The 60,948-nt window shown below is 46.2% G+C and overlaps 1 pseudogene; it reads left to right on the top strand.

Moving 5' to 3' along the window:
* The first annotated feature begins 44,215 nt into the window (after positions 1-44,215).
* On the top strand, positions 44,216-45,081 carry LOC146194740 (uncharacterized; annotated as a pseudogene).
* The last annotated feature ends 15,867 nt before the right edge of the window (positions 45,082-60,948 follow it).

Consider the following 60,948-nt stretch of genomic DNA (forward strand, 5'->3'; position numbering starts at 1 on the left):
CCAGGAATAAGTGATCACAGTTGTGTTGTTGCTAATGTAAGGCATTTTCCCTATTTAATTCCAACAGGTCTCCCAAGGAAAGTCTGTTTTTACCAGGGGCGATTATACATTAACGAATAACGAACTTGCTTCCTTCCTTCCAATTTTATTACTCTAAGCCAGAGTTTAGACTGCAGTTCACTCTGGGAGGTATTCAAAAATATATTGTGCAGCCTAATTGATAAATACATCCCAACAAAACTTCTTTCTGGTAAGCGGCGCCGCGACAAACCATGTATCACGCGACAAATCAGACGGCTTGTCAGGAAAAAGCATCGCCTTCTTCAATCGTATAAAAAGAATCGTTGCCCTGCTGTATTGCAGTCAATTCGGGCCCTTGGCAGTACACTAAAAACTGAAATCAAAGCTCATAAGGATAACTTCTTTAATAATGTGGGTTCTAAACTGCGTAGTAACTCCAAGGAATTGTGGACGTTTCTGAAACACAACGGATGCGAACCAGTCGAAATCCCAACCTTAGACGTCGATGGCGACATTGTTACTACTAATGGTGATAAAGCTTGCCGCTTTAATGCATATTTTCAGTCTGCCTTTGCGCCAGCGTACATCGAAGAACTTCCGAACACTCGTGAATCTATTACCGAAACCATGCCTGAAATTGTTTTTACTTACCAGGGTGTTTTAAAACTGCTTCGTAACACCAGGGCCGCCTCCGCCAGCGGCCCTGATGGTGTACTTACCTTTGTTTTAAAATCATGTGCGAATGAAATTGCTCATTATTTAGTCACCTTGTTCCAAACATCGCTTAAGTCGGCAAGTTTGCCAAATGGCTGCAAAAATGCTAATGTTGTCCCAGTGCATAAAAGTGGTTCAAAAATGTCTGTTGTTAATTACCGACCCATTTCTCTGACTAGCTTGTGTTGTAAAACATTGGAACATATAATTTACAGTGCAGTCTTGAAACAACTTGACTCTCATGAATTCTTTACGCCAGTTCAGCATGGCTTTAGAATGGGTTTCTCCTGTACCACCCAGTTACTTGAGTTCAGTAATGATCTGTTTTCCTCTTTTGACCACGGATATCAAATTGATAGTGTATTTCTGGATTAAAAAAAAAAAAGCCTTTGATTCTGTACCTCATGTGCTATTATTACATAAGTTACGTTGTCTTGGTCTGCGTCCCAATATCATCGACTGGCTTCATTCATATCTCCATGACCGCATGCAGCGTGTTGTAATTAATGGTTGTCACTCCGATTCCGTAAACATCTCCTCAGGTGTGCCCCAGGGGTCTGTCCTTGGACCCCTTCTTTTTCTCATTTTTATTAATGATATTGTTCTTGACCTCACCTGCCAAGTTCGGCTATATGCTGACGACTGTGTGCTTTACCATGTTGTGGAAAGTTCTGACGCATTAAAACTTCAGCGAGACTTCAATTTTATCCAGCACTGGTATTCAAAATGGCAAATGTCTTTGAACATTTCAAAATGCAAACTTGTCTCGTTCACTCGTAAGCGTTCCCCTCTACAGACCTGTTACTCAATAAATAATGTTCCCCTGCAAAACGTTTCTGAATATACGTATCTCGGCGTATATTTCACATCTAACCTTACGTGGACGAGACAAGTTGAGCATATTACATCGAAAGCTTGCAGAATGTTTAATTTTTTAGAGCGTAATTTCAACAAAGCACAGTCGAATGTCAAGCAGCTCCTATATTTCACTTACATAAGGCCAATTCTTGAATATGCATGCCCTGTACGGGATCCCCAGTTTATTTACTTATCTGACATGCTCGAACGCGTCCAAAATATTGCTGCCAGGTTTGTGTCTAACAATTACAACTTTTCATCTAGTGTCACGTCTATTAAACATCGTCTTGGTTGGGAATCATTAGCTCACCGCAGAAAACATTTCAACTGCAGATCATGTATCGCATTTATTTTGAATAGCTCAGCATTGGTAAAGATCGGTACTTACTTCAACCTCACTTTATATCTAGACGACTTGATCACCAGTGAAAAATCTGAGAAATAAAATGCCGGACAGATGTGTATAAAACCTCGTTCTTTCCACTGACGATCAATGAGTGGAATCGACTGCCAGCTGGCATCACTGAGTGTTGGACTGAAAATTTATTTCGGGCTTTTTTATCGGATGTGTGACGTGGCGCCCAGTTCTCTTGCGTGTTTCCTTCATTACTTTGCTTTTGAGTGTTTTCATCACTTTGTACGTCGCGCAGTTGCCGCTTTAGATGCATGTTTCTCATTCTGCATTATTACTTGTGTCGTGTTATTTTCTTCATTTTTTTTGTATTTCATTGTACCACTGGCGTTCCCGGCAAGATTATTTGTCATCTCCCTCCCTGCAATAATGCCTTCGGGCGCTGCAGGAACCTGTAATAAATAAATAAATTTTTTCTGCATTTTTTGGAGCCTCTCTTGATAGTGTAAGCTGGATAGCAGTCCTGCTCATTCATTATGCTGCATGCATGGCTCATCGGCCTCTGCGTGTTTAATTCGTTTTTGGCGTCAATGAATATATACAGCAACATTTTATTTAATTAGGTTCTTATTTCTAATACGCAAAAGTGTGAATTCAAATGAAAGGACTTAGTCGCGAAAACACAATGTTTTCCTTGAAACGAAACGATGTTTATCACAAAGGTAGAAAATATCGCTTTTTCATTTCTAAAAAAAAAATATAAAATTGGCTCTGCGCAGAAAGAACCATAAAACATTGCATAACCTGAATCAGTTTTGTTAGTTACAAGAATCATATCTCGTGTGGTGCACAGCAGAAACAGTTTTGATCTCGCCTAAAATATTGTTATCTGGCGTACCGAGCAAGTGGAGGACGAAGCGTTTGATGGGACTGTCGACGACGATGTTGAGTGCGTAGTTAAGCGGTAAAGCAATTGCAGTGTCAATCTCCTGTGTGTGCTAGCACTTTTCATTTTATATTTCACTTATTTCCCGTTTTGTTTCCTTTCCTCTACCACTCAAATCACTTTTTTGTTATGCAATTATACTTCAAAAATTTTTTTCGCTGCTCAATTCTAGGCCGATCCCCCTCTGTGGGTATGTGCCATATGTTATTTGGTCAACAACAACAATAGCGGTGCCCACCGAGATTGGAATAGTGTTACCCCCTACTCTGCGGTTTCTACACGAAGCAATATCATCAAAGCAAAATCTTAGACATCCTTTAAAACGGGAAGCATTCCAAGAAAAGGCAGTTTGTGTAAAAAGAAGACAGCAATAACCCCACAATTAAAAGCTTACACACTCATTGTTGCTCCACTCTACAGCGCAAAGAATACAATAAAGGAACAGAGGTTGCATGGGAAAAAATTATATTTTCTTGAAAACGCCAGTGATGAATAGACGTCGCCTTCCAAAGGTTCAGAAGGGTGATTTGGCAGACGAAGGAATATGGTAAGTCTGGCAGTCTGGATGTTTAATAAGAAGGAAGATATGTTCAGAGATTATATACAAAAGACAACTGAATTTACACTGGTGGCCTTACACAGACCTGCCACCGCCCTAGCAAATAGGTACAGCACATGCGCAAAACATCTCACAGACACAGTCGCTGAACTCACACATAGGAAAGCTCCCGTGCCGAGCATGGAATCGACAGTTCTGCTCGCCTGGACAGAACTCCTCAACCGAGTCTGATAGCTGCTTTTCATGACAACAACAATGACATGAGGGAGGTCGCTTCACATGATCCGCCTCCATATTACGCAGCGAAGCAAACCCGTTGATTAAGAAATCCCAAGCCCGTTGGGTTGGCAATAATCTCGGACCCAGATCCTTGATTCTTTATAATAAAATGCAGCATACATGCTGCACGTTCTATCCACTCAAGGCTGTCAACCTCTCCTCACCAGTGCTCGTCCTCCTTTCTTTATCCCACGGTTCACATGGGGAACCATCCGTGCCGCTGCCGTATTCCCAAAATTGCCGCAGGTGGTTTGAGATGAGGACGCTATTCCGTTCACCACAGAGGGCCAGAGTGATAATTGAGTCAGTGGCCAGTAGCGGGAGGAGCTCGTGGGGGGGGGGGGGGGGGGGGGGGCAAAGTTGGATCGCGCTTCAGTTTTAAACTGCTATATTAACAATCAGCCCGCGCATAAAATATTCAGGCTGAATAGAGCGCAGCTGGTCTGTCTTCGGGACATCTTGTCTCTCCATTAAAAGCCTCGTTCCTTCGTTAGCGATGCCACTATGGGGTGCGCAGAGAAAGCTGTGCCGCAGCGTGTTTCCGAGAATTGAGCCCTCCCAGGCAGAGGGAAGCGCTGCCATTGTCGCGTCCTCAAAGTTTTCCAGTTTTCTGTGAGTTTTGCTCAGTGTGAGGGCATTGCTTGGCACGGTGGTCAGATGCGCGGACTCATAACATTGAATCGGCCGTTTGCCATCATTGTTCGCGGCTTGCGGGGGCGCTTCGGGTTTTTCGCGTACAGAACAGTTGGTTTCGATTGCCTGTTAGAACTTCTGGAGAACGTCAGATATTTCATCCGGTTTTAGTCACCTCTCCTCCTCACGAAGACGAACATAATCAAAGCTCTTGGCGCTCAAGCAACCCTTTATGAGATCTGCAATGATCAAGGGTGCAAGGTCGTTCGTGGTTTTTACGTCGCGTGACCGCAGGTAGGTCTGAAAATACGTTTTAGTGCGCGAAGCGAACTGTGCCCTAGTATCATAGTGACGTTTCGTCGCGCACTCAAAGCTTTGCAGGTATTCTGAGGGGTTAAGCTTCAGATCCTTTGTAGCTGCTGTTTATACCGAGTCGTAGCTGCCCCACTTATCGTCTCCGAGGTTACCGAGAAGGTACCTGACACGTTCAGACAGTGCTGGCATGAATTATTGAGCACGGCTTTCGTTTGGCACCTTGTACGCCATGAAAATTCTCTCGACTTCTTAGAACCATAACGGCACACCAGCGTGACAGGGCAACATCAGTCACTTAAGGACTTGAACACACTCGGAGTCTGGACCAGGCCCCATTTGACGCTGATCGTCAATGTCTGACCTTACAGAAGTCTGCCCGCTTCGCGCCATTGCAACCGCTTAGTCTGGCCCAAGTTTTTGTAACTCTAAGCGTTCCTGTGACAGAATTGTCACTTTTTCCAGCTCAAAATCTAGTTGCATGCGCAGAATTGTAACCGCATCGGATACTGACCTCTCCGCAACTTCACGTAGCGCTCCTGCTACAGGCTCAGTTGTCGCTTGCTGCGACTGCTCGCTTGAATCTGTTATATCTCTCCCTGTCACTCTCTCGCCTACGCTCGCTATCATGCTTCGTGTTAAACCCACACGCCCTTTGAAATTGAGCCATAGCCACTTCAACAAAGCGCGAGAAATCGCGCTTCTCCACGCTGGTGTCGCCAGTTCGGGCCTCCGTTCCTTAGTGGAGCAGCCTCGTGGGAGTCCTTCCGCGGAGTGCTGGCTCTGGTTTGGGGCCTGGATCCCCTTGTGTCCTCTGGCTGAGCGTACGGATGTTGTTCCCTAGTGGGGTTTTAGGGGCTGGGCGCTCTGGGTGATGCTCGTGGTCGCTGGTTGCCAAACCCTGTCGTACTGCGCCAGTTATGAATAGGAGTCGCCTTCCGAAGGTTCAGAAGGGTGATTCGGCAAACGAAGGAATATGGTAAGTCAGGCAGTCTGGGTGTTGAATAAGAAGGAAGATATATTCACAGGTTATATACAAAAGAGAACTGAATTTACAGTGGTGGCCTTACACAGACCTGCAACCCCTCTAGCAAATATGCACATCACATGCACAAAACATCTCGCACAGAGAACCGCTGAACTCACGCATAGGAAAGCTCACGTATCGGGCATGAAATCGACAGTTCTGCTCGCCTGGACAGAAATCCTCAACCGGGTCTGATAGCTGCTTTTCATGACAACAACAATGACGCGAGGGCGGTCACTTCACGTGATCCGCCTCCATATTACGCAGCGAAGCAAACCGGTTGATTAAGAAATCCCAAGCCCGTTGGATTGGCAATAATCTCGGGCCCAGGTCCTTGACTCTTTAAAAGAAATGCATGCTCTCTCCATTGGAGGCTCTCAACCTCTTCCCACCAGTGCTCGTGCTCCTTTCTCCATCTCACGGTTCAAACGGGGAACCATCCGTGCCAGTGCAGTATTCCTGAAATTGTGGCGGGCGGTTTGAGATGAGGACGCTACTCCGTTTGCCACAGGGGGACAGGGTGACAATTCATTCAGTGGCCAGTAGTGGGAGGGACTTGTGCCGTGGCTGCTTCCCGAACCGGAAGAGGCACCACAGGGGGGCTTGGTTGGATCGCGCTTCCGCTTAGGAGGAAGCATGAAACTGTTCTATTAATATCAGCGTCCCGCACACCCAATTTTCGGTCTGAATAGAGCGCAGCTGGGCTGTATTCGGGAGGCTGCGTGTTGAACAACTCCATTAACAGTCGCGTTCCTTTTTTAGCGACGCCACTATGGGGGTATACCGCGGTGAAAGCAGTGGCGAAGCATGTTTCCGAGAATCGAGCCCTCCCAGGCTGAGGGAAGCGCAGCGTTTTTCGCGTCCTCAAAGCTTTTCAAACGCCTGGAAGGTGATAAAAGCGCAAAGTTCCCGTATTCCAATGTGGGCTCGGGGAGTGGCCGAAAACGGAGGAAAGGCGCGAAAAGAAAACAAACGAAACGCTTCAATTCTGGCTCAGCGGGGTCCGGCTGCCCTTCCGACGCGGCGCGGGACTACATGTGTAAGTGCCAATAAACAAAAAAAAAGAAGGAAGATGCCTTTTGTCACGGCCTTACAACGCTTTTCCTTACCCATAACACATGTGTCACTAGCAGAGAATTCTTCAACATATGCAAAGTATCTTCATATTTTTTCCTTTTAAGGTATAGTACTTAGAAATTGCTTTAAATATATATATATAATTGGTCCGGTTATATGCAGCTGCAAAATTTATTTGTTACATTTATGCGCGGATGGCGTTATTTTCCTGGTTCTGCGCGCGCCCCAGAGGCCGACCGCTGAGGCGGAACACATGCGTGGTCACACGTCTTCCAGCTTTGGGTTCCGCGCGGTTGCATGCATTGGGCTCCGTGTTGGTGGCATAACATGGTCAAACCTACAATTAAAATGCACAATTATTTAGTGGGAATGTCGATTATTGACAAACCGAGATGACTGGGGCATACCATACGGCTACGATGCGCCTCACTGAAGGTTGAGCCAGGCATTTCGGCTAGGCGTGCTAACCCAGCCAAATAAAAGCAGCGGATATTATATAACCGACCCTGGTTAACTCTCAACAAGGTTTCCTCCCAAGTTTTTAAAGCATTTCGTTTGAAAAAGTTCCACCATTATACTTTGCATCACCCGCGCCAAGTGCAACGTGGCGTCGGTATGCGGGGCAACTGTTATTCGGACTCATATCAGGTAAGCAGTTCCAAACGCAGTGTGATCGCCCTGAATAAAAAGGCGGACGCTTCAATATAACTGGCAAAAAATCACGCATTTATTTTTGTAGAGCGTTGTTCTATACGCTTTCATACTTTCGTCCGGACCCTCAGTAACGAAATTCTTGAGCTTACATCTTAAACATCGGCTTCGATAAAAAATTTCAACTATTGCCGTGGTTTAGGTAATGGGCGGTGTAGGTAGTTTGCACGGCAATATATTGTTACGTGGTTTTTATTTACAAGGCGGGTGTTAGATGCGCCTGACGTTAACGCACCCACAACGAACCAAGCAAACTTCCTCTTCCTCATCAGCTTCTTCTGCAACACCTCATTATCCTCCAATACAGGACCGCGTAACGTGCGTGACACTGCCCCCTTCGCAGAAGCACGGCGGGTGAGCCAATGTTCGTCACGCTGATAGCAGTGTTTCATGCGGGCCACGTGAACTACTCGAGTCTTCCGAGAACAACGATCATGGATGGTCAGGCGAGAGCCTACAAAGTTGACTACGTTTATGCGTTCCAGCAAAACGAAAGGACCAGTATACTGGTGCAACAGTTTCAGGGACAAACCGCGCTTACGCAACGGCGTCCAAAGCCACACCAAGTCACCAGGGGCATAATTAACATCTTGATGACGCTTGCCGTAGCGTTGCTAGTAGCGTTCCTGGGGGGCAAGATTGCGAAGTCTAGCGAGTCGGCGAGCTTGTTCAGCCGAAGACAGTATGCGCTATTGAAGTTTCAGCCGGGAGGGAGAAAGGTAAACATGCGTCCAGAGAACTTCTAGGAAGTCTAGCGTAAAGAAGAAAAAAACGGACTGAAGCCTGTCGTTTCGTGCTTAGCAGTGTTAAATGCTTATGTTATAAACTGAAGGACTCTATCCCGGGTTTTGATAGTTTGATAATTTTTTTGGTTTCTTTCCTATACAGGAAAAAGCGAAAGGAAGGCTAAAGGCTGCTGGCCTGACGAGGCCTTTCCACCGCATACAGTTTCGGCAGCATAACAGTTAGACTATTTTAAAATACAATCAAAAACACTTCTCTGTCATGCAAACTTTTGGCATGGGTATAATACAAATGCAAGACTTATCGCCGTACAGGTGTCAAAAAACAAACAAACAACAACAACAACAAAAACAAAAACCAACGCCAGAAGGATGAACACAGACGCAAAGCTCAGTCCTCTGGACAGATGTGTGCAGATAAAAAAAAGTGAAAAAAAAAGGTAACATCAAAACTCAGGAAAACAAAATTGTGGTTTTACAGAGGTCATGCAAGAATGGCAAGTAAAAGTAACTGGTGTCGAATTTCTTTCTCCATAACTAGTGCTTTTACAGTTTTTTTCTTATTCGTTTGCTCAAATCGACATCATGTGGCGGTTTATTCAAAAGGAGGGGAATTTGGTCATCTAAATGTTGTTTACCATAATTTGTGCGCGTTCGAGGCTTTCTGTGCTCTTGTCTGCGAAGAGTGAGCGTGTGTGTATGGGCAGGATTACCAGTTACGTGGAGTTTATGTTTTGCACGTGCTGAAATAACCTGAAATAATAAACTTCATCAGCCCTTAGCAAAGAGTACTTCACAAATAGGGGACCTGTTGACAAGTCTTGTATGTGTCCAACATACCTTTCAAGTAACCGAAGTACACGCTTCTGCAATTTTAGTAACCGGAGGCAGTTTGTACTAGTTGTTCTGTCCCAAACCAAAATGCAGTACGAAAATCTGGAATAATAGAGATAAATTTTCAACCACAAAGGTATAAGTGAACTTATTCTGTATAGGCACCCGACAGTTCTTAGTTTAGAGCGAGATTGTCAATGTTGGTGTTCCAAGACTAGTTTTCCTGGAACCATACTCCCAGAAATTTTTGCTTCTTGTCTTGTTTAAGCTGAGTTCCACGGAAGGTGATATGAATATCTTTGTTCATGGGCTTATTAATTGGTGCGAATATAACGTATTTCGTTTTATTAGTATTCAACTGCAATTTGTTGGTACGTAGCCAGGCAGAAAGGGATTCCATATATTCATTAACGATCGCCTGCAACTCGGAAAGGGTGCGTGCAGTGAAGAAAATATTCGTGTCATCTGCGTACATTATTAGTTTCGGAGAGTTATTGATGCTACGGAGGTCATTAATGTAGACTAGGAATAATAGCGGTCCAAGAATAGAACCTTGATGAACACCTTGTTTAATTACTGTTTTTGCGGACGTTTCTTGGTTTACGCTAACATATTGGAGCCTGTTTCTTAAGTAGCTTTCTATAAGTTTAAGGGTGACACTTGCGAACCCCCCGCCCCCCCCCCCTACTTCTTTAGTTTAACTAACAGCACTTCGTGGCACACTGAATCGAAACCCTTCCGTAAATCGACAAACAATCCTAACGTATAAAACCTGTGCTCAAAATTATATATAATGTCATGCTTGATACTAAGAAGCGCATCTTCTGTGGATTTGCCTTTTTGGAATCCGAACTGCATGCCACTTATGACTCTATATTTGGCGAAATATTTTTCAAGTCGTATATTAATGGCGCCTTCAAATACTTTAGATAAAACAGGCAGGACCGAAATCGGACTATAGTTGTTCACATCTTCCGCGCCACCCTTGTGAATAGGATAGATGCGAGCTATGTTGAGCGAGTCAGGAAAGATCCCCGTCTCAAACATTTTATTAATTATATCTGCTATTACGGGGCATAAGATATCAGACACATGCTTTATCGGCAACGCTTTAATTGAATCAAAGCCAGAAGAAACGTCATTTCTAATCCCATTAATCAGATCAATAATTTCTCGAGGTGTAACTGGTGCGAGTACTATGGAATTCACTATCGTTGCGCTGTTATCAACCACGTTATTTTCCTGTTCATTATTTTCATGATCGTACACTGCGCTTGTAGTGAAATAGTCATTGAGGGCAGTGGCTGATTCAAGCCCGGTTAGTGTACCTGTGGGTGTGACTTTTTTGAGAACGAAACTTTGCTCTTTCTTCCCAGTTAAATTTTTTTACTTCATTCCATACTTTCCAGGGGTCCTTGCCTATTTTGACAAAAACTTGTTCGTAATATTCTATCCTGGCATTTTTAATTTCACTATTCAGCTTGTTTCTATACTTTTTGAAAGTGACGAAAATATCTTCTTCTCGCGTTTTCAAAAATTTATGAAATAGATGGTTCTTTTTTGTATTTTCTTTAATAATACGCTGTTAATCCATGGCTTCTGTATTCATTTGCACCGCGGCCTACTTAGCTCTGTACAAAACGCGAGATGGTAGCATATGATAAGTTTATCAAGGGAAATATTGTACGCCCTGTTAGGATCATCTTCTGTTAATACGCATGCCCAGTCAACTGCAGCAACCAGATTGTGAAAACGTTCCAACGACTGATCGTTTATTCTACGGATGATCCTCTTAGGTTCATGACAAAGTTTGACATGCAGAGAAGGGATAAAACAAAAAGTTGGATGGTGATTACCAATTTCTAACGTCAGCAATCCAGCGGTACAATTTGGTGGGTGTAGGTTTATGATGCATATATCAAGCAAAGCTGCAGTTTTGGGCGTCACTCTTATTGCTTCGACAATGGTGTTTATGCACGCGTAAGACGTGACTAATTCTGCGAGTTGTCTAGAAGGAGCATTCTGCGATAGCATGTCTATGTTGACGTCGCCCATGATTACAAATGGCAGACAAATGCCGATAAGATGCCGCAGTAAACCGTCTAGGAACTCAAAGAAATTCGTTTTGCTACCAGCGGGTGGCTTATAGATAACAGCAACTACACTATTTTCCACACGCATAGAAAGGGATTCAACGTTGTTATCAATAACAGAAAAATCAGAAAAACTTCATGTGACATAGGCCTTTCGATGTACGCAGCTACACCACCGCCTCTTCCATGCGTCCTTACAATACCCTGATAGGCATAGTTTTCAAAGAAGGGGGGTTGTGCTATTAACCAGGTTTCTGTGAATAACAGCAAATCAAATTTAACGGGCAGTGAAGTAAGTAAGTCATGTAATTCTTGTTTTTTTCGTATACTGCGCACGTTTAGGTGGAATACTGGCGACTGATTATGAGCTGCCTGTGCCAAGGAATTGAAGGTGTTTATGGTATAGTAATACGAAGATTTGAAAGCTGTCATCCTGAATGGTCTTCTGTTCTGGCATGTGGGCAATTAGTTTAACTCAATTTCCCGGGACATTTTTTCTAGATCAGTCACAGCACTTATCCGCAAAGTTGAAGACTGTTCATCCCTCCGAGCAAAGATTTTCCCGCCATTTCTCCATACAAACTTCCATCCTACTTCTCTCTTTTTCTTTGTCGCCGCGCCGAGAAGTTGTTTACCATGACGGGTAAGGTGAAGAGAGAGAGAGAGAAAAACACTTTATTTAAGAGCGCAAATTAAGCACTCAACATATCCTTCGCCTGGTTTACCAAGGCAAGCTGGTCTTCCATCTGTGCCGATGACAGCCAGGCACTCCAGGAGGGAGGTGAAGGGAAGGGGATGTAGTTACTAGACTGGGCGGCTGGACAGGAGTAGAGGCAATGTTCTAGATTGGCATACAGCGCAGGACAGTTGGAACAGGAAGGGTCTGAACGAAGACGGAAATGGAATTGCTCGTTCACAAATACTAGTTCCTATGCTTGAAAGCCCAGTTTTTTTGTGTAAATCCTGATTTTTCTGGCCTTCTGAAGGACAGCGTTGCGCTTTTGCGCGCCGGACAAAACGGACAATAATATTTGTCTCATCCTTTCTCGAAGTCGGCACTCTGTGACACACATCAATGTCCGCATCGCTAATTTCTTCTTCGACATGCGCTCCGATCGTTTTAATTATGGTCACTGGCTCGCCATCAGGTTGCAGTCTCTTGATGTCCAGATTATTTCCCCTGTGGTATTGTTCCAACTCCTCGATGCGGCGTGACAGTCGTGCATTGTCAGCCTTCAGATCTTTACTTTCTTGAAGCAGAGTCTGAATATCATCTTTAAGTGTCTTTAGGTCCTGAATGTCATCCTTCAGAGTGTTAACATCCTGCAAGCTGTCTTTGGTTGCGCTGAGCTCAGCTCTCAACTCCCGCCTTAAGTCCTCAATAGCTTTAGCCATTTCCCCTGGCATAATGCAGGAATGCAGAGGGAAAAAAAATCCAGGTTACAAAATATGAAGCAGGAACAGCCTAGACCGCATGTGGTTCGGCAGTGGTGCACAGTTAACAGAAGCACTCTTTACTGTAGCAAAGAACGTTGCTTACCTGAAAAAAGCAGATACCTGTTTGAGATGCTGCGCAAAGGTGCACCGCTGCCGAATTGCCGTGAGGATGAAATCGTAGGTCCCTATTCAAGCCCAGCAGAAGGTGCTTGCCGCCCTCTGTCGTCACAAAAATCAAGGCCCGTGGTTGGAAGTCGATGTCTGGAGCACGTCGGTCTCGGCTTTGCTTTGCTTTCGTCGATGTTGTCTATGATAGCAGTCTTCCACTGCTTTCACGATGAAATCTGCAAAAAGCTGACACGTGTTTGAGATGCTGCGCAAAGGTACACCGCTGCCGAACTGCCATGGCGGGAGTCGACATACATTGCGAGCATATTGCTAAGCATACGATTGATGCGTTCGGTAAGGCCATTAGTTTGCGGGTGGTAAGGAGTTGAATCGCGAAAATGGCATGAGCAGAGACGAGGTTGTTCGACAACTTCTGCCGTAAACTGTTACCCTTGGTCACTTATAAGCACGACCGGCTTTATCACTTGCCGACCTGTTCACCCCGCCGCCTCCTACGGTAGCGCGTGTCCGCGAAAATATCACGTGATTCCTCAGTAGGGACGGCGCGCCGCGCCAGGTGGCGCCACAACTTCCCCTCAACTAAGGCTCCTCTATTTTTTAAAGGTAGCGACAGGTCTTGATCCAGCCGCCGCTCCCTCCGATAGGCCGGCTGGCTGCACGTGACCTCTTCGCCGCCAAGCTCCGCCCAATGGGTCCAGCGGAGCTCGCTGCGCCGCTGAAATGCATGGCGGTCTGCGCTTGCCAGCGTGATATTAGCCGATTTGTTAAGCAAAAAGTGCTTCATATGCGTCTATTGCATCTTTAGGAGTGTATATGCAGTACCTAATGTTTAAGCGGACGCAAGAATTACATCACTGAACTCAAATCTTGAAGAGTGCGCGTGACATGCGGCTGCGTCGGGCTGCTGTGCTTTCGGCTGCCGGAACAGTGCGGAAGACGCAAAAAACATTCTTCGCGGTGACGATAATAGCAACAGAAGAAAGCTATGGCCTCATGAAATCGGGCGTAAATTTTTCATGGCCACGGAAAACACCCGACTATGCGAAGGGATTTCTGTCTGCTTAAAAAGCCGTTCGCTTACCTGGGATGGCCTTTGTTTGGGCATATGCTATTTCATGAGCAAAATATCAAGAACGCTATGACTATGTAGTCGTTACTTGTACTGTGGATGTCTAGTGAAAAGTCACTGCCGTTTCGAGCCTTCTTACTTTCCCGAACAGATCAAGACTGCAATATTACGCGTGGAATCAATGCTGCCAAAATGCTCAGAATGAAAAGCCAATGCTTGATTATGCTTATTACGAAAATTTAGTCCGCACTATTGATCAGTTATTTGATATAAATGAAAAATGAAACATTGGGAAAAAAAGGAGGGTGCGAATGTGTTAAGGTGATCGAAATGGAATGTCAAAATTTGCCTATGCTAAATATCGGTGTATAAAATTAAAAAATAAAAACAAAACTTTCTACCATAAAAAAGTGGAAAAACAACCGTGAGTGTGAAACGCTATAGAGCCATTGTTTTAACGGAGGAGTCTCGCGGCGTTGCATCGAATGCAAACATGTTCCGCTGATCGCGCGCAGGGACTCGTCAAGTTTCAAGAGGCGGCATCCAAGCTTACTGGTGACATTATTGCTCGACAGGCTATAAGGAAAAGAATATAAAGCAAATAAAGAATAGAAAGTCAGAAAACATTATCCGCGAGCTTTGTATCACATCATACCCGATTTTTTTTGTATTTGTTGGAAGATATACATGCGTTGGTAATGGACAGCTGCAAAGAAACTGACTTTTTCTCCAAAATAAAGCTATTGGAATACTGTAAACGAAATAAACTCGAGCCAAAAAAGTGTGTACAACGGAGTATACCCGAACAGTTACAAACGCAATGACTCCCTTATTTCATCAGAGCTCTGTGCGCAACGACGTTCCCAAAAGTTGAAAACTCGCTGTCTACTTATTTTTTTGGTAAAGAAACGAGCCCAATAAGTTTACTGAAATGTCGTTTCTACTTCAAGTCTGCTACTAATTTCAAAGAATAATTTTTGAACAGTTTCCTAGCCGCTTTACTGAGTCGAGAATGGTTCAGAAGAATGAGCTGGCTTGTTAACGCACGCGTTTCTTTTTTTTTTTTTGGCGTTTATGCTGCACACGCATGTTTAAATTATTCTCGTCTTTTGAAGTTTCCTGAGCAGCAGAGGACACAAATCTGTTGAGTTCACCGGTTTATGTGTGCACCGAGCGCGGCTTCATGAGTACGCGGTATACGCTCGAAAGAGTGCCACACGTCGTCTGCTAGCGCTGCCCCTGGACCCCTCGAGAGGGCGCTCGGGTATTTGTCGCTACCTTTAAAAAAATAGAGGAGCCTTACCCTCAACTAGTGTTCCTGCATATGAGCATATACAGGAACACTACCCTCAACTTCCCCTCACAACTTCCCGCAGTGCCCTACTTTTTGAAGCTAGATCAGGGTGCCTTAGAACACGCAGCTACAAAAAGAAATTTAACAATGAAGATGACGCATGTGCCGCATGTGGTAACTCCAGTGACACAATTGACCATATTATACTCGAATGTAATGGTATCAACCCGGAAGTTGATGCAGGCGCAGTAACTGTTCCTGAAGCTCTGGGGTTTAGAGATACCAGTGGCCGGGTGAATAAACCGGCGGTGGAAACTAGCAAAAAACGACTGGAAAATTGGTGGCTTAAAAGCAGAGAAGTGACATAATGTTAGTAATGTAGAAACAAGAAATTTAAGAAATAGAATGATGGTTTAGTTAACCAATCTAAATCAATAATTAAGACATAGGGAGAAAAATGAGCATGATAGCTACTGCTACCACCACGTTTCAAAGGGGACGCTCCTATATTCCATCCATCCATCCATTTCGGCGCGCGCCGTCGCTGCCGCTATAGTATGAATAACTACAGTCCGGCTGTGTGTCGCTTGATAGCTGCTGCTGAGCAAAATCAATTGGCACTATAGGCATATATAAGCATTCTGTGGTCATGCATGAATGCTACGAGCGTGTGCCGCTAGCTTAGAGGCCTGTCCTGGGCTCGCTGGCGCCCGAGAACGTGCGTTTGCGAGAGCCGGCATCTCGCGCTCGTACCTTTTTTTTTTTCTTTTTACGCGAGATTTTCATAAGCCATATTATAGAAACTCGTGTAAATTATTTTCCGTGAGGAACCGGAGCAGGCTCCCTCTCTTAGCGTTGTCGGTGAGCTCGTAGTTAGCTGTTCCCATAAGCCATTTTGCGATATTGATGTTTTCCAGAGCTGCAGTTATTTCATTCTTGAACTAGCTGAAAAAGCAGCTGTACTGGTAGGTGCAGCTGCAGTGCTGTTTGCTTAGCCATTTTTTTCCTGCACAGCCGCAAAACTGAATTCTGCTCGTGCTATGCAACATCGCAGCTGCGGTGACGCCACGCCATTTTTCGATTATTTTAAACAAAAAGCGCAACATGCATACTGCTCCTATTTTGTAATCAGGAGGTTTCACTGAACTGTTAGTCGGTAACGAAATTTACAAAAAATTAATAATAAGCGATAGCCGGACAGGATTTCGTGCGCTAAACATGTGAATTTTTTTTTTATGCCAGCGCGGGAAAGTTCCTGCACTTTAAATACCTTCCGTGATTTTGGCTTAGCATTGATGACCTTCCGTTGTGCATGCTGTTCTGCAAGGTCGGAGGTGAAATTCCCCAAAAAAGGCCTCAAAGTGCCCTTCAGTGTGTTATATATTCTTTCTGGTAGGTTTCATTGGTGGAATCCAAGTGTTGGACGACACATACCACTACTTAGGTTCCACGGAGTCAAACCCGCAGCCGGCAAAATCGATGGAAATACTCCATATCAAACCCGGAGGCATCGTGTACGACAGCGCCGCGAAGAAGACATGATTTTCGCGCATCTTTCCGTCAATCTGCTGACTCGTCGCTCGACTGTTGACCATTGCAAAAATGCTTGCGTCTATAGCTCGTTCCACTAATCCTACAGTAAAAAATTATCGATATAATGACTTTTGTACAGTTTCAGGTAAACATTTTGAAACAAATCTTGCAGCGGTGTTTATTTTTACCAATGAATGGCTTCTGTAACTAAACTGTGCTAGCTTACTTCACTTGTGCGGAGATCACCGGAATTTTTTGCCGACTGTGCATACTTTTGGTTCAATTGTAGGAACGGTGAAAAAGTCGTCTTGGTACCTGGGGAACCTAGATTCTCATTTGCATTTTTTCTTGCTCACCTCCTATATATCAAAACAGCTCTAATACAGTTCAAACTCAATTAACCAGGCTGAGAGGAGCTACGAAATATTTCGTTAAATCGAGGAACTCGTTTCTCTGTCGCCTAATCCTATAAAGTCGATTGTTATATGATGTCGTGGAATCAGGGAAGTACCGTGGCATGATATTTGTGAAGCGTAAATGCTCTGAAAATGAAATCGTGTTTTGGAAGGAAGTAACAGCGAACATAAATGAAGGCCCTAGGGAAGCTCTACTGTTACGTCATCTTTAAATAGAGCATCGACGTCTCCCTAATGCTACCTTGCTATAATGAAATTGCGGCCGGCGCAGCCTGCGAAACCGAAAGCGCGCGTGAAAAGAAGTAACCAAATTTTATCTAGGCAGGAAGGGTCCCAGGGGAGTACATTTCTTTGTCAACAAAAGATGTCGCTGATATTGTCTTGCTTGCGTTTTGTAAGAAATTTCTCCAGTGAATTTTTGTGCGTTCTTTCTCATTTGTTCCGGCAAACTGTCGCCGCAGATTAAGGGCAACCATACTTTTTTCCCGGAGTTGGCATGCGGCTCCGCTGCCGACACCGAACGACAGGCCGGCTTTCTACCGCTGAAGAAATCTCATGCATTAACATTTATATAACTCACATTTCGGATCGATTAGTTTGACGAACGCGGAAATTAGTTGCTGCACGATGATACAGCCGGCTCGCAGTAAATACATCCTTCATCGTTTTGTACAAAATAGTCCAAAAGTAGACTTTTTCGCCTTCGTTTTTCAGCAAAACATTCGGTAAATTGGTACGGATGGTTCAAATAGTCTGGTCATATCCAGTTACTCAAAGCAGTGGACCAAATGAGTGTCTGAGGAAGAGTCGGGATATCTTCGTTAAATCGGGACTTTCGCTGACTCTGGTTTCGTTAAATCGTGTTTTACTAACTGTGATGAGGTGCCATACAACAAAATTAACTCTCATTGGCCCCAAGAGATACGTCGTGCTAGACACAAAACAGGGCAACGCTGTTTCGTGTCTTGTATTTGCTGTAATTTTATAGCGATACTGAAGCCACCAATTCGTTAATGTCCATTATAAAAAAAAAGTAAGGTTAATATTCATGTTACAGTACGGACATACTATGAAGGCTTTCTATATTCTGAGACTTAGGGATGTCGATGACTGCGGCGTTAATGCGACTCAGGCCATATTAGTCTCATAACGAACAGTTTTGCCACTCTATCTCAAACGTAACGTGCCGTCGGCGCCCGTGCAAAATACACCATTACTGACCCAAAGATTGTTACAAAACACCACTACTTAGCACAACCTCCATAGTTTCAACTCAAAAACGCCTCTGTTAGTCTTTGCAAGTGTACCACCTCGGAAATATAGCGTTGAATCTCGTCACATCTATCAGCACTTATTGTTATCTAACATAGGTGGCTGCAGGTTCTTGAGGAGAGAGTGTATATTAATCTGAGATTTAAGCATTTAGTAGGCTTTAAAAGCTACACATTTAACTTTAACCTTATTTAAGAAATTAACTTGAAAACTTCTACGTCATTAAAACGTGTTTATTTAGGAGTAGTGTATCACCATAAAACGACTGTGTTCTTAGGAGAATAGTGAAATGTCCCATATTCCTTGCCGTGTGTTTATGACCCGAATTTGCTTACGTTTTGAAGAATATGTCAGAGAGAGGATAATTGATGCAGCACAATCTATCCGAAGGTGTATCCGCCAAGAGAGTCGAGCTGGCGCTAAGCCTCTTTGGGTGCTTCAGCGACACGTTCCATTTCGTCGGCGTCAGCCCTGGCTTCCTGTCCAACTTCTTCAGTGATAGCCATGGACACTGACAACGGTTTAAGAAAAACGATTGGCACAAACGAGGATCGCGCTGCGGGCACAATTTTCCTTGCGTATGGCTGAGAGCGAATTAAGAATCCGGAGCGTATTCTTTTGTACCTGTTCTAACTGCTGCGACTGTAAATCTGACTGCTTTTTTGAGAAGGAATTGAAAAAGTTTCAAAGTTAATCTCGATGGTATAATCTGCTATATTTGTTTTTTTTTTCTTCGAGTTAGTATATGACTGTGCCGTCTACATGTAAGCATTAATGGTGTCAAGGAAGCTTAAATTCAAGTGGAATGAGATTATTGTGACGGGTTAAAAAAAAGAAACAAGTGTGGCGTGTTCAAAGATACACAAGCGTTATTAAATGCCTCCATGGCTTAACTGACACAAGAAAGCCAAATATGGCCAGCACAATGAGAGTCGCCTTGAAACTCATGTCTTTACAATGAACGACCTGGGAAAGAAATAAGATAATTATATTTCGTTAGCCTTTAATGCAGTACAATCAGAGAGCAATAATTTTCTTGCATGTTTCGCAAAATTTATTAATTGCTTAAGAATTCTACAAGCTCTTTCAATAGAGATTTGAACTGAAAGATGTTGTTCTTTCAAAAGAATGCGTACAATGTCGGGCTAAGCTCGTAACCAAGATGGGAGTCTAATGAAGCATTACTTTTCCTGTATTTCTTTTAACAGCGGATATGTGGAAGATCATAGATTAGGTTTGTTCGCAGATGATTTAGAAATGGGCATATTACGTTCAAAGGTTCTGACGTTTTTTCAGCGGATAAAATATTTAAATTCATATACCATGCATTAGATATTGCGATTCTAATTTATGAATGGAGTAATGATTTTATAATGCGTAAAATCTAAACTCTCCCTCAATCGGCACTGTTACCTTAACCATATATATTGTTACGGTGCGCAATGTCTAGATGACGACGACGCACTGGTGTGGTGTTGTGAAGAAGACGACGCTCAAGCTAAGCTGGGTTTGTGCTGGTGGTGTGAGCTTCTGAGAGTTATCTGGCTTTTACCGCTGTGTAAGTTTCCCTTAACATTTGGTGGAGGATTGCTGGAAGTGCACCTGTAGGAAACCTGGACCTCCGTAGTGGCCGCCAAATTGGTACCATCACTATGCCATCCGACGCGACATCAGCTTCAGCTGCACCACCGGCTTCCACAGTCGTCATGACGCAGCCTCGTGATCCGGGCATCTTTTGCGGCACCGACCATGTCGACGTAGAAGACTGGATCGGTATGTACGAGCGAGTAAGCAAGCACAATCATTGGGACGCGACCCTCATGCTCGCAAACGTCATCTTCTATCTGGCGGGTACGGCGCGCGTCTGGTTTGAGACGCATGAAGACGATATCACATCCTGGGATATGTGCAAAGAGAAACTTCGCGATCTATTCGGCAAGCCGATCGGACGCAAGCTCGGCGCACAAAAAGACCTCGCATCCCGTGCCCAGTCTTCCACGGAATCATATTTGTCGTATATTCAAGATATTCTAGCCTTATGCCGAAAAGTGGACAGCGCCATGTCCGAGTCATACAAAGTTGGTCACATATTAAAGGGCATTGCAAACGATGTTTACAATCTGCTGCTTTGCAAAGACTGTCCGACGGTCGACTCAGTCATTCAAGTTTGCCGGCAGTTTGAGCAAGCAAAACACCGTCGCATTACTCCCAGCTTCGACCGCTTGCCAAATACAGCTGCTACGTCTTCGTGCGAAGACAGTCCAACACTGCAGCAGCCATCGCTGCCTTCAAACTTGACCAGAATTGTTCGCCGCTCAGCCGGCAGATGCTACTATAGCTTTAATACAATCTGTCGTTCGCCAGGAGTTCGCAAATGTGGGCCTCAACGCGAACGTGGGCTTCAACTCTGGCCAGTCTTCTGCACAGCCCTCGTTCCAACCTAATGCACAGCCATCTGTCCAACCCACCGTTCCGGTGGTAGCAGCTGCGGCTCCAACTGCGCCCTTGCCGACGCGATACCGCTACCGCTACCGCAATCCGGACGAATGGCGAACCTCGGATGACCGACCGATCTGCTTCACCTGTTCACGTGTCGGCCATATTTCTCGTCATTGCCGCAGCCGTTGGATTCCGCCACCTCGACCCCGATACTTTCCAGATCGCAGCGCCGAATATCCACACCCAAACCATTTCCGGGATACTCGCTCTCGTGACTTTAACTCGCCAGCTCCGCGCATGTCCAGCCGCTCACCGTCGCCTCAGACCCGGAGGTCCCGCTCGCCCCTACCTCACCGTCCACCATCTCCTCATTTCTCTGGCTCTCTTCCGGAAAACTAACCAATGCAGCTCCCGGAGGTGATGCTGCATTGACGACCCGGCCCGAAAATCCTCTGCTGACCCTCGCTAATCGCAGCAACCGTCTAGACATCTGTGTGGATGGTGCCCCTGTTACTGCCCTTATTGACACTGGTGCCCAAATTTCAGTCCTCAGCTCATCCTTTCGCCGCCGTCTCAAAAAGGTTGTCACACCCGCCGCTTCATCCGCCGTTCGTGTTGCCGATGGAAGCGTCGCTGCCGTCGTGGGACTGTGCACTGCGCGCGTCAGTATTTCCGGTCGCACTACCCCTGTCCTCTTCACTGTTATCGACCGCTTTCCTCATGACGTGATCCTCGGCATCGACTTTCTAACGGCCCATTCTGCCCTGATTGATTGCTCAACTGGCCTTCTTCGCTTAGACCTGCCCTACTGCCCCGAAACCAGCGATGTCAATCCCCGCCTCCGATGCGCCGAATTTGTTCGTCTACCACCCGAAGCTGCTATTTATGTTCCGCTGGCACCGTTCCCCGCAGTTCCTGACGGCACATACGTCACTTGCCCAATTACCGATGTTGTTCTACGTCGCAACATCATACTCCCTCATACCGTTGTGACTGTCACTGCTAACCGCACCTCTCTTCCCGTCCTTAACTTCAGCCGCTCGACCAAAGTTTTACCCCATGGCATCGCACTTGCTGATCTGGTTCCTTTGGCGGACTGCGAAGTTGCTGCTCTAACGCCTCAGCATCTGTCGGAGCAGCATATATCAGCTTCTTCACATTCGAACCTCTTCTCAAGCATGATATCTGCGGATCTGCCAGATGACCAAGCCAGAGCTCTCTCCAACCTTTTGCTGTCGTACGCTGATATATTTGATTTCGGGGACCGACCATTGGGCCAAACATCCGTTGTGACCCATCGAATCAATACGGGTGATGCCAGCCCCATCCACAGACGGCCTTATCGTGTTTCCCTTACTGAGCGGCATGCTATACAGAAATAAGTTGACAAGATGCTGACGCAAAACATTATTGAGCCTTCCTGCAGTCCCTGGGCGTCCCCTGTCGTATTGGTCAAAAAGAAAGAACAAAGTTGGAGGTTTTGTGTGGACTATCGCCACCTTAATCAAATAACAAAAAAAGATGTTTACCCTCTTCCACGAATTGACGACGCGCTTGACTGCTTGCATGGTGCCAGCTATTTTTCTTCTATCGACATGCGTTCAGGCTACTGGCAAATTGCTGTCGACGAACGGGATCGCGAGAAAACCGCATTTGTCACCCCCGACGGACTCTATCAATTCAAGGTGATGCCATTTGGACTCTGTAACGCTCCTGCGACATTCGAGCGCATGATGGACTCGCTCCTCCGTGGCTTCAAGTGGACAACATGTTTATGCTACTTAGATGACGTCGTAGTTTTCTCTTCCACGTTCGCAACCCACCTTGATCAACTTTCTACAGTCCTGGCCGTTTTTCGCCGCGCCGGTCTTCAACTGAACGCTAAAAAATGCAGCTTCGGTAGGCGCCAAATCAAAGTCCTGGGTCATTTGGTTGATGCAAATGGTGTACAGCCCGACCCTGACAAGGTTCGAGCCGTGCGCGAGTTCCCCACCCCACGTAGCTCAAGTGACGTGCGAAGCTTCCTTGGCCTTTGCTCCTACTTCCGCCGCTTCATTCGGAACTTCGCAGACATCGCTCGTCCGCTTACCTCTCTTCTGAAGAAAAACGTACCTTTCACATGGGGTTCTGACCAAGCATATGCCTTCACGACGCTTATTTCCGCCCTCACTGCACCACCTGTTTTGGCGCACTTCGATCCTTCTGGACCTACCGAACTGCGCACCGACGCTAGCGGCCATGGTATTGGTGCTGTCCTTCTCCAATCCCAGCATGGGTCCTCCCGCGTCATTGCTTATGCCAGCCGCCTGCTTTCGTCCTCTGAGCGCAATTATTCAATTACAGAGCGGGAATGCCTTGCACTCGTTTGGGCGCTGACCAAATTTCGCCCTTATTTGTTTGGACGGTCCTTCTGTGTAGTCACAGACCATCATGCTTTGTGTTGGCTGTCCTCACTTAAGGACACCACTGGCCGTTTAGGTCGCTGGGCCTTGCGAATACAAGAGTACGAGTTTACTGTGGTATACAAGTCCGGCCACTTACACCAAGACGCTGACTGCTTGTCACGCCATCCCGTAGATCCTCCCGATTTGTCCGACCATACTGCTGACGACTACATTTTGTCCATCTCGGACTTTATAAATATCGCCTCAGAACAGCGTCGGGATCCTGCCCTGCAACCAATTATAGACCAGCTGCGCAACAACCCCGACTCTTCCGCCAGCATGTTTGTGCTCCATAACGAGACATTATACAGACGCAACATGCGTCCAGATGGCGCGGACCTTTTACTGGTTGTTCCGGCTCATCTGCGCTCTACTGTCCTCGCCCAACTTCACGACGCCCCTACAGCAGGACACTTGAAAGTATCACGCACGTACGACCGTGTGCGACGACGATTTTTCTGGCCTGGTCTTTACCGCTCTGTCCGTCGCTACGTCGCCGCTTGTGAGCTATGCCAGCGCCGTAAGACACCATCGCTTCAACCTAGTGGGCCCCTGCAACCAATCTCAGTGCCGACTGAACCGTTTTCTCGTATGGGCCTCGATCTTCTTGGAACTTTTCCGACGTCGACGTCTGGAAACAAATGGATTGCTGTGGCGACTGATTATACTACCCGATATGCTATAACCAGGGCCATCCCCACCAGCTGCGCCACCGACGTTGCTGACTTTCTTTTGCATGACGTAATCTTGATTCATGGCGCTCCGCGTCAACTGCTCACAGATCGTGGCCGCTCTTTCCTTCCTAAAGTTGTTCATGCCCTTCTCCGCTCATGCGCTACTCGTCACCAATTCACCACGGCCTACCATCCGCAAACGAACGGTCTTACTGAGCGCCTTAATCGCACACTGACCGACATGCTATCTATGTATGTGTCCGATCACCATCGTGACTGGGACATCTCCTTACCTTTCGTCACGTTCGCCTATAACTCCTCACGCCATGATACCGCCGGATACTCTCCCTTTTATCTACTTTTCGGCCGCAACCCTTTACTCCCCTTAGACACCTTGCTGCCTCTTGACAACTCTTCCTGTAGTTACGCTTCGGACGCCATCGCCCGCGCTGACGCCGCCCGCCACATTGCTCGAGACCGGCTTGGCGCGTCTCAGTGCTCACAAAAGCGTCGTTATGACCTACATCACCGAGACGTCCACTACCCTCCTGGTTCCCTCGTGCTTCTTTGGCTCCCGGCCCGTCGTGTGGGGATGTGCGAGAAACTTCTGCCTCGTTACGTAGGTCCTTACTGCGTCCTGCGACAAGTCACCGATGTGACTTATGAGATCGCCCCTCTACAGCCCAAGTATCCTTCCACAACCCCTCATCCAGAAATTGTGCACGTCGCCCGTCTGAAACCGTACTATTCAAGTTCTCCTGTGTAGGCAGCACCGGGACGGTGCTTCTCCCGCGCGGGGAATACTGTTACGGTGCGCAATGTCTAGATGACGACGACGCACTGGTGTGGTGTTGTGAAGAAGACGACGCTCAAGCTAAGCTGGGTTTGTGCTGGTGGTGTGAGCTTCTGAGAGTTATCTGGCTTTTACCGCTGTGTAAGTTTCCCTTAACAATATATATATATATATATATATATATATATTGTGAAGTACTTGAAATGGGTCCAGCCAAATGTGAAAAACTCGCCACCTCAGAAACGCTGAGCAAAAACGACGCGCACAAGGACGAGACGACAAGGCAGGGCTCAGCCGCGTCTTTTTTTCGCTGCTTTTCTGAACATTATGTACCAAAACGTGCAACTTGCCACACTAACTGATCTCTCTGGCATCTCTAAATGCATATGTCTTCTCCCCGCTAATGGTAACGCCAAATTGAAACATGATTTTATATGATCGCAAGAATCAATCAATATCAGCTGTAATGTGCGCCCAAAGCTCTACACTAACTGAGTTATTTCGTTTAAATGCCTTTTTTGCATTTCCTTTTGTCGATCATAAAGGCAATCACTTGATAAAAATAACCCAGAACATCATCCCAATAGGCACTGTCAGTCTGTCGAAGCAATAAAGGCTGCAACTCCACCGCAACCACCTGAGTTGTTTTGTTGTTTCAACATGCCGCAATAAAATTTTTTATTGTGTTTGGACATTCACTGTACTAAAAATATTTCTTAAAAACGAAAGTGCTCCAACAGTATAGCTTAGCAATTGCATTGCAAGCACACCGTCTTCGCACAAGACTAAAAGCTCTAAGCAGCAGTATATATTTCGAAAATAATAACTTTATGAACAGCCGTATTACCCTCAATTATGTAACAAGGCAAGAGAGCATGCGAAAAGTTTGCGTAAAATGTGTATGTTTTGGCATAGGTACAGAAGCCTTCCATTCTAAATGATAAGTTTTTTGAAGCAGTGCGTAAGAGCATTTGCGTAATAGTCCGAAGAGCCATGATTTGAAAATGAAGTCTCTTTTCTGGATTCCATCTCCAGACTGTCGATATTCGTCTGTGTTGCGTACCACGGCTTCTGACTGCGGAATACAAGCAGCTCGCAAGGTAAAAATTACATTAAATGGTGCCACTTTTCTCTGCAATACGTTGCTTTTTTGCTGCAAGAACAATGTCACTATGCGCTTGCCATGAAATCCGTACCAGACGTCACGTGAGGAACCTCATTGTTCCAAAATTCAAGATAGAAATAGAAAATCATGCTTACACTTCAAAACTGCTCCTGCATATTTAAGCAGTTGTTTTCAAAAGCATATCTGAATTGTCTGCGGAGATTTTATTTTTTGAAACAAGACTGCATAGTGCGGCGTTTAAAAGGTCAATCCAGCACAGAATAATAAATTTCCTTTGTTCCTGCGCACAAAAACGTTCCTGCAGTCGGTCTGGTCAGCTTTTTGGAGTACATCAGGTGCATGATGCTCTTTATGCGTTTATCCTTGCGCGGGGCCGTCAACAGCTGCCTCTTGCAAAAGAAGGCCTTCTTTATTCCACGAACCGTATGTATTAACTATTTTCAAGACGTTCTCTTCTAAAAAACTCTGATACGTTCCGACATCATAGTACTTGTTCAACGAACCTTTATTCCTGCCAAACGAAATCCAGTAAACATTTCGCGTAAACTCTGGCACCGGTCCAAGAAAGCTTGCAGCAAAAAAAATATTGTTCCGCACACAAACACTGACGAATAATGCCCGAACAGTGTAGAAAGGATTCTCCAAAGCCCCGCTGTCGATTCTGCGAAAATAAAGCCAAAGTTCAGCTCTGAAAAACGACACAATGGACTACTCACCTCGTGTCCTGCGCTCAAGCAAGCAGTTGAAGTGCAGTGAAGAGGTTCCTCGGAATAGGCGTGTGTGAGGAGCTGCTTTTATATTTACCAGTAAGCGTATATTCCTATAACGAAGGACAGCTAGATATGGTAACAACTATTTGTATAAAAATTTATCGTCTTCATGCTCTAGACAAGCAAAATGGAAGAAATAAAATCAAACTAGCGCTGCGCCTCTAACTCGCTCGTGGCATTGCTTTTTTTAGTTGGCTGAAACGAATTTAATTAAGTAGAGGCCTGTTCCAGGCCAGCGATGAGACTTGAATTTTAATAAACATACCGCAGATGTCAGCCTCGTCTGTACGCCTCTTGCACGGGACTGACGTTAACATTTTTCTCTTAAATCGCACGAAAATATTGTAACAGATGCTACAGTAAAACATTACTGCAACCGGTGAACGAGGGCGGCGATATTGCTTAACCAGCACCGCGGGCAACTGGAACGGACCGACACTTCAACGTCCTCTAATTCTACAAATTGCGCTCCTCCTTCTTCATCTTTAATGCACATGAAATATTGCTACCCATTTATCAGTGGTGCAGTAGTGAATATGCCCAGCTACTATTCCAGAGTAACCGGGTTTGATACCGACCGCCGGGTGCTTTGTTTTGGTAGAGGTGGTGGTGGTGAAAACGTTTATTTTAAATAGAGAGTTACATTGGGGGGGAGGTTGCTCTGGGGTCAGGATTTTAACTCCCTTCTCCTCACAAACACTAGATGGAGTCCTTAGTACGGGAGCCGAGTGGCTTCCGCTGCCGCCATTGCTCGTTTTACCAACACCTTTTGAGCTTTCAGGTCGAAGCAGGCAAGTAGGGTCGCCTCCCAATCCTCCCGGGTGGGGTTGGGTTAGGTGCAAAGGCAGAGTTGGAGGGGCACGCCCATACCATTTGGAAGAAGTCCGAGGATATTTCTCCACAGTGCGGGCAATCCCCGGAGTACGCACTGACGAAGTGCTTAAGCCGGGCACATCATGGCGTTCGTAAAGCGGCGAAGAAAAACGCATTTTTACGCTCTCGCTAACCCTCTACAAAGGGAGGGAGGGGGGGGGGGTAAAGATTGTGTCTGTTTTGGTACAGCTGCGTAATTTGCCCAAACTGTAGGCTGATGTGAATTCTTCTGAGGAGGAGGAGGGGGACGAGGTAGCCCGGTTAAAAACCGCGCGGGCGGCGCCATGCACGGCTCTAAAGATTTGGACCACCCGGGGTTTTTTAACGTGTACTGATAACGCGCAGCACTAGGTGCTTTGATTTTCGCCTATATTGAAAAGCCACTTCCACGGCCGGATTTTGAAGCACTGTAAATGAGCGCCCTAACCAATGTCAAATCCTGAACATAATTTATTTGCAGTGTGAAGTGAGAAAGGCACAGCCTTTGTCACACATGTTTCTGTGGACACCTGAACAGCGCTGTAAGGGAAGAGAGGAAGGAGGGAGTGACAGTGGGTAAGGGAGAATGAGGAACTCTATTTCAGGGCTATGGAGTAATTTCGACCCTTTGGAGATCTTTGACTTGCACTGGAAGTGCAGAGCCCACGGACGACTCGGGGAGGGCTACAAAGGTTGCCCGGTTAGAAAGGGCTCGGGCGGCGGCATCTGCTGCCTCGTTTCCTCCTCGCCCCGAGTAGTCCGGAGCCTAGACTATGAAGTGGCGGGATGGACTTCGTACGTACTAGCTGTTTCGCAGCAGACGGCAGGCCAGCTGCTGCAAAACAACTGAGACGAAAACTGCCCCTTGGTCTGAGCAGTTCCTTAGAAAAAGGTTTCAGACTCTTCTCATCAACTCGCTTCATAGGAACCTATTTTGCTGGAAGACGAAGGCGTTTCCATCACGCCCTTTGGTCGTTCGAAATTTCAACGTTTTCATCGATTATCTGCGGTATACTTATTGAAGTTTCTGTCGAGGGCATTTCTACCATGCCCCTTAGCGACAACAGAACCGCGATTTCAAAAATACACACAAACGTGTGTAGCTGTTTATTAGCTGTTTAAAAAGAAATCAAGACGCCAATCGCAAGACTCGCGCGGTGCATGACCAGTGCTCAGCAAAGCACGCCTTTAGCAGCGCGCGTTTTTAGAGTCGGAATGCAGAACTTGTTTAACACAAGAGAGTTGTTCTTATTGCCAACTTGCTCCAACGCTGTTATCTTGGGCAGGGATTTCGTGTCGCGTTACGCCACTATAATCGATTGTGCCGGCTATGAAGCGTCGCCACCGATAATGTAACAAGATCGGAGCACGACGTTCAGCCCAGCAGTGAACGACAATACCAGCGGATAAGCGATAGAGGTTCAGGAAATGAGACTTAGGCATGGATAAAGTGGCACTTTATCGGCCACCAGCAGCTGTGACGTAGGCTGCCGGAGTGCGCTGCCCTTGTAAACATCTCAGTGGTGGCTATCAGGATCGTTCTTCTTCGTTTTTTTTTCCTCTTATTTCGTGACTACGCCGAAACAACCCCTCCACGGTGATCCCTCTTAAGAAAATTCGAGTGCGATACGAAATGTGTCAGGATGCGAGAAATTGAGGAGAAGAAATGTCGTCAGTATATTGTAATATATCGTTCTATTCATGGATAGAAGTTCAATTGACAATTAATTTCTCCTCTTAGTTAAACGTAACCCAAATGTAAATTCGACATTCTGTATTCTGCGGTCAGCTAAGGGTGCTCTATAAGTTCGTCGGGTTAGGAATATGATTTGTCAGTGCGTGAATAATCGATTCTTCATTTTTTTTTATTCAGCAACAAGGGCAACACTGCTCGCACCACTTATCATTTTTTGCTGCATGTATAGTCTCCAATCAATAACACCTCTCTAGTTTATACGCATGCATGAGGATTGTTTTCTTAAATTCAGGGGTCCCAATCTAGCAAGCGTATTACAATATTGTGCATGCTTCGGCTATAGGTAGCTCTTCATTGATTTCGACGAACCTTCCAAATACTTTTCGGATAAAGTTTACGGCGTCGTAGCTCACTATAGAAAGTCACGAATATCTGCATTTTTGACATGGCGACTGGAGCATAGCTCCTACATATATGGAAATAAAAACTGCATATGTATATTTTAGAGTTACTTCAAAAATAGGTATTGCTTTTGGTAATGGTTTCTTGTGAGCATAACTGTGTTCACCTTTCAAAGGGGGGATATGTCTTTTACAAGTAATTTTCGTTTTAAAATCAAAGCCCCTAGATCTGTTCAATACGCTTCAACTTTGACAGTCATGTGTAGGTTTTAAGCTTGCGTTGTTTGTGCGAACACCTGTTTTTATTTTCAGGGGTGTAAAATTAAGTGAGGAATGTATGTACACTTGAACGCCTCAATAAAATGCTTACCTCCACAAATTTGAAATTAAATCTTCAGTAGCTATAAAATATCATGCTTTTAATACTAATAATGTTCGCTCCTCAACTTCGTGAGGCACAGCGTATATTTACGGCTGAGTTGTCTTCTTTATTCCCGCTTCGAGGTTTTAACCTTTTCTTAGAATTTTCTGCATCTAAACTTTCGCATATTCGCTTATATGACCGAACGTACATCGTTTGACGGTATTTTTTTTCTTCAAAGTTTTGCTTTCTGAAAGATTTCACGAAATACTAAGGCCGAACTTTCAATCACGATATTGCCTCTGCTAGAGACAACTAAAAAGGAAATGTGAAAAAGCGTAGGTAAGAGTCATCTAAACAGAAAATGGAGAAAGCGTTCAGCATCCATTCAATGTTGCTTGGAATATCGAGGCTGTCAAAAAGAGAGAAAGAGTGAGGGCTTAATGCGTAGTGCATGTGGCTCCGCGGTTGGACTCTGCACATTCTAGTGTTCTCCATATGGTCGAATGATACAAGTCTACAAGAAATGGTTCAAGTGAAGAAAAAAAGCTGCAAACATTTAGTGACGGCTAAGAATATAGCACGCAGAGCGTTAATGTTAATGCTATTTTTGTCTGATCACAAAGGGTAATTTATCTGTCTTCATAGTGATCCGTTTCGGATTAAACTACTATTGGGAGCTTTGTCCCTCAAACCGTTCTAATTACATCCGCGATAAACACGCCGCAGGCTCTTATGTATTAAAAATAACAGCTTTAGGGGCAAGTTGGTGCTTCATAGTACCCAGAAATGTGGTGAGCCAAACACAATCACATGAGAAGAAACACAGCACAGGCGCACACTACCAACTGTAATAGAGAGGAGAAAGAAAGCAAAATCTAATAAGAAGCATGTAAAAAGTTTTATTGGATGTGTGGTGGGAGTGATTTACGAGATTCCACTGACATGCGGTGAAGTATACATAGGGCAGACGAAGATGTATCAATGATGGAATAAGGGAACATGAGAAGTCCATAGAAAATGGGAAGGGGTCAAATTTACCCCTGCACTGTCAGAAGTGCAAGTGTGAGCCGTTGTTTAGCAGGCTTTTAGGGAAGAGTCGGGACAAGATGGCCCGCGAAATGTTAGAGCGTTCTGGATACAGAAGAAAGAAGACATATGTGTTAATGAGGCCTGGCTGTGTTTACGCAGAAACGAATTTACTTTTTTTTAGGAGTCTTCTTGGAGTAATGGAAAGAATTGAGTTCTTTATCGGCCTAAAGCTATTATTTTTAGACCCCGCTCGTGTATTGTGGCCATGTTTGATTATTGATCCTTCTTTTCATCAAGTACATGTATTTCTCATTCTCATGTACTTCATTGCTTCGTAGACACGCTAGACAGGTTACAGTTTTTTCTTCACGTGGGAGGTTCCCGAGTGAACTGTTTCGGATGGACATATCTTACAGCAGATGTGTGATGGTTGTTTACTAGTATCTGTATATGTAGTGGACTTTGTGACTGTACTGCTTGGATGATCGTTGTGTTACACTAGGACGACTGTGGTATTAGCTGCTGGGCAAAGAAGAGGTGTGTGGAGATGTACTTGAGTGTAGAATTGGCGACTGTCATGCTTGGACGATGTTTCTGTTCTGCGGGGAAGAAAGTGGAACTATCTCCTTGGCAAATAAGAGGTGTGTGATGAAGATGTATTTGGGTGTAGAAGAGGATGCGTGGTGAAGAGGAAGTGTGTGTTCAGATCCATATTACAGTTGGTATTGCGCGCCTGCGTTGTGTTTCTTCACATGTGATTGTGTTTGTAGCGCCTATTAAAAACCTTGCAATTCTCTGATCATCCCCATTATTATTCAGATAGAAACAGACAACACAATTATACCCATGCAGACACATGTGTTATTAAATTTCTCTTATGTAGACCTGTTTTTGCAGAGGTTACATCTCCGTTTTCATACATTTCACGTAGCGTCTCCTAGGCTGTAATTTTTAAAACGGAGTGAGATGCCAATGCATTCTTGTAATTATGTTTCCATGAACAAATTTTTTCTTATTGTACCATTTTACACACTGGAAAAATTTCAATAATAATTTCCGCAGCACTCTTTAAAACATATTTCAGTTCGATAATACATCTTCGCTCAAGAAGAAAACGGAATCAATATATGTGTTCTTTACTTATCTTTCGAATGTAATGCGTCAATTGATGCAACGGATATTCTTGTAGGGTAAAGTTACTTGCAATTCATTATTCTTTATTCACTATTCAACAATAAAACGCTTATGAAGAGTGTTTATAATTACAAATATTAGGTTTTGGAGAATGGGACATATTCAACTTTTTTGTGGTCTGCGCTTGAAATTTCTCTAGCAGAATTATTCGTTTCAATCCAGTAATCGATAATTTTGAATATACCAGTTCTTCATTAAATTTCTTTTTTATCTTACTGGTGGTTTTATTGCTCTAAATTGGAAATATTACTTTCAAATACTGCTGTTTTCGTCGAAAGGAAATTCTTCTTTCCACCTCACTTTTTATTACTTGTGCACTTTTAAACTTAGAAACAACCTTTCTTCTCTCTTATGGGAAAGAAGAGATATTCATGCATGAAGTTGATATGTGGCCCACACTAAAATGCCACACGCATTCTATTCCGCCATAGGAGTAAGGTAACACTCGAGGTAACGGATACCTTTTATATTTATAAACATGGGGCTACATGCGATCGTATCCCTTCCATCAAAGGGTCAGAACGAGAATTCAGGTGTATTTCCTACCACTTGCCGTTGAATACGTCTAGTTATGGCTTCACTCCGTCTTCTGCACTCACTTGAGTCGATCTATGCAGGTTTTCACAGCACGCATATTCCGTGTTTCATTAAACAAAGAAAATATGCTCATTTTACCACGCTTGGAGATAACGATTGTTTTAAGATTTCGCTCTGGCAACCTGTAAATAGAGAGCCAGCCAGTCAGGGAGGCTCTCTTTTCCTGCTCAGGTATATGTTCCTCCTTATATCAAACCCTTTGAAGAACTAGATTTGCGTTTGTTTAGTTGTATTTTTTATAGAGTCATTGCTTAAGTGTTTTGCTGCTGAACATCATGTTTCCATTTTTATTTCTTCTAGAGATTATATGCTTCTATTCTCTCAGACAACGAAACTCAACTAACCCTCTTGTTTTACAGCAGCACTTTTTCTTATCGTCTATTACACATTTTCTTTGTTACGTGCACTGGCCACTTTGATTTCGCTTAGTATACTTTAACCGATATAATATTTGTCTCATATAAATTTATTATTCTTTCTATACCACAATGAGGGGAGGGGGGGGGGTATGTTGTCCCGAAATCATTATCCAAATGTGGTGCAGAGCTCATACTCTCGCAGAATAATCTCGTTTGGCTTCAAACTCTCTCTTAGTATGACGGTCAGAAGCAAAAAATATCAGGATAAAAATTTCACGAATGGTTTATTGCAGCGGCTGTACAATGCTTGAAGCTTATGAAAAATACTCAAACTTGCATTGATATGCTCCCTGATATCCGTCAGAGAGAAGAGAAGATGTCGCCGCGTGAAATCGTTCTGTGGCGACCGCGAGAATAGACTTTAGCGTCGATGTCGACAAAGAGATTACTCCCGGTTCTACGACTGGTCAAATTTGACACTAAACCGGTGGCTGCTGGTCGCCAGAAACAAGGGGGTTGGAAAGGGCGCTGGGCAAAGCCATTTTATTCAGGTCGTCTTTAGCAAAGCCACCTCCTTGCGCAAACGGGACTAATTTTCTCGCCGGGATGAAGGACGTTCACGCCAGAGAGTGTGAATAAGGATACCGATCCACCGCGGTGGTGACGGGCGGAACCCACCGCGAGAAAGCAGCTCAGGTGCTGTAGTTGGGTGCATATATTCCACGATTTCTCGATGAGCTCGCAATATCTGGAAAAAGGAGCACCTCGCTAGAAGCTTTGAATCTGAGTTTTTGGTATGTGCAATGATGATACAGGTGGCCAGCTCTCCCGCAGTGGAAGCACAGTGGACGGTGGACGGCACTCATCCATGTATAGGCCTCACTGGAATCGCGCTGATACGGACGTGGATCGTAGATAGCTGGAGGTTTCGGGAGTGGTTCTTTAGTGGGGACTGAGTGACCGACGGATGTTGGCGGCGACCGACATGAAACGTAAGCATTGGTCAAGGCGGTATTCGATGAGAAAGTTACGCTCCAGAAGGGATTAAGAGCGCCCCTTGCACTCCTCCACAGACGAGCCTTGCGGTGATGAAACGCATGCTGCCACCGGGCGTCAGTATTATCAGAAGGTCGTAATAAGCAATTTCTTAAAAGATAATTGAGGGTTGCATGACATGAATACGTTGGTAGGGTGAAGGCCAGTCGAATTATTGTGGCTCATGGTTTATGGGGCTAAACGTCCCAAAGCGACTCAAGCAATGAGAGACGCCGTATTGGAGGCCTCAGGAAGTTTTGACCTCGTGGGGTTCTTAACCGTGTACTGACATCGCACACAACACGATCACTTTGCTTTTCGCCTCCATCGAAAAACGGACTTCTAGGCCGGGATTTGTTCCCGCATTTTTGGCCACAGTACTCGAGCGCCGTAACCTCTGCGCCACCTGGCGGGACATGGTTTAGAATATCGCTGATGTTCCTGCTAAGGAAATTGCGTCCATCGCTTATTAAAGCGTGTAAGCACTGTTGAAACATTGCACCAATGTATGACGTTTCTGTCAGAGTACAAACAGGCACTAAAAAAACCCCAAATATAGTTTTAAAATGACACTCTCTCTAAATTACTTGCTTCTAATCTCCTGATATTCCGGAACGTTATTAATATGCGCTAATCAAAAAACATTGAACTTCATGCACAAAATGATTTTCGGGTTCCAATTCACGAGTGCTGTGCAGATTGAAATCCTGCATTTCTCTCATCGCTCACAAACATTGAGGTGTCTACCTTGCCCAGAATGGTCGCTTTAGAATTGCCTCAGATGCAGCAAAATATACTGTTACTGATTACAGATTCCCAAACCTTATTCAGGAAGGAAAAATTCCTCTGGTGCAGGAGAGGCGGGCATTATTTTTTTAATGTTTGAAGAGTGCATTCTTTCGCTATCGTCGCTAACACTATTTTCTAAAAAGAGAGGAAGCCCGAAGATATATTCGTGGGCTTCTCTTGCCCTTAGGCTTAGTTCTGTTGCCCAAAATCTCTTGTCTCCTGTCTCTGCCCGCCGGCTCCTGTTTCCCGAGGATAAATGTAGATACATGAGCTTGTTCTGCTTAATCGCCTGTGTCTCGCATCAAAGAATCCCTATGCAGGAGCAGGTAAGCGGCAATTTACTGAGCAATGTACCAGTGCTGCCTGGCGACTACATTGTCTGGGTCCCGAATTCGTTCTCTTGTTCCACGTCTGCACATGGTCCGAGCCCTCAATAAAAATGAGACGACCAACCGTCACCCAAGCCCCACACTCCTTCCCACGTACGGTTTTTCTATTGTACGGTAATGGCAGTGGAGATGTCGATGCCTGGATCGAGCAGTACAAAAGGATTACCTGCCACAACGTTTCACTGTGGACCATTGCTTCCAGGATATATACTTTGATCTTAGTTCATTTGATTACTCACAAAGCCGGTCAGGCGTTAAAAAGAGGAGCAGGGGAGGGAAACAAACAAGATATGGCATATACAAGAGTCAACAGACGACGACAACAAACAGCTTCACTGTATTTCGAAGGATCCGGCATGGAGACCAAGGAAAAGGCAGGTGGTTCCAGTCTGATACAATGTTTGGCATGAATTGGTTTCCATACTCAACAATCCTGTTCTTTGGCGAAAATAGCTTTACATGATGATCTCGACGGAATCTAAAAAACGCAGGAGGAAAAAACAGGGATTGCTGGAAGGCACACTTAGTGTAATAGATTTTATGTAAGGCAATAAGTTATGAGCTACGACGTCGATCATGGAAAAAGCAAGAGAGTTCCAGAAACCCATCTACTTCTGCTTTATTGATTATGCGAAAGCGTTTGACTGCGTAGATCACAAAAGATTGTGGCAAGCTCTCCAAGAGATGGGAGTTCCAATTAACCTCATCTGTCTCCTCAGGAACCTGTATGAACGGCAAGAGGCCACAGTCAGAACTGGGCATGGGCTTACTTATCGGTTTCCGATTGATAAAGGATTGAGACAAGGCTGCGTACTGTCGCCCGGCTTATTTAACCTATATGCAGAGTGCATCATGAGGAAAGCCGGTCTGGATCAGTCTTCAGCTTGAGTGAAGATTGCTGGGAAACGTTTCAACAACCTTAGATATGCGGATGATACTCGGGGGACTTGATGCTCGTGCAAGAAGGGAGTGAGAAGTTTGGGCTTAAACTGAACATTAGAAAGACAAAGATCATGGCCTCATGCCCTATCAAGCCCTGGAGCATCAAGGGACAAGGAGTGGAACCTGTGACCAATTTTCTCTTCTTGGGCTCCAAGATTACCTCAGAAGGAGACTGCCGCCATGAAATTAGGAGACGCCTGCTTCTGGGAACGAGAGCCATGGTTAGCCTTGACCGCCTAGTAAAGAGCAGAGACATTAGTATGCCCACCAAGATCCGTATAACGCGTTCTATGGTCTTTCCAGTTGTTATGTATGGATGCGAGAGTTGGACTGTGAAGAAGGCTGACCGCCGAGGAATTGACGCGTTTGAACTGTGGTGCTGGCGGAGACTCTTGAGAGTTCCTTGGACTGCCAGAAGATCAAATCAGTCGATATTGTCGACCGTAAACCCTGACTGCTCATTGGAGGGTCAAATTCTAAAGTTAGGGCTCAGCTTCTTTGTTCATCTGATGAGAAGAGAGGAGTCGCTGGAGAAAGATTTGATGTTAGGAAAGGTTGAGGGTCACCGGAGAAGGGATAGGCAGCGAACGCGAGGGTTAGATGGCATCCTCGAGGCACTGAATATGAAGTTTTGTGATGTTAGGAAGAATGTGACAGACCGGAAAGCGTGGCGTGACATGGTCGATAGGGTCACGAAGAGTCGGACACGACTGTACTGACGACCTCGAACCGAATGAAGTCGAAGATTAGGAGCACTTTTTCATGTTAAACACTAAGATACAGGCAGTAATTAGACAGCATAAATCAAGCAGCGCGGTTTTGGACGGATTAAGGTAAATGAATGAGCTTCTTTGTGTACGTAGAAAAGCTTGATCGCACAACTATTACGTGACAACCAATATTCACCAGGAAAACGCATCAAGCTTTTTTGTCGTTTTGTGCCTGTTAAAACATTTTTTCGCCAGATCCCTGCAACACCTACCCTTTTCCGCCTGATAGCTTTATTCACTTTAAAGCGAGGCGTGAAGTTCAATTCGCAATTTGCAAGACTCTAGTGTTCAATAGACTCGAGCGTACACTCAGAAAAAACTCCACATATGGGCGAAATTTATTTTCGTTAAAGCAAGAAACCGGAAATTCAGAGTAGAAATATCTTCTAGTGTTTCCTGTTGGAGATGCATATGAAAATGGCGAAAGAATAGTAAACGAGAAAGAAAGAACACTCGGAAAGCAGCGAATTCAAACGTAGGGATTTCTCGAGGGAGCGATACAAAACCTCGTAACTATTGCCCGCAGCTGATAGCCTCCGCATTTATAACTGCCCCTCTAACACGCTGTGATTTTCATATCAACATCGAAACGCAAAGCAGAACTGTGTTGATAGCGCCTGTGCCGCGTCTGAAACATTGTCTGTCCGTGACGTCACTGGTCACATGAGTGCTTGCTATATGAAGATGCTGTTTGCCTGAAATAAAGGGTTGTTGTTATGGTGCTGGGATCGGGGCCAGTCTCAGTTCCTTCCTGCCCGCTGCCCGGCCGCGCTCGGCGTCCGGCAAGGGACCAAACGCGACAAGAACTATAAACCGACAAGGCTATACGTGTAATATCGCCCGCTTGTTCTCTTTAATTATAACGATAAAGCCCTGACACATTTCTAATTACTTAATTCGGAAAGTTTCAACGCAACATTGTTAAAGACACTGCTCCTTAGGAAATCCACGGTCGGCGTCTTAGGAGAAAAATAAAGATCTTGGCGCTTGCAGGTAGTAGCTGCCAGCTTGTATGGCAGGCCGATACCTCTTCGACGATATGCGCAATTTACCGAGACAACATGAAGTGAGAAATTGGGAAGGAACTGCCACGCTTCTTGGTCGGTCGAGGTTTCAAGGTGGAGTTACAATTAACCTTCCAGTGCAGTTGGATGCCGAGAAATGAACGGCACATTTTGTCTACGTAGACACGTTCACGTGGCTTAGTTATCTATTCAAAGATACCCTGATATTTCTGCGCACGTATACGAATTGTCACAACTTGCAAAAGCGTAAATGTTCATTTACAGCTTGGTTGGCTGCAAGACAATATGCTCCACTGAGTCATAGTCGACGAAAAGAAATGATTTACCATAAACATTTCCTTCAGGTACCCCTCAATTTCACATAATTGACAACGTGATCGTGGTTCCTCAGTGCATATGTCGCACTGTAGGCTGAAGTAAAAATACAATTATCATTGGGATTCTGTTCATGCCATTTTAGGCGAATGGAACTAGCTCCGTCGGTCACTGTGAGGGTTTATACTGTACTAGTACATGCTTGGGGTTAAACACCTTGACGCAGCTCGTGAGATATGGAGAACGCAGAGTGAAGGGATGCGGATTAGCTCAGGCCATTCGCAAGGGCTAATTTAGGAAAGTCGCCGCAGCGGTAATCGCTGTCCAACTGTTTTCTAAATGGAGGACGCTTTTTCAAGTTTGTTTGCTAGTTATGTTACGGGCAAAATTTTTTCATCATGTTCTAAAAAGCATCCAAGTGAGCGAAAAAAAACGACCACAATAACTAAGAAATGTGTAGGCTTCCATCGTTAGAACGAAACAATATACCATAGAGAAAATTTAAAGCCTAAAATGCAATTATGATATCTAGGCTCGGGCATGATAGCATTACACATATGAATACTGTCAGTCGTACGTCAACCGCAGCATAATTGAGCTGTCAGATTCTTTTAGAATACAAGGAAAAGATAAAAGTGGTCGGTGACAAACTCCACTGCACGATGCATCGTAGCATGAATACGGCTAAGTGAATGAACTTCGCTGAAGATGACATCTTACATTAATTTTAATTGTTCTGGTGGAAGGGATTTACATATTTTTGCATGGCTAAGAACAGCAAGCGGAAAGCCCTTCAAGTCAGGCTAAGCCATCACTAAAGTTTGGCTACTAATCATTCTGCAAGAGATAAAGCATCTCTGCCACAGTGTCTTTTAGTCATGAAGGGGGCATAAAAAATCCACCAAATAAGATGGGCCAGTCTGTTCCATGCTACGCCATAATATCAGCAGTGTTGAGGGGGCTTTCGCAGAGAAAATTACAAACTGTGTGGTGGAGCTTGACGGCGTAATATGTCGACCAAGAAATTTGGTAGCAGTTTAGCTTGGCTTACCACTGCTATCCATAACAATGTAGCGCCTGCAGCGCTAAAGATAAGTTTCGCTTCGTTTAGCTTTCGTTTGCCATGTCGGGTCATGTTTAGCATAACGATATAATTAGGATGAAGAGTGTCTTATTAAGCTTCTTAGACAACTTTGTAAAATGTGAAGCCGATGAAGACGATGACTTTAGGGGCGTAAAGTGAAATACTAGGAACTTTGCACATGGAGTAGCCGGCTACCAACATGGAGCAATCACCTAACTTGGTGGTCAGCAAGAGTCAGACACTAGGGGTCCACAGGCATCTCTTAATTCTGTGCTCCAGCTTTATTGTTTAAGAGTGCTCTCTTGGAGTGTGCTATTTGAGGCAAGGAAGCAACGAATCCACTACAAGTTTCGCCGACATGCAATCTTTCGCTTTGCGCTTGGGCGACTATGTAGTTCATCAACGTCCGTCTCTCGCCTCCAGGCTTGGGTGCAATTGGGGCTGGAAACAGTCACTAAATGAAAACTAACACTCCGCAACCAGAACGGAGGATTTCAATGGGTTCATATATGTTGGCGCAGATATTCGCCCAAGTGGTAAACAAAAGTCTGCACCGGCGAAAGTCTTGTGTGCACTCCATAGGAACGTTTCATGTGCCGCCCGTCGTTAACCAGCTTGGTCTGTCTGCGGTGGACGGATCCCGTGCGTCGAGCCGCAGACGACTTGCAATAAGTGTCCGTCTGGTTAGAACTAATCGCAGCTTCGCTGTTACAGCCCTGAAAACGAATAAGAATAAATAATCATGACATGACGTCACTTGCGCTCACGAGCTTTATTTCGTAAGAGGAGAAGGTACATCTCGACCAGCACCTGTCGGCGATGCGCTGGCTCGAAAGGGTGGATGTGCGCATGCGTGTCAATGTCTTCAATGTCACTGACGATCGTTGAACGGCGTGGAGATGTTTCTTCTTTTCGAGAAAATTGATCTCTTCGAGAAGTTGCCATCGCACTCATTCGGTGCTGGTCGTAGGCGTAGTAATGTAATGGCGAGGGTTCCGACGCTTTCATGACAGCCGCTATTTCCATATCGACCAGCCGCTTCATTCAACAGAGTTGCGTACTGGGTATAAATAATACACAGAACCGTTTATTCTAACAGCGACATATACGAAACAACTACTTGAAGGTAAGCACAAAGGTAGCAAGATTGAAAAACTTTAATGCTTTCGAATCTCACTTGCGGGATGGTTGCACGTGCATGTGCTGCCACGCTAGTGACCGAATTCACATGGAGATTCGTTCGATGTGAAGGCAGAGTGCGAAAATCCGGGATCACAGACTACACCGAAAAATTTCGCTGCAGCAGTACAACGTGTGATACGGGAATAAGGCACTGACGTCAGTCTGCCGTCGTCACATTGGGACGTCATGCGCCATCCGGTTAAAGATATAAGGTCTCGAAAAAGAATCGACCCAACGGCAGGGCACGTCAGAGAGTCTTCTTGCATGGCCGCAGCATTAGGAGAGTAAACCCTTTTCTTTGCAATATTATGTGCATTGAAGTCAAGCGATGCTCTAAAAACACGAACTGGCAATATCAATGACCTCAATATCAAACCAATCTTGAGCTGCCCGTAGTGTTTTGTGCCCAGTCATGCAATAGTGCTTGTAAGTACAACGCTAACAGCAATGGAGAACCATGCTTCACAGAAGACAGAATGGAACTGGTTGAGTTACGCAGACAATAATATCGAAGCTTGTGGAACAGCTGTTGCGACAAAGGCTCATCCCGTTTAAAAGAATTTAACCAAGATAACTTTATCAAGCGAAGCTTTTTCCTCATTCAAGCCTCCCAAATTAGCAAGAGTATTACAATATTTTTGTTAGATTCAACGCGTCATTGACAGACGGGCATTCCTGGAAATTTTTCGGTAAGGTCTACCGTGTCGTAGTTTATTATAGAATGCTTGAAACTTTGTATTAATGAGATTGCGGCTGCGACCATAGCTCCCAAATATATGTAAATATAAACTGTACATCTATACCTGGGAGCCGTTTAGAAAATAAGCATTACTGTGGGTAATTATTTCTTGCGAACATAGCTGAGTTCGCCTTCGATAGGGGCGCTATGACTTGTACAAGTAGAATTTTCTTTAACATCAGTACCCCTAAGGTTGTACAGCAGGCCCCTACTTTGATGCTCACGCGTAGCTAGTAAGGCTGCGTTCTTTGTCCTAATGTATATTTTTATTTGCTTCATGTGTATCAGATTTAGTGACAAATATGAGCACACATCTTAAGCGGCGTTAAAAAGAACAAGACAGGCAAGCAGGCAGGCAGGCGGGCTGGCGGGCGGGCTGGCTGGCGGGCGGGCTGGCGGGCGGGCGGACTGGCGGGCGGGCTGGCGGACGGGCTGGTGGTTCGCAGGATAATATCGCCGTGAATATAAAAGACCAAGATTCACCCAGTCAATGCACGCGAACTCTGATCCTCGAGCGCAGCCGACAAAGAGGAGCTATATGCTGCCGTGTCGTACCATTAAACGCGCAGCATAAATATTCTAATATTTCTCTATTATGCGGTGCCGGTTCGAGTAAATCTCTAGCATGCAATTATGTATGGGACTGGCAAACCTAAAATAAGCACCATTTCGGGGCATGTCTCCTAGACCTTACGAACGTGTCCACCGAATGGCAGGCCGCTGATCCAGTGCCTGTGCCGTTGGCTGTGGTAACCCAGGTAGGTCGCTGACCAGCGAAGTTATTCGTCGGTTGAAAGCCGGATGATGTGGGTCTGGCGGCCGGGTAAGATGTACCTTGCACCTGCTGCACGCTGTATAAATTACCTTGTCGGCTTAACAGTAGCATGTTTCGCCAGCATCGGATTTATACTGATAGTCAAAAACCTATCGGTTGGCTAAGGTCATTACGAAACGATTGCATAGTTCGGCGTCCTGGTGGTTTTGTGCTTGTGCTAAGGCGATCTGTCGCCATCAGCACATAAAAGTTAATCGAATCCAAGCCAGTCAAGATCCCGATGTAAGCTTTTCGGTAAACCCTCTCTCTGCGTGACAGAATGAAGCAAATAAGTTTCAAAAAATATATGGAGGAAGGAGATAAACCGTATAGAACTTCAATGATAATTTCTCAATCATAAGGTCACTGCGAAACTATTACATAATGCAGCGTTCTAGGAGGTATTTGAGTTGAGAAGATTGATGGCCTTCAGTACTTTGAGGCTAATCGAAGCCAAGTCAATCAAAATTTAGAAATATGTTTCTGGAAATGCAGACCCTCTATGAAAGAATAAAGGATACAAGCAGATTCGCATTTAGATGTGTTCATGGTAAAATTTATCAACATGTTACGGCGCCGGACGGGTGCGAGGACACTCTGGTCGAAATTCATGGGAGAGAAATTGACAGCTCGGGCAATTTATTTGTAATGAGCGCGTACTGCCGGCCGTCACAACAGCACTACGAATGCGACCGCATCGTAAGCCAGGCGAACGGGTTGGTGGGGACCAGGCCCCTCCTGATCCTAGGCGACTTTAAGACCCCTCGCACAACTTGGGGTTATAGGTTCCAGTCCAAGTGAAGTAACATAATTGGCCAAAGCAATGCAGTCTCACGAGATGGCCCTCCTAAACGAGCTGGACGTAACCACCAGAAGAAACACAACAGTAAAGCGAGGGACACCACGCCAGACCTGTGGTGGTTATCGGGCACAGTAGACGTCTCCAGGAGAAGCGAAGGAGTGGGCTTGGAGTCTGGACCACAACGTGATCGGCATCCCGATCCGAAGTTCCCGATATCGGGTTATGTTGGGGACAGCGCAGATCACGGATTGGGACAAGATGAGAAAGTTCACCCTGGAGCAAGAAGAGGCGCCCGAGGATAAATCGGGACAAGCTGAAAGACCTACACCGAATGGGCGAGGGATCAGAAAAAGGCCCTCCAAATATTTGCCCACGAAATCTAAACGACATCGCAGACATGATACGTGTACGCCAGACTGGCCCACATGTGGGCGGCCCGGTACTCGTTAACGCGGCGATAGAAATGTCGGAGGCACAGCAGAAAGCTGGCAAAGCGCATAGCAGCCTTGAACAAACAGATCACCGAGCACGCAGCCAAACTAGGCAGGAAGAATTGACTGAAGATCGGCGACGGCCTGCAGTACCAGCTCTCGACTTTGATGACGTGGTGTCTCTTGAGGCATCTGATCGACCCGCTAGTAGCAAAATGGCGACCAATCGCAACCTTACCAAAGTATTGAACATGTGCAAGGGAGACGGCCGCAGGCTACTGGAAGACCTCGAAGGCGAAGTACCTAAAGACATTGAAGGGGCAGTACCCGGTGCCCGAGAGGTACAAAGGACCCGACAACAGAGTTAGACAGGCCGTTTTTCAGGACGGAACAGTGGGCAGCGATAGATAACAAGAAAGGTGCACCCGACAGGGATGCCATAACATAGAATATACTCGGTAGCGAGCGGTAAAGCGGCCCGCGGCCTCCTAGGGCACATCAAAGAAGCCTTAGTTGCCGAAGTAATGGAAGGACGCCGAAGTCTGCTTCATTCCAATGCCCGGCAAAGCCCTCACGATAGACAACATGCAGCCCACCTTCCTCACGTCCTGCTCAGAAAAGGTGATGGAGTGCATGGTCCTTCACCGGCTGTAGACGCACCTCGAAGTAGCCGATCAGATGCCGGAAACGATGTACGGCTTCAGGCAACACATCAGCTCCCAAGACGTGATGATCCAACTTCACGAATTGGCCGTCAAGCCAGCAACGAGGCACGCGCCACGCTGGCTCACCCTCGACCGGAAGGGAGCGTTTGATAACGTGTCGCACGCGGGCCTGTTGCCGAATCTAAAATGACCAGGTGTGACCGGAAGACATTCGGCTACATCAAAGATTTTTTGTCAAACCGAACAGCGACCACCAGGATAGAGGAGAAGGCGGACCCTGTCGAGCTCAGACCCTGTGATAGGGCACCCCACAGGATATGGTCTTGTCAAATCTGCTCTTCAATGTGGCCCTCCTGCCCCTGCCCGATCGACTCAAGCAAATCGAAGGCGTGGACCACGCGTCCTACGCCGACAGTATTACGGTGTGGACGGCTCGAGTCGAGTCTGATGCCTGGATGAAGGAAGCCTTGCGGAGGGCGGAAACAACCGTGCCCGAGCACGCTAAGTCGTGCGGACAGAGCTGCGCTCCCCAGAAATCATAGTTGCTTATTATACAACCGGGAATCCAAGAAAGAGCTACCGTCGAACTTGATCGTCACCATTGACTGAACGGCCATCAAGCCAACAGAGCAGATTAGGATCCTCGGCCTACTACTTCAGACCGACAGGAAGGCAAGTGCTACCGACACAAAGATCAAGGCTACAACCAAACAGATACTCAGTATGATTAGAAGGGTATCTAACAGCAACAGAGGCTTCACAGAGGACGATGCCATGCACCTGATACGTGCGTTCGTCGTGTCGAGGGTTACCTACTATGCCCCCTATCCCCCGCTGACAAAGGCCAATAGGGACACCCTAAACACGGTGCTTCGTAAGGCAACGAAGCAGCACTGGGCATGTCTATTTACTCGTCCACGAAAAGACTGCTAGACATGGGCGCCACAACACGGTGGACGAGCTCATTGAAGCCCACCTCTCTAATCAGAGAATCCGGCTCGGTCACACGGAACACAAACGAGCCGTCTACGCAAGATAGGATGGCAGATTGAGCCAGTACCCATCAAGGCGGCCCTTCGGAAGACTGGAGACGAGCGTTCAGACCAAACCCCTTCCTAGAACAGAACGCCGGGCAAGCACGACGAGAGGCGACCCACGTGGGTCAAAGCCATAGCCCGGAAGCTGGAAGAGAATCAAAGGGTGCTCTACGCGGATGCCTTGCTCCGAAAACATAGTGACCGTGCAGCGTTAGTAGTTACGCTAAAAGACAGGCTGGTGGTCAGCGCGTCCATAACGACAACAGACCCCGCAGTTGTCTGTTAGCGTGCATTTATTTTGGAAGGATTATTTCGTCCATTTACCGCGGACATAAAGGAAGATTACACCAATGCATCTGCACAAATTTAGAATGCGCACTGCTATGTTGACACAAATCGCACGAGGTTCCCGAGTTTAGTTCTTGTAAGGCCCGGTTGTGCCAACTACAGCGCTTACGCTGATAAACAATAATGATATTTGACGGTTGCTTCACTGGTGTAAATTTTATACAGAACAGCCACGAGAAGACCGGTTCTACCTAGCGTAGTGAAGCCTTCCGTGTTGGCGTTGCCAACGTTGCGAGCCGAAAATTATAAGCATGACCATCGGAGCTGAAAGCTGACAAATGGTGAGGAAGAACATTGATGGTGTCATACGACCACCTGACATTGCCAGGTTTGCAGGAACTGCAAGCTCGTGCTTCTCAATTCAGATTGTTGGTCGAACCGAGAATTGAACCGTCCACTATCCTTGAATACCGAGTCAGAAGTACAGCTCTAGATAAAATAGGCGCGTTCATAAGGCTTGGTTAAGTGGGGAGCTTTTATCTACATCGAGGAGTATTTCGCATATTATAATAGCCTACTACTGTATGGCAGAAGATATAACGCAATAGCATTCAAGCCCCCTTTCTCCAGAAAACCTGACGTTCTGGGTATAGATTTTGTCGACATTGTGAGTGAAAACTCATGTGTAAGGTGTCAACTGCTACATACTTTCTCGACGACAAAGAAAAAGACTGGCATGACCAGGAGGAAGAGAAAGAAGAAGAACGGCACGTTCAGGAGGAAGAGAAAGAAGAGCGGCACGGATAGGAGGGCGAGAAAGAAGAGTGTCATTAGCAGGAGGAGCAGAAAGAAAGGGAACGGTGCGAGCAGGAGGAATAGGAAGAAGAACCGCGCGGGCAGGATTAGGAAAAGAATGGCAGGAGCAGGAGGACGAGAAATAGAAAGAACGACGCGGGCAGGAGGACGAGAAAGAATGGGGTGAGCAGGTGGAAGAGAGATAAGAGGAATAGCGGGAGCCGGAGGAAGACAAAGTAAAAGAACGGGGGAGCAGAAGGAAGAGGAAGAAAGAAAACGGCGTAAGTAGGAGGAAAAGAAAGAAAAAGAACGGCGCGAGCAAGAGTAGGAGAAAGGAAATGAACTGCGCTAGCAGGAGGAAGAGAAAGAAGAACAGTTCGTTCAGGATGAAGGGAAAGAACGGCGCGAGGAAGAGGAAGAGAAAGAAGAAACACAGCGCGAGCAGGAGGAAAAGAAGGATGAATGGCGGGAGCAGGAGGAAAAGAAAGAAGGCGTGAGCAAGTAGAAGAGAGAGAAGAGGAATAGCGGGAGCAGGAGGAAAAGAAAGAACAATGACGGAAGCAGCAGGGAAAGAAATGTAACACTGTGAGCAGGAGCAAAGAAAGAAAAAGAATGGCTTTGAACAGGAGAAAAAAAGTACGGTTTGAGCAGAAGGAAGAGAAAAAAAATGAACTGGGTTAGCAGGAGGAACAGAAAGTTCAACGGTGGCAGGAGGTGGAAAAGAAAATGGTGCGAGCACGTGGAAGAGAGAGAGGAGGAACAGTGGGAGCAGGTTGAAGAGAAAGAAAAGGAACAGCATTGAGCAGAAGGAAAAATTACGGCGCGAGCAGGACGAAGAGGAAGAAGGCGTGAGCTGGAGGCAGAGGAAGAACCACAGCGGGAGCGGCTCGAGCAGAAGGAAACGAAAGATTTCTCTGAAATTATCTTAGTATTTAGTCAGCGGGGGGAGGGTGGCTCAGTCTAGGGTCTCGTTGGCCGCGACTGCAGTAACAACGCGGCGCACCAGCCATTGCTGGTGCTCCGGACAGGGGTCCTACAGGACGGCCTCCCGAACTTCCATGCTGGGGTAGGGGAGTGGATTTAGAGAAGGGGGTAACTTGACATGCCCAAACCATGTGGTAGAGCTTTGCCTGCTCACTGCAATGGGGGCAATCAGGAGAATAAGGGGAGGGGTACCAGAGGTTTAGAAGAAATTGCGTAACAAAGGTATTAGTTTGCAGGCGGCGGTAAGTTGCTGCTTCTTGAGTAGACGGGGGTGAACGGCGGGAGCAGGAAGAAGGGAAAAAACGGCGCTAGCAGGATGAAGAGAAAGAATAAGAACTGCGCAAGCAGGAAGAAGGGAAAGAAAAAGAATGGCGGGAGCAGGAGAAGATCTCATCCACTACATACTTTCTGCTATTCTCAGAGTATATATACGCATTCCTAAGCGGGCGGCTGATCCACGGCCTATACGCCCCTACGGTGCAGCAGCTGGAGACCACCGCGCATGCGCAGTAAGGCGAATAACTAAGGCGTGACGTTACATGACGCACTCTGCGGAGACCAGCGATATGTGCCAGGTCGAATTAAGCTTTGGCAGGTGTGGGTAAATGAAGCAATTGCGCGATGTACGAGAAGTCAAGCAGGAGCAGAAGAATGGAGCGCCGCCTGCTACATGCACCACATGGGCGAAGAAACCGACAGCGAGCAGGCCGGGTGCCGCGAGGCACGTGCCCGAAAGTCGCCTGAAGAAGGAGGAATCAACATTTATTATGCCAGAAATAAATCGGTGGTGCATGCAGGCACCAAGCGGGGTGTGTCCCTAGTTGCGGGACCCATATGTTTCCAGCAGCTCCTAACCCCTGTCTGTCAGTGCGAGCTGAATTGATAGAGTGGGGCTGGATAACAAGGTCTCCCATCGCTCAAAGTGTTTGGGATTGCGGTATTGGCGGGAAGGGGAGGAGGGGGGTTTTGAGTTTTGTTCATTCTGCCAAAATATGCGGCAGCATGCCCTTTTCGTTTTCGCAAAAAGGACAAAGCATATTGTGTTTCGCAGGGAACATGTGGTTCATCTGTACGGGATGTGCAAGCGATCCCGCCTGCGCTCGACGCAGGATCTCTGTTTGTGCATGCGAGTTTGAGGTGCGGTTCTGGAAGTCTGCACCTTTCCTCTCGGTACATTCGTGTATCTCCCGAAAGCTTGGTAGCTCTTCCGGCTCACCCCGGATTGACTGTTCTCGGGAATGGTTGTCTGCAATAGTGGTTCCTGCTACCTGCGAGTGAGCCGGGACCCTCACGAGCTCTATGGCTGTTCCCGGAGGCTCGCACTTAGGTAAAATGGCTCGAGCCGCGCAGGAGATTATCTCCCTGTGGAAGCTTCTGTAGGCTTTGAGTCGGTGGCCACGGTGTACACCCTCGGCTGTACACCACAACAGCAGGCCTTTCAGGAACCTCAACGCCGCCTTCAGTTACCACCTGTTTTGGCGCACTTTGATGAACACGCTGATAGGGAGGTACACACTGATGCGAGCAATTTTGGTTTGGGCGCTATCCTAGTTCAGGTCCAAAAGGGTCAACAACGTGCACTTGCTTACGAAATTCGTTCGTTGTCGAAGATTGAGGGAAATTATTCTGACGCTGAAAAAGAGTGCCTCGCCATCGTATGGGCATTTATGAAGTTCAGGCCATACTTGTACCTTTCAAAGTAGTGACGGATCATCACGCACTTTACTGGTTAGCCAGTATTGAGAATCCATCAGGGCGCCTTGCACGATGGAGTCTTCGCCTACAGCAATATGGCATCACAGTGACCTACACGTCCGGTCACAGACATTTGGACGCAGATTGTCTTTCCCGGGCTCCCGTTTAGCCTGCCCCAAGTGACGCAGGCGAAGCGGACGTCTTCGTCAACGCAGCAGGTGGTGGTGGTGACAAACGTTTATTCATTTAAAAAGGGTGGATGTACGCATGGGCCGGATCTTTGACTATCAGCCCTTACAGATACTGGGTGGGGTTCCTAGTGCGGGACCCCAGTGGCGTTGGCCGCTGCCCGGGCGCGCTCGACCAAGGCCTTTTGGGCCTGCAGGTCATAGCAGCCGAGCAGGGTCGCCTCTCAGTCCTCCTGAGTGGGGTTGGGGTGAGGAGGAATAGCTGGGTTGGATGGGCAAGCCCACCCCATGTGGTAGATGTCCGAGGACTTCTCCGCACAGTGCTGACAACTGCTCGTGAAGGAGGGATTAAAATGTTTCAGTGCTGCCGGGCACAGCAGAGTGTTGGTATATACAGAAGCCGCTACTCCGTCTTAGATAGACCTTTACTCGGGCGAGGGTAAAGGCTATGACAAGATTGATAGTAAAGTTTAAAATAATACTCGGGTTCGAATTCGAGATCCTGATCTAGGGGGTCGAGATGGGAAGCCCGGAAAGAGAGCACGCGGGCGGCGGCGTGGGCTGCCTCATTTCCTTCGAGACCCATATGAGCAGGAGCCCATACTATTTTCCGGTAAGCGGGGTCCCCGGTATAGGTGCAATTTTGAAGTAGTCGGTAGGCTAAGTATGGTGCCCAGCCTTGCTCGACGTTCCGACAGGCCCCTCGCGAGTCGGAGATAATTGCTTTAGAATCAGTGTCAGTAGCTGCCAGCGCAATGGCGACCTCCTCCGCGTGGGTTATGTCACGGGCGCGAAATGTAAGCCCGTTAACAGTTTTGGACTGGTGGACCACTGCGGCCGTGTAACATCCCCCCTGGTGGGGGCCGGAGGCGTCCACGTAGTAAATGCCGGGTTTTGACCCATAATGGCGGCCCAGGGCTTCCGCTCGCGCCAGGCGCCGGCCATTGTGGTCTTCACGTGTCATGTTTTTAGGAAGAGGGCGTACGTGGAGGGCGCATCTCCACTCGAAAGGGAGGCGTACACGATCTTCCATAAGAGTGGTATGTTGGATGTGTAGCCGGGTAAGGAGAGCTCTACAGACTTCGGTGTGCAACAACGCACGGATACTGATCTTCAGGCAATAATTTATTATCTGCAAAGTGCTAGCGGCAGAGTTTCTGTAGCTTACCGGCGCGCTTTATCCTCTCTCTGCCTACGCGGCGACGTGCTTTCCAGGAAGAATTAATCACGAGAACGCAAGCCAAAATTCAAGAAAAATACTACTGGCCTCGTCTGGGACATGACGTAACGAATTACGTTCGCACTTTGCGTGAATCTCAGCGCCGATATATTCTTACTGTCAAGCCAGCTGGCTTCCTAAAACTCATAGAGCCTTCCGCCCAGACATTTCAACAAATCGTCATGGATTTGTTAGGACCATCCCCTACCTCAAGCTCCGGACAAAAGTGGATAGTAGTCGCCACCTACTACCTTTTACCTTTTACCTTTTATTATTCCTCTCAGAATATGACGAAAAATGTAAAAGAGAGAGGGAGCCCGGACCAGCAAAGTTTTGCCAGGCTTAATCCAATTTAAGATAAAAGAAAAGGAGCTAAACGCCCAAAATAAAAAAAATTTAGATTAAAAAAAACATGGACATAAAAAGGTAAAAAATGTACATTAAAGATACAAAAGGAAACAAAGATCACAGCTGCCTAGTTACAATAGATAGATATATGAAAAGGAAAAAGGAAAATGACACGTTACGCGGAGACAGCGGCTCTTCCAAGGGGAACTGCTATTGAAGTTGCAAAATTATTTGTACCAGAAATCATCCTGCGCCACAGTGCTCCTCGGGTTGTGATCACGGACTTAGGTGCTGCGTTTTCTTATGCAGCATATCCTTGTCAGACAAGTCACCGCAGGACTACTTCCTACCATCTCCAGGCGAACGGATTAACCCAACGTTTAAACAGTACGCTTGCCGACATGATTTCAATGTGTGTGGACGTTCAGCATAAAACATAGGATATAGTCCCGCCAGGGTGATACAGTGGCAAGACGCCCGACTACTGTCTAGAATACCCGGATTCGAACCCGACCTCGGTGGCTGCGTTTCGATGAAGCGTGTGCTGTGCGATGTCTGCGCACGTTAAAGATCCCCAGGTGGTCGAAATTATTCCGCAGCTTTCCACTACGGCTCCTCTTTCCCTCTTTCCACTTTAACTCCCACCTTCCTTCCTTCCCTTACGGCGCGGTTCAGGTGTCCACAGATACAAGTGTGACAGATACTGCGCCTTTCCCTCCCTGTGAACCAATTATTATATTATCAGTCCTACCTTACGTAACGTGCGCGTATAATACAACCATCCAGAAACGACCAATATGACACCGTTTAGTTGTTTATGACCGCCAAGTCACCACAACACTCGATGCCATGCTACCCAATGACGACGAACACCCCAATGATGAGGTTGCGTACGTTTTGCAACTTGCCGAAGAAGCCCGCCAGCTCACTAAGCTGCGCATCTGAAAGCAGCAGGTGCAGGATGCGCTACACTACAAACTGCGGCAGAATATCATACGGGTGACCTTGTCTGGGTTTGGTCTCCAGTTCGACGACGCGGACTTAGCAAAAAGCTATTGCGTCGCTACTTCGGTCGTTAGTGAGTTCTGCTCCGCGTTGGTGAAGTTCTTCCTCACGAGGCCCCACGATCAAGTCGTACCGCACGCCCAGAGATAGTCTGCGTCCTTCGACTCAAACCTCATCGCGCGACGACGTCCTCCCTGCGAGACCGTGAATTGCCTGCTTCCTCAACGGGGGAGCTAATGATGCTAGTATGAAGAAGACAAAAAGAGAAGCCAAAGACGATGAAGTTTCCGACTCGCGCTCGAACCGTACGTCCCTGGACTTCGCCAACACCGGGCTCTGTGTTATCGGCTCTGTGGCATTCGCACGTCTTTTCGCTAACGTGATATTACGGCAAGGAAGAGGCTGAAAAACCTTCGTGTACACGCTTAGATGAAACTTTCTATGAAGTATGCCTAAAACTGAAGTGTGCCTAAAACTGTATAGTGAGAAACATATGAGAAATTTGATGCCCTGGATGGTCTGGTGCTGTTGCTTTATTTATTTTCGCTTCTTCTGGCGTGACCACTGAGCGTTGAAATGCAAAGTTTGTTTTTGCAACATTCCACCTGTAGCTGTCTTGTGAACAGCTAAGGCATTATGCTGCCTCAGCAAGTGGGTGTTGGGTGCCTCGCAAGCTGCTTCAAGCAGCTTTCTATGCTAGCTTGCACCATGAAGAGAAAGAAACAGATCGTTCAGCCTTCAATGTCGTAGCTTAATAACTTGCGAAAAATAAACTTGGTGTTTATTTAAAATAAACCAAATAAAACTGCATACCAAACTTTCGCAGTAACATATTACCCAAGCAGACACAATAAACATTTTAGTAAAGGTGATGTTGAAATAATTCCTTGTTAGGTTCCTCAATTAAAACTAAACTGTAAAATAAATAGTAACAAAACCAAATAGTAACCACTAATGCTGAAACACCACCGCGTAATAACAAATTCAAGAAAGTATCTGTGCTTGTAATTATACATAATTACATTATAGTCAAACATTATATTCTGAAATTATGATGAGGACCAAACTTTACCTTTGGCTGCACCTAATAGAATAGAAAATCCCTATGAATCAAAAAACGTCACAAAATATATACGCGAAAGAAACCTAGGATTACAAAAAGGCTTGCCCTGCTCAATCCATAGAGGAATGCTATCTTAACTGCGAATTTGCATAAGGAAACGGCATTGCAGTCTCATCCGACAGTTTTCCTTATGTGCCTCAGTTAATTGAGATACAAGAGGCTTCACATCACACACTACACATATCGACACCAGAAGCGGCTCCCGTGGTTCTCTGCCCCGCCGCAGGGGATGAGGTCAGTGAAGCGCTGGGACCAGCGAAAGACGACCATGCAGTCTTGCCCGCTCGGATACAGCGCTCCTCGGTCAGCCCGGCGACAGCTGTACGAGCAGTGGAACATGGAGAACAGCACCTCTGGTGGAAGTTCCACGTTGGGGAGCACCTCTCCTCCTAAGGAACTCCTTGAGAAGGCCAGGTACGCCAGGCGTGATGCCACCGTGTGCTCTAGCACGCTTCCTGTCAGGTTGTGTTCGTCCAGTCGCGCTGTCGGGCTTTCAGCTTCTAGCTGAAAGAGAGAAAAAAATAATTCATCCCTTCTTTCTGTGACAGTGCGAGCTTCAACGTGACAGCGTTGAATGTCCCGTGCAGTGAAAATCCGGCGTTGGCGCCGAGTTTGTCGCTGTGAGATACACGCAGCTTTGGTATTCCAAGAGGCGGGTGACAGAGGGAGCAGTTCACAGCACTCAGTAGTGGAGTATATTGTGGAAGTAGAAATTTTAGCATGCCATGGTAGTCCGGTACGTGTCGTCTTGGACGACGGCCTGCACCGCATTCCTGTCCTCGAGAAAGTAGGATTCGGCGGATTCATGACCAAATGTGGACGGCGTATTTTTATGCTCCCGCCTCGCGATGCAGGCCCTGTTTAAATACATCCGTAGATGACCGATACCCAGCATTAGGGTTTCTTCCCCATGGGTTGTTAGCGATTACCTCCTGCATGATGAGCAGCGAGTATGCGTAATCGAAGGAGTTGAGTAACCTGATAGCCATGCCGAGCAAGATATACTACTTAGCCAGAGGAGAAAAGCACACAAGGGGTGCAAGTGAAAACTCCGGATTGCAAAAACGCCTGTATGCACTATCAACTTAACAGTGTTTTACGCCTACTTAAAAACGTAAAACGTTATTTCAAACTCCACTTTCGAAAAACTTTTGTTCAAATATTATAATGTAACTTTTGTATGAGAGGGAAGGAGGAAGAGGGACCGTAGGGCTAAAGATTAGCCATGCAGGACGCTCGCTGGGACGCATTATACATGTCATTCATACATACGCAATCCACCCCTTGCGAGAAAACACAGTATCGATGTTCAAAGTTTCCAGTGTTGGAGTGGTCCGAGAGCTCTAAACAATAAAGAGCAGCCGTGTAAGGAGCACGAGTGTATATTTGACCGTACGTTCGGCCCCCCTAATTTTCTGCCAGTCCGGCTACACCTACTTTCCCTTCGAATCCACTTCGCTACCCTCACCGACCATCGGCTCTCCTCCGCTCGCATTACATGCCCTACCCATGTTTATTGATTCTTCAAGATGTCTACAAGTATGTCATTAACTCGAATTTGTCTTCTGACCCACTCTGCACGCTTTCTACCTCTTAACGTTACCCCTACCATTTTCCGTTCTATAGCTCTCGGCGTTGTCCTCATAAGACGCGAATGTATTCAGTCATAACAAAAATGATATGAATATTTGTTAAATTCCTCTCTTGTACCTGAATAAAATCTGAAAAAGGATTTTGCTTATTTCACGCTTGCCGAAAATCGTGAAGAATCAATGAAACTTTGCAGAATGTTAATCAATCATATGATGTGCTTCTACAGCGGCGTTACCGGGCAAAAACTGTTTAGGCTTTTTGTTGCGGTGGCTGTCTGCAGGTTCGTCTTTCCGATGCCTCTCTCGTGCAATCCAAATACAGTCAAACCCACCTATAACAATACTGAAGTGCCATGAAAATATCATTTTTATAGCCATTAACTGTAGCTAGGCTAAACCAAAACATCAAGAAAATACGAGAGACTTGAGAAATTTTATTAAAGAGGAAGTAGCTTACACTTTTCACATCTGTGGAGGCAAAATATGCAATCAATCAGCTCAATTTTAATTTGAGTGCTTAACGCCAATATTGTTGACATCTCTCTCCACGGTGTCCAGCAGCTGCATAAAGCTGAGTGCAAGATATTTAGCTCAAATGATGTCCGGCAGTGACTTGATCATTATTAAAACTTCGTGATGCGGTTTGGCTGGCATAGTCGCAGTGTTTGAGTTTTTTTTTCCTGCGAGGGTTTTCACACACAGACCAAACGCACTTGTTATAATCAATAATCTGCTGTTACAACATTGTTATATGCGGTATATTTTACCATAGAGCACATGGCAAACTTAACAGTGCTACAGCTGTCCAATGTTATATTCAGTATGCAAATCTGTATTGTTATAAGTGGGTTCACTGTATTACGAAAATCTTGGATATAACGAAGGATTGATCATAACAAAGATATTGGATATAGCAAATGTCTGGATTAACAAGAAACAGGGATAACGAAAACGTTGAGTATAACAAAAACCTGTAATCTAATCAGACTCTGATATAAAAGCAACCACAGACTACACAGACGTAACAAAATACTCTGGTATAACGAAAACCATGCCCTAAGTTGAGCGCGCAGTATCCTACACGGTAGAAGACAGATGGATACTGGGTCTCTTTTGGAAGTGCTGCAAGCAAAAACACTGAGCAGAAAGTGTAATAGAAGATGTGCCTCTTTCGCTTTTCGTTGGCAGCAATCAAACTGAGCGCGTTTGAATTCACAGAGAATGATTATGTTGAGGCCGTATAGGCCGATAAGGATAATTTATAACCACAACTTTGTCTCCGCAGTCTCAATAATCGCTCTTCGTACACACATGACACGTACGTTGCTAACGCATGCCTCGTCGCATTAATTGTGACCACAGCCTGTAAAATTTTGAATGCGTCAGCACTAAAGAATAGGTTGGTGGAGAGTAAGGTGATAATCATATGACAGGAAACGGTTGGCAGGCCCAACATCATTTGTGGGGCAGTGAAAATTACATAATTGAAATTTTGATGCCGTAATATGCCCTAAACATCACTTCAACACAATTAATACACATAATTTATGGTTTAGAATGTTTTGTATTGAGGTGGAAGAATAGGACCATCCGTACAACCATTACATCCCGAGTTGGACAGGCTACCTCCCTATGCCACCGCTTGAAGATTTTCAGGTCGGTTAAAGGAAGACCTTTTGCTAGAGTTTTGCACATTCTGATAGAAAAAGAGAGCAAAATAAAAATAAACTAGTATTTGTAAGTAACCTTAATAACCTTAACCTTAATAAAGAAATCTGGAAAAGTTGTTGGATGTCTTTCCAGGTTACGCCGAGCGTCGTCCGAGCTGCCATGATATTTTTAACACTGTTTCTTTGTTTTAAGAACGCAAAGTTGTGTGCAAGATGTTACACAACAGAAGTGAAATACAAGCAATTTCTTGACCATGAGTACATCTCTAAACGTGCAACAACAAAAGGAGAAAAATAGAAGGGCGCTCGAAACACTGTAAGAGGAGAACGTGAAGACATTTACAGCAACATGCTTATGCACTGTTATCCAGGGTCCTGGTTGTCAATTATTTAACCGGTTATAATAAGTTCTTAATTGTTTTTCTGATTGCTTTAGCTTGCTTGTAACACGTGGCATATATCCGAGTCTTTGGTTGTGTCCATTGTTTCGTTACATTCCCTTACCTCATGTATCCTGTGGGGAACGATCTCCCATCGTTCCCTTTAAAGTCGGCTTTTCCCCCGAGGTTCTTACTCTAGCTATCGCGGAATGGCGCCAACGTTGCTGGTCAACATTAACTATCGAGAGACGGCGCCAGCGTGGCAGCTGCACTGGCAGCACAAGCGCCACCCTGATCTTGTCACCGGACATGCGGACAAAGCCAACTCCCTTTGGCATTGGGACCTGGACGCGAGCGGACGTCTCCTCGCGGCACTCCGCATTCTTTTGTACCCAAGAGCACGGCCCGCAGTTGTCGGCGTGTGCTCGGTAGCGCACGCGATCACTGGGTGGGATCGGCGGTTTTGACTGTCAGCCGCAACTAAGCGGGGAAAACGTATTTGTTCCCCTAGTACAACCCCACATCTGGCGCCCAACGTGGCGCCGCTCTTGGAACACTGGACAACTGTTTGTTCGTGGCAAGGGACGTTCTTTGTCCGGACATGACAAGAGCTAGGCTTAGAGTGATTTTGATCGCTAGGCCCTGAGGCATGCTTTCTTGAGTGCGAGGTGAATTCCGCTGTAGCATGTTTTAACATTTCGGCATGCTTATCGCATTTTTTGTGCCCTTTGGAAAAGCTTGTTCACTTTGAAAGCCACATGGTGCACATCGAGGCAGCACGAGGCCTAGCGCCTGCGTAGTCGCCAAGTCTGAAGCGAGTGAGCACAGAAGCCGCGTGGGTGGTCCGAGTTTTCTGCACATATTTTCTCATCTGTCTCTTTTGTGACTCCGGGAGTCGTGGGCTTTGGGAGCCGAGCAGCTTGGGGCCACGGGTGCCACGATGAGTTTGCTAGTATTGCAGCTCGGCACCGGGCGTTCCGACACCGTCCGGGACGGTGGGCGCTGATGGCAAATCCGCTTCGTGCGGTGAGCGGAGGACCAACCCATTGTGCTGATGTCTCCTCGCGGCTGTGTGCGCGTAACCTTTTTCCGGGTTGTTTTCTTCTCTTTTTTAAGACAGTCTTTGTCATAGTGGTCATTATGCCTAACACTTTCGTAGCTGCCTGCACCACGCCAGAAGGAAGGACCGCCAGGACCGTGGTGTTGTAAAGCGGGAATACATTGCTGCCCACTTGTTTTTTTCGGTATCCTCGCACGAACTGAGCAGTCTCGTTCAACTCAAGAAAGGGCTTTGTTCACTTGAACTTTGCATTTTACAGCTGCATGACACGTTTTGCTAGCGAGTTTTGTACGGAACCATGAGGCCCGTGCGGGCGCCAATGCTCCCTCCCATGACTCTCTTTAAAGGCATGTGGAGAGCGTTCTGGTTATGCAGGTTCACCGGAGCCACCCAGGATTACTGGCCTCTGCACATCATCTCACTGCCGCCTGCTGGGACGGAGCTGCCTGTATCCTGTTTGGCACATCCACCCGGGGCAGCCGTGGGGAAACCAGTCAAAAGTCCCATCTGGCTGCATATCCTGGCCTGCAGCTTTCAGCCGGACTCGCGGGCCCTGTGGATACGTGGTCAACTTCTCGCGATCCCTAGTGTTGCTCCGTAACAGGGCCTGGCTCGGTACTCTCTGGCGCCGCCTCTGCGGACTTCCGGCCGCAGTTTTCGGCCGGGCCCCGCCGCGTACCGAGTTGCAGACACTGCCGCCCACGTAACATGCCAGCCATCCTGCGGAGACCATCATGCTACCGTCGGTGCACCGCGGAAGTATGCGAGGGCGTCGTCGGTGCTGTTTCTGCTGCAAGCTCCTGCCTCGAGTGCAAGTTCATGAAGACATCTCTATAGCATGTACTTACGCGCACGTGGGTCAATTTAAGGTTGGGGGGGATGTGGGGAACGATCTCCCATCGTCCCCTTTAGAGTCGGCTTTCCCCCGCGGTAGTTACTCTAGCTATCGCGGAACAGCGCCAACATTGGCGGTCAACGTTAACTATCGAAAGATGGCGCCAGCGTCGCGGCTGCACTGGCAGCACAAGCGCCACCCCTAATCTTGCCACCGGACACGCGGACAAAGCCAACTCGCTTCGGCATCGGGGCCTGGACGCGGGCGGACGTCTCCTCGCGGTACTTCGCAGTCACCGGCGAGGCGAAGCCTCGCGGGACTTATCCCGCTTGCCCGTCTTGTCCTGCCTCGGAGTTTATCCCCTGCTCTAGAGTGGGCGAACAATCGCTTATAACCTTGCTGGTTAGTCAGACGACCTGTATTCATTAGTGTGTTTTATTGCTAGCTGGCGTTGTTGTTATTGCGGCAATAAATGCCTGTTCGTTGTCAGCACGTGTTGTTCCTTTGTACCCAAGAGCACGGCCCGCAGTTGTCTGCGTGCGCTCGGTAGCGCACGCGATCACTGGGTGGGGTCGGCGGTTTTGAATGTCAGCCGCGACTAAGCGGGATAAACGTATTTGTTCCCCTCGTACAACCCCACAATCCATGTTCTTTGTTATATGCCAAGTATTTCAGAATGTTCAAACTTTTAATATATCACTGGCTACAAAGAATTCTGACACACGGGAGGTACCTTACGCCTTCAAGACGCTCTAAATGCTCTGGCATTCAAAAGAAAGTCTTTCTCTGCATCCATTCCCGATCTTGTATTGCCGGCCCAAGCGCCCAACTTCACAACTTACATTAATTAAAGTTTCCCTCGTTGCCATCAACTATTTCGATCCTCATAGGCTTAGTTTCCATGGGAGACTGAGCCTCATAAGCCTCTCCTCCGAGCTTGCTGCATAAGTTCAAGTTTAGATTCTGGTGTATCGCAGCGAGGGATTATAGTGATTCTCAATATTCTAAAAAATGCAAAATATCAATGGTGCTAAAAAAATGTGCAGCAGGCATGTATTACATCCGCTATAACACGAGGCAAGACCAGCTATGCATGTGCCAATGAAATTATTTGATGTGCACACAGATACTTAAATGTTGGCCATTGGTAAGTAACTGGCTCGAAGTTGACATACAGTGACTGAAGCTTGAGCTACTGAGGCCACCCATCATAAATGAAGCCGGGACGCAGTTATCAGCTGGTGAAGAAACTCATACTTAGAAATGTAAGAGTGTTAACTGGCCTTAATGTTTTTTTTTTTAATATTAGCACTGCTGTCACCTCGATGCACCAAGTGCATACACTCAAGAAATGGCGTCCACTTAGCTATCTATTCGATTAATAAAGAGATGAACCGTTAAAAACGATATTCCTCTGTTCATATCTAGAAACAAATGCTGAGCAATAGCACTTGAACATGCTCTGGCTCACACTGCTTCCAGGACCCCGATCCATATAAACGAGGCCTTTTTTCTCCTAGAACAATACGCACACCGCATCCAAAAGGAGGCAACCAATGCAGACAGTTGCAGTCAAGGTCGTCAACAAGCTGGTCATATTACATTCTGTATGCCTAGCCCAGCTGTTCTTCGCATCGTAACAGGTAAAAAAGATGCTAAATTGCTATGTAACACTTTGTGTTCAAAGATGCATGCTTATTTGGAAAGCGCCATAACGTTGCTGCTGACACACCCCTCCCCCCACCCCAGTTCGATGCTTGGCGAACTTACGCTGCGGTTTTCAGCGTGCAGGCAGTAGCGGTGGTCAGGCTTCGCGATGTCGATGTTCTTCCAGTACGCCATCCAACGGGATAGGTGGGCATCCGGCAGCTCCTGCACTATGTGGCGTGCCAAGCCATGCGCGATGATCTGCAGGCATAACAGTGGTTAGTTTAACTTCGTGTTGAAAGTCGGGTTTAGATAACTGCAGCAGTGACTCTCGAGAACACGAACTGAGCCGCATTTAATACTGCACATTTATGGGAAGAACGGTTGCTTATGCGAGTATTGGTTCATCTTGGATACTATAACGAGCACATGAAGACACACATGACAGCACTTCTTGCGCGTAGATTTCTTCCTTTCGGCTTCATCGAAACGGTGCTTTAAATCTATGTCGGGGGGTATTTTGCATATTCTGGTAACTTACTAGAGTGCAGAAACTGATACGCGTAATATAAGAAGCGTAATTTCAGGCATCAGTTATTAACCGAATAGCAAATAAGATGTGCACCAACGAGGCCCCGCAATAAGACTAGCAGACGGCAGCCATAAATGCTATCGCGCCATATCCTTAAAGACAGATCTTCAGTGCCACCCCACACCCTTTCCCCCCACTCGACTTCGTTGCGTAGTCCCCCAAAACAATTAACAACACACCAAGCGAACAAGACGTCATTCCCTGCTTTGGTGAAAGGGTCTCGTCTGGCTAGTAAGCGATGATCTATAGTTCCGAGCTTCTTCGCAGTATGTGGAATATACGAGTCCAATTGGCAACGTCTAGGCATCCTGAAGAGTGAAGTTGAAAGGGCCTTAGCCAGCCTTGCTAAGAACAAAGCTAGCGGAATTGATGGCTTTCCAGCTGAGTTGCTTCAAAACCTCAACCATGACGACGCTGTTAATGTTCTGTATACATTATGTCAGCAAATTTGGACAACCCTG

Source organism: Amblyomma maculatum, chromosome 3, assembly GCF_055883805.1.
Source record: "Amblyomma maculatum isolate TAMU_Amacu chromosome 3, ASM5588380v1, whole genome shotgun sequence".
Classification (NCBI taxonomy): domain Eukaryota; kingdom Metazoa; phylum Arthropoda; class Arachnida; order Ixodida; family Ixodidae; genus Amblyomma; species Amblyomma maculatum.